General features: G+C 46.3%; 2 protein-coding genes and 1 long non-coding RNA gene across 3 annotated transcripts in view; 1 reads left to right on the forward strand and 2 right to left on the reverse strand.

The window, feature by feature from the left end:
• The first annotated feature begins 881 nt into the window (after positions 1-881).
• On the forward strand, positions 882-43902 carry ANKRD13A (ankyrin repeat domain 13A). The gene is made up of 15 exons (XM_044674081.1): positions 882-1078; positions 12827-12959; positions 13703-13827; positions 19281-19326; positions 20882-21025; positions 22018-22207; positions 27086-27152; positions 28330-28411; positions 30445-30506; positions 31509-31639; positions 32857-33014; positions 34161-34274; positions 36499-36659; positions 42374-42441; positions 43442-43902. Exons 1-15 carry the CDS (start codon positions 980-982, stop codon positions 43635-43637), a joined length of 1776 nt encoding a protein of 591 aa, XP_044530016.1. The 5' UTR covers positions 882-979; the 3' UTR covers positions 43638-43902.
• A 9663-nt stretch (positions 43903-53565) lies between these two features.
• LOC123232420 lies at positions 53566-58395 on the reverse strand. Its single transcript, XR_006505142.1, has 2 exons — positions 58340-58395; positions 53566-55029 (listed from the first exon to the last, which is right to left on the reverse strand). It is a non-coding gene; the product is annotated as an uncharacterized LOC123232420 (long non-coding RNA).
• A 127-nt stretch (positions 58396-58522) lies between these two features.
• The window catches only part of LOC123256911 (sodium-dependent serotonin transporter-like), a 67337-nt gene continuing 55260 nt past the window's right edge, over positions 58523-70599 (reverse strand). The window contains 1 exon segment of the mRNA XM_044685467.1: positions 58523-58924. Coding sequence (XP_044541402.1) covers positions 58523-58924 — 402 coding nt within the window.

The following is a 70599-nucleotide window of genomic DNA, read 5'->3' on the forward strand; positions in this document are numbered from 1 at the left end:
TATAATGTAATATAAACATACTAATATGAATATTTTGTATGTGTAATGTAATATATACACATTTTACATATATATTTGTTTGCATGTTGTCTACCATTAGATTGTAAGCTCCTCGAGGTCAGGGACAGTCTTCTCGCCTCTTTTCACATACCCAGTGTTTAGTGCAGTGCCTGGCACACAGTAGGTGCTTAAAACATTTCAATGATTGATTATTAAGTGATATTGACTGACTTCCGGGCTGAGTAACCATCCCCATCCCTAACCCAGTTCTAGAAGTGACTTCCCCTTTTAATTTAAAAATTTCCCCTTGTGGGTACGCAAAGAGGCTCTTAGCCAATCACAAAAGAATCCGCCCTTGCCCAATATGGCTGCTGGGGCATCAGGCGCTGAGGCGGGGCCAAAGTTGCTTGAATGGTTTTACCCATTTCCTTCTCTCCACCCCCTTCGATGCCGAGCCAATGGAAAAGCCCGAGTTGTGGACTAGACTAACAGGGGCGCTCGGGGCAGGGGGGGTCTGGAAGCTCGCGGGAAGCCGAGTTTGGGTTTCCAGCCTCGGCGCCCTGAGTCGGGGGCTAGCCGCCCAAGATGCAGTTTGCCGTCTTCTAAGCTCACCTTCGGGTGCCAGAGCACCTCGGGAGGTTCCCGTTCTGTGCAGCTGCAGGTAGCGTCTCCCCCCCACCCCCGGCCGGCCCTGGATAGTTTGGCTCAGCCCTTCCCTGTTTGGGACAGTTCGGGCGGAGAAGTCGCGGGCGGAGCGCGCCGGCGTCGGGGCGGAGGCGAGGGAGGCGGTGAGCGGCCGAGCTGGGGGCCGGGGGCCGGGGGCGGCTGGAGGCAGCGGGCTAGCGGAGCCGAGGGCCAGGGGCCGAGGGCCGGGAGCCAGAGAACGGAGGCCGGAGGCAGAGGGCCAGGAGCCGAGGGCCGGGCCGGGCCCGCTGTCGCCGGAGTTGCGAGGAGCCCCCAAGGGCCGAGGGGTCTCAGCATGTCCTGCGGCGGCGACGGCCCCAGCAGCCAGTTCCCCCTGCACGCCCTGGTCTGGAACAATGACTACCGGCAGCTGGAGAAGGCGCTGAACGGGCAGGTGAGAGGGCTGAGCGGGGAAACTGAGGCCCAGAGGGGACCTGGGGTTGCGAGCAGCAGAGGACCCCTAGTCTATGGATGCAAGGGGGGAAACAGGTCCAGAGAGGCCCGAGATCACAAGCTACAGGGGACCCCAAGTCCATTAATATAGGGGGGATAATGAAGCTGGAGGGGGGCCGGGGTCAGGAGCTGCAGGAGACCCCGAGTTTACTTAAATAGGGAGATACTGAGGCCCAGAAGGGGCCTGGAGTACTCCAGCTCTAAGGTACTCCGAGTCAAAGGATGAAGGGGAGAAAATGAGGGGGGGGGCGGGGTCAGGAGCTTCAGGGGACTCTGAATCCCTTGACTGAAGGAGAAACTGAGCCCCAGAGTGGGGCCGGGAACAGGAGCTGCAGGGGAACCCAATTCTGTGGATGCAGGGGTGTGTGTGTATGTTAATTTGAGTCACAGAGTGAGCCTGGGGCTAAGAGCTTCAAGGGACCCTAAGTCTATGAATAGTGGGGAAGAGGGGACTGAGGCCCAGGACAGGCCTGGCACCAAGAGCTGCAAGGGTCCTTGACTCCATTGATGCAAGGGAGAATGATCCCCAGAGCTGGGTCAGGTGAGGAAGCTGAGCTCAGGGGCCCTGGGCTGGTGAGTGAAACTGGGTTCCACAGTGGTTTGGGGTCAAGAGCTGCAGGAGACCCTGTCTACAGCCCTTTTTTTTTTTTTTTTTTTTTTTTTTTTTTCTCCTGGGGAGTGGGGAAGGGTATCCTTGAAGTGGAGAAAGGTCCTCCAGTCCCCTGTATGTGCCCAGGTGGAGAGGGGGAGGGATTGATTGAGAGTGGACAGGGGGAACTGAGAGGCCATCTGGGCCAAGTACAGTCAAGGAGACTTTATTCCGTGCCTCTGATGTGCCAGGCACTGTGCTCCCCACTGTGTGAGAATCCAAAGGCAAAAGAGGATCCCTTGCCATGATGAGCTCATGGTCTAACAGGGGAGACAGCATGCCAAAGATGATGGACCAAGCAGGGATAGATGGGATGAATAGGAGATAATTAACAGAGGAAAGGAAGGCACTGGCATTAAAAGAGATTAGGAATGATTTCCTGCAGAAAACAGGATTTTATCTGGGACTCAAGGAAGCCAGGGATGGCCAGTGAAAGTGCCCAGAATCAGGAGATGGAGTGTCAAGGTGAAGAATAGGCAATTAGGGCTATGAAATCCACAGGATTTTGTCTTTAGTCTTGGAGGTCATAGGGAGGGAAGGAGTTTACTGAGTAGGAGGTGACATAGCCATATCTGACCTTTAGGAAGATCTCTTTGGTGGCTGAATGAAGGATGGACTGGAGTAGGGAGAGCCCTTAGACAGGCAGACCCCTGAGCAGCAGCTGATGCAGCAGTCCAAGGGTGAGGGCTTTGGCCTGTTTGTACCAGAGAGATGTCACGTAGGAGGCAGGCCTTGGCAACAGATCAGATGGAGGGGGAGAGAGAGTGGGGCACCAGGATACTACCTGCCTTGTGATCCTGGGGGTCCCAAAGAATGGCCCAGCTCTCTTTCTGTTCAGAGGGGGACCCTGATGGTCAGAGGAGTCCTAGCGCTGGAAGGGTCCTACTTATGGCAGCCTTCCTGGCCCTGGGAGCTGTCCAAAGAGGGGGATGAGCTAGTTTTCTGGTCACCGGAGGTCTTCTTTCTAGTCCAGGTTCTATGCTGGGAGGGAGGCTGGACTAGATAGCTTCCACGCTCCTTCTAGCTCAGAGATAATGTGACTCTGGACCTTGGGAACTGTCAGTGTTCTTGGCATATAGTAACTGCTTTATAAATGCCTTCTAGTTCATTCATTTTAACCTTCCCACTTTCCACTGAGAAAACTGGGGCCTAGCAGCTCTTTGAGAGTCCACATTGGGCTTTGTTCTGTCTCGAATGTAACTCAGAGTGGCATCTTTTGCAGTATACTTTTCTGTGTGGTCCATCAGCTGGCTTATCCCTTTACTTGACTGCTTTGAGGTCAGGTCCTGACTCTTAGCTTTTTGTCTCCTCCAGTGTCTAGCTTGAGAAATGATAAGAAACCATATTTGGTTAGCACTTTCTTCTCAATGACCCTGTGTGAGCTAGAGAGGGCAGGATTATTATCCCCTTTTAAGTGGGGCTCAGAGACGTAAGTTGACTTTGCTTTGGTCACACAGCCAGTAATTCTTGGAGCTTGGAACCAGTCTTCTGTATACTATACTAGGCTGTCCATCAGTGACTATTAATGAATGTTTGTTGTTGCATTGTGTGTCCAAGTTACAGCCTGGCACCATCCATGCGCTAGGAGTGAGCAGTTCAGACCAGAATTGGACATCTGACCATAGCCTCGGAAAGCTAGCGTCTTAATATAGGTACAGGTTATCCCTTGGCTCCCAAGTAGCCCTAAGGTCATCAGGAAAATTTAGTGGAGAAGCACAATTGATTTTCATTTGGTTGGCAGAAAAAAATCCGCAGCCTAAGCATCACCCAGTTGAGTGAAAAGTTACTGCCAAGCATGGGCATTCACCCTTGCCAGCAGGCTGCCTGCTGCAGTTATCCTAAGACAGCCCATTGCAAAAACACTCAGACACCCATTGAAAACCAGGAGCCTTCCCCTAGGAACAAAGGTTGGTACTTGTTTCATGGATCTTCTCTGCCCAGACTGGTTGAGTTTCTTTGTAAGGTTCATCCCTTTTAATTAGGCAGAACAGTTGAGGAGATGCTTTGACATGTCCCCGTCCAAATGATTCACTAGTCCCGGACTGGGACTGGCCGTTCACCTCCCCATTTCCCACCTAACAGTTCATCCTCCTGGGCTTGGCTTTATTGCTAGGGCTGAATGTCAGTGAACATTGATGTCTTTTTGATTGGTTAACTAGGAGTCATACATGTTCTGTTAGTGAGGTCCTGTCTGGGTTAAATAGTGGGAGCATTCAGCAGCATGCTATTTTTTTCTAATTTTTTAAACCCTCACCTTCCATCTTGGAGTCAATACTGTGTATTGACTCCGAAGCAGAAGAGTGGTAAGGGTAGGCAATGGGGGTCAAGTGACTTGCCCAGGGTCACTCAGCTGGGAAGTGTCTGAGGTCAGATATTGAACCCAGGACCTTCCATCCACTGAGCCACCCAGCTGCCCCCAGCATGTTATTTTTGATTCGTGTGTGTGTGTGTGTGTGTGTATGTATGTGAGTGCGTGTGTGTGCGCATGTGTAAATGTGTATGTGTGTGAGAGAGAAAGAGATGGGGTCTATGATGGGCATGTGTATGTGTGTAGGGCGGAGAGGGGGAGAGGAGAGAGAGAGAGAGAGAGAGAGAGAGAGAGAACGAGAACGACAGAGATGGGAGGAGTAGGTGGTCTGTGATGGGTGTGTGTGTGTGTGTGTGAGAGAGAGAGAAAGAGAGAGAGAGAGAGAGAGAGAGAAGAGAGAGAGAGAAGAGAGAGAGAGAGAGAGAGATGGGGTCTGTGATGGGCGTGTGTCTGTCTGTCCATCTCCATGTCCACGTACACACACACAGAAAGTAAGTAGCCACAGATCTAAGACCTGCTTGGAAGAGAGGGAAACACGGGCCCCTCATGTCTTCATACTTGTTCTTCACCACTGCCTCTTGCTTCTTCTTTTGAGCCCTGTTCAGATGCCATCTCCTGTGACCTTTTATGCCCCAGTTCCCCCTTAGTAGTCTCTCTTCCTCTCACTTAAAATGATTAGATATGATGTTGTATGCACTTTTTTTGCATTTAAAGAGTGTACATTTGCACACACAAGGCAGAACAGTTAAGGACCATTGACTGAAACAAGTCTTTTTTCTGTCCTGTTTGCATTTCTTTTTCAGTCTGTCATAAGATCAGATTGCTGTGCTCGGTAGCTACTCATCTGGGTAGGTTTTGCCTCCTCCCCACTGCCCAGAATGGAAATGTTCTGAGAAAAGGGGCTCTTTCGGTTCATTTTGTCCTTGGGTCTATCCCTGGGGCCTGGGAGCTTAGGGAATAAGTTCTAAATTCAGTTATAACTTGGAGAGAGTTTAGTTCTTGCATTTGGAAGTAAGCAGGTATCTTCCCAAGAGTGTAAAGGGTAAAGAGTGGAATTAAGATGCCTTGTATAGTTCTTTGTTAAATTACAAATGAGAGGAATGAGCTGGGTCTTAATTTGTAATGGAAAAAATAGTTTAGCTGAAAAGTCATTTTATTTCCTTTCAATGGATAGTAATAAAATGAATCTGTTCCCTAAAAGTCCTTGGTACACCTTGACCCCAAACAGTCATCCATGTGGTCATAGAATTAAAACTGTACAATGCAGTGCGGCTAGGTGGCCCAAGGATAGAGAGCCAGACTTGGAGAGGGGAGGTTCTGGGTTCAAATGTGGTCTCAAGACACTTCCTTCCTGTGTGACCCTGGACAAGTCACTTAACCTCCATTGCCTAGCCCTTACCACTCTTCTAACTTAGAACCAATACGTAGTATTGACTCTAAGAGGGAAGGTAATTAAAAAAAACATACATACCCCAATCCAAAAAATGAATTATTTTGTATTATTTTCCTTGTGTGAATCTGTTTTGCAGGCAGACAGGCACTGAGCCCCATTCAGGTGCCTGTCCTTGGCCAGGCATTGTGCTAAGGGTGGGCGTAGAAGAAAGGAGGGGGAGAGGGCCTGCCCTCCAGGAGCCCGGCACAGGCCAGTGGGGGAGATGTCGCGGCCCTGCCTGGGGACTAATCTCTGAACTGCAAGTTCTGTCACTCGGCCATTCTGTAAACCGCCTTTCTGCCTTCCTCCGCTGCCTGCCCCCCGAGGGGACCCTCCTCTGGTCTTGTTGCCCAGAGGCCTGGCGTGGAGGCAGGAGGTGGGTCAGAGAGGATACCCGCTTGGGAATGCAGCTTTGATCAGGACATGCTAAAACTGGGGATGCTGGGCTTAGACAAGAGAAGACGAGGAGAGAGGGGGGCAGGTGGACGTCGGCTTGTTCTCACTGTTCCAAGAGGGCCGGTGTGGAGGGCGGGGTGGGGAGGGATTCGGCTTGGCCTGGGGGCGCAGCCAGGAGCACCAGGGGGGCCCAGGGGAGAGGTGGCTGGAGGCTTGGGGTTTGTGGGGGTCCTTTGGCCCAGGCTGGGCCACTCCTTGTTGTGGGGAAGGGGCTCTGGAGGCTTCTTCCGACCCCGGGTGTGTACCCCGGTGAGAGGCACGAGGGAGGCCACGGTCTCCTCATCCATTGGTTTAGGGTTTGGTGGTGGGCAGCTGTATCCGACTCCTTGGGACCCCGGAGACCGTCGCTGGCCATGGGGTTTTCTCAGCAGGGATGCTGTCATGGTTCGCCTTCTCCTTCTCCAGTGGATCCTTTTCGTTGGGCAATCAGAAGTTAAGTGACTTGCCCAGGGTCACGTTGCTAGCGTGAGGCTGGATCAGAACGCAGGTCGTCCTGACTCTAGGCCCAGTGCTCTATCCACTGAGTCAGCCAGCTGCCTGTTTCAGGCTTAGTGACGGCTCGTTTACGGTAGTTTTGGGTTGGTGCCGCTCACTTTCTTGATTTAGAGTTCGATCCTTTTCCTGGGCAGAGCTTGTCTCTCACCACTTCCCTCGAGCCTGGGCCGAGAGGTAACAGGGCCGATCGGGGGTGCCACTCGGTGGGCAGGAACGAGCCCCTGCTGCTCTGCTCCTCAGCCCGGCCTTAGTGCCTAGCCTGGGAAGCCCAGCCAGCAGCATCCGGGCTGCCTTTTTCCGGGGGTCTCCGGAGCGCCCACCCTCAGGGACAGCAGCTCCCGTTAGACCTGGAGGGGCCTCCCGGCTCACTACTCAGCAGGGGGGACGCAGGAATCCGGCTCGCTCCACCCTGCCCAGGGGCTCGGCCAGGCCTTTACCTCCCTGGGCTTCTCCTCGCCTGGACTGAGAGGGCTGGTGAGAGGATCTCGGGGGGGCCCTTCTGTCTGGATCCTCCGAGACAAAGGGTTCCACGGAGCCGGCTTTTTACAGTTCAAGTTCTGCCTCCCTTCTGACTTGTGTGATCTCCAGTGAGTCGTTGAACCTCTTGGTGTCTCAGTTTCCCAATTTGAAAAAGGAAGGAATTGAACTAGGAAGGAAGCACAGCTTTATGAAGCCCCTGCTGTGGGCCGGGCACCATGCTACGTGCTTTGTAACCCGGGGAGGCGAGCGCTGGTAGAATCCCTGTTTTACAGGGGAGAAACCAGGAAGAGACATGGGAAGTGACTTGCCCAGAGTCACACAGCCAGGAAGGGTTTAAGGCTGGATTTTAACTCGGGTCCTGCAGACTCCCAGCCCACTGTGCCACCCAGAGGAGACGGTGTCTGTGTCTTGTTCAAGGTCACACGTAGTAAGCGGCCCAGCTGAGTTATCAGAGCAGCCCCATTAACTCCAATCCCGACGCTTGTCACAACGTGCTACATGTTTGCCAGATTATATTGTGGGTATAAACCAGCTCTAGGGGCAGCGAGGTGGGGCCCAGGTCAGGCCTGGAGGCAGGAAGACTCATTTTCCTGGGTTCATATCTGGCCTCAGACTCTTAACTGTATGACCCTGGGCAAGTCACTGAACCCTGTTTGTCTCAGTTTCCTCATACGTATAGCTGGAGAAGGAAGTGATGAACTGCTCCAAGATGTCTTCTCCAGTAGCTATTGTCAGAGAGTAACATCTTCCAGCCACCAATAGGGATGTTTGTGCTTCCTTTGAGTTCACTTTTAGCTGGTTTGGGTGGCTGTATTCCAGCGGCCTTTGCCCCAGAGATGAGAAGACCCCCGTTCTCCCCCTGTGCTGTTTCTGGACGTCCCAAGGAAATCGTCTGGTGACCGCAGACCTCCTCCGGGGGCCATTGTGTAAGAAGGAGAAAGTCAAGAGCTTTTTTGTTTTTTAAACCCTTACCTTCAGTCTTAGAGAAAATACTGAGTGCTGGTTCCAAGGCAGAAGAGCAGTAAGTAGTAGGCAGTGGGGGCTAAATGACTTGCCCAGGGTCACACAGCTGGGCCAGGAAAATCCCCGAGGGGGTCACAAAGAGTCAGATATGACTGAAACGACTGAATAGCAATAAAAATGATTTGGGAGAGAAATAAAGAAATAGACGTCCCTCTCCTGTGGACATTCCGAAGGCCCTAACCCGGCCCGGGTTCCAGCCGTAGTCATACGACTAGGGATCGGTGAGCCTAAATCGATCCTGCTTGGGAAGAAGCAGCATTATGAAACGTCACGGGAGCTTCCTCAGAGATGGGTGCTTCGGGCCGATGGCTTTTTGGCCTGAAGGTTAATAGGCAGCCTCACAGCAGGCCTGGACATTGGATTGGGACGCCCCGGGTGCCAGAGTCTCTGCTCTCCCTCCTTTCACTTCTTCCGTCACGCGAGTGGGAATATCCCCAAATGTGTTGGTGGCTGAAAGGATTTTACTTTGTTCCAGGAACAAAGTACAGAAAGAGTAAAAGCTTCTCTAGCTTAGCTGAAGGGGATTTTTAAATGCCTTTTTGAACTTCCGTGTGCCAACTCGAACCCAGAGATTTTGGCCCTGTTTCCTCTGAACAATTTATCTCCCAGGGGGAGATTATTTTAAGCACTCAGCATTTAGCAGAAAGAGAAAGTGGCCAAAGTCCTCGGCTGTTGTGACCATCCGCGGCTCTCCATGTGGCCTTGAATCAGTCTCTAATTGAAGCCACTGGTTTTCTGGCCATTGCTATGAGCTGATGGTGAACGAGAAATGACCTCCCTGTCATTTAGCTTTTGTTTGGGCCCTGTTGGCATTTCGGGGAGATGCCATGATGTTCCACAATTTGTTTTGGAAACAAATGGAAATCTTTGAGCTCTTCCCCCATAGCTGTTGGCAGAGAGTGACATTTTCCAGCCACCAACAGGGACATTTTTGCTTCCTTTGAATTCACTTTTAGCTGGTTTGGGCTGGTGTATTCCAGCGGCCTTTGCCCCAAAGATGAGAAGACCCCTGTTCTCCCCCCGTGTTGTTCCTGGATGTCCCAAGGAAATCGCTTATGATTTTAGAGCCTGTGAAAACCTCTGTCGCCTGGTGGCCACAGACTTCCTCAGGGGACCATTGTGTAAGAAGGAGAAAGTGAAGAACTTTTTTGTTTTTAAACCCTTACTTTCAGTCTTAGAATCAATACAGTGTATTGGTTCCAAGGTAGAGGAGCAGTAAGTGGCAGGCAATGGGGGTTAAGTGACTTGCCCAGGGTCACACAGCTAGGAAGTGTCTGAGGCCAGATTTTGAGTCCAAAACCTCTTTCCATCCCTAGGCCTGGCTCTCTATTCATTGAGCCACTTAGCCACCCCTAAGCCAGAAACTTTTGACCAGCAGAAGATCAGCTAACCAAAGTAATTGTCCACATGAGAACTGTAGAGTTCTGTTCATTTAGCCTCCCCCAATTTCTTTGTTTTTTTTTTTTTTTTAAAACCCTTAACTTCTGTGTATTGGCTCCTAGGTGGAAGAGTGGTAAGGGTGGGCAATGGGGGTCAAGTGACTTGCCCAGGGTCACACAGCTGGGAAGAGGCCGGATTTGAACCCAGGACCTCCCGTCTCTAGGCCTGACTCTCAATCCACTGAGCTACCCAGCTGCCCCCCCAGTCCCCCCAACCCCCCTCAATTTCTTTAGGAAGAGGAATCCTTTTTTTGCCTAGCCTGAGGCTGAAACCAGGAATAGGGAAGGCTGATTTAGCTGCATGGATGGATTTGAAGATCCCCTACTCTGGGCCTTGGAGTTTCTCTCCTTGGTGCACTGCTGGGTAGCGACTACTTTAAAGTTAAATAAGGGATGCCCTTGTGTCCTGGAGTAATGTGTCACCATGGAAGTCTCTGAACTTGTCTGTTAACTGTAATGAAATTTGAACTGAGGCCTTTTTGTGTGGGAAGTGAGAATGGAAGCTCTACTGAGGCCCCGAGGATAGCTTCATTATCCCAAATTGGCATCTCCCACAAAAGCATCTGAGTGATAAGGATGGCCAGCTGATCCAGGGTGGGGAGATAGGCAGAGCAAGGGCCAGAAATAGACTCTTCCCTTCTGCATTCAATGCATCCTGCTCATCTGCCTTTATGCATGTGCTGGCTTAATTTGGATTCTTTGTAGGTTTAGAATATCTCCAATACCTCCTCATCTTCTGTAAAAGAGGCCGGTGCGTCAGCAGGAGCCGTCTAGTCCTGGGGGCTTTGAAATATGAAGGAGCCCCAGCCAGCTCTTCCCAGCTTGGAAGACCGGTCCTTGTCCCTCGGAGGAGAATTTATGAGATGGATGAGGTTCAGCCCCTCTTGTATGTGGCATGTTCATTTGCGGGGCCTTCGGACAAGGATCTCCTCTTTAGATGACCTGCAGCTTAGTTAGAGAGTATCTGCAGTCTAAGAGGGGCTTCTTTTCTTCAGGACAAGGCGATGCCCTTCCTCCCCACCCCTTGCCAGTTGTTAGCACCATTTTGCAGTTTTCTTCCTTGTTCGAATGTGAGAGATTGAGCTGGAAGAGTCAGGGAGGGCTTCACAGAGCTAAGAATGGAGTCGAGCCTTGAACCGCGATTAGGATTGGACAGAAACGAGTGGAAAAGATGCCAGAACAGTTTGAGCAAATGCTTCCAGGTAGAAAATCTTGTGACAAGTCTGGACAGTGACAAAGTAGGAGCTGATGATTGAACTTTAGGGAGAGAAATCCAGCACCAGTGTGCAGAGGACAGATTAGAGGGAGGAGAGCCCTGTTAGGAGATTATTCCTAAGTAATCTTAGGTGAGAAGCACAGTGTCAGCACTGGAAGGGACCTCACTGTATGGATCCTTCAGGCCCTTTACAGTTGACCTTCCCTGGGTGAAGACTTTAAGCAAGGAGAGAGAGCACCTCCGCGGGCAGCCCATTGTGCTTTCGGACAGTTCCCTTTGGTCATTTTCTCCCTTTCTGCTTTGTGCCCAGTATCTCTGCTCTCAGAGGTCAGGCAGAACAAGGCCAGCCCTCCCTCCAAATGGCAACTCTTCAGACAGGTGAAGACAGCAATTGTAAGACATGGCGGCCCAGGCTGGAGCCGGGGGAGTGGAGAGGAGGGAACAGGCTGCATGGACTTGCGGGGCTCTCTTCAGCGAGCCTGATGAATTAAGATGGGGGAGTGAGCTTGAAGGCAAGCAGCAAAAAGATAGCTGAAATTCAGATTGGACTGGAGAGTTTGCAAAGCCCTTTGCTGTTGTTGCAAGAGACGCTGACTTTATTGTGCTGGTTTTCCTGAAGAGGACAGAGCTGGAGGTGGGGGAGGCTGCCTGGGAACCTCCGTGAGGAAAGTTCCTTTTTATAGTTTTTCTGATGTTCAAACTGTTCTTGACCCTCTGATGTTCTGACATCAGTTCCTTTTTTAGAGTTTTTCTGCCCTTTACCCATAGGGAAACCCTCCTGGGCATCTACTGCCTCTTATAGCTGCTGATGTCCAGTTGACTCTTCCTTTCTTTCTGTGTGTTCCACCTGGTTTTGTCCCTAAGAGCTGTCTCCTTAGGGCAGCTAGGTGGCCCAGCAGACACAAACCTGAGCTTGGAGTCAGGAAGTCCCGAGTTCAAACCCAGCCTCAAACACTTATTAGATGTCTGATTCTGGGCAAGTTGCTTAACGTCTGTTTTCCTGTTCTTTTCATTTGTGAAATGAGGGTAATAATAGCACTTCCCAGGCTTGTTGTGAGGGGCAAATGAGATAATGTTTATAAAGCATTGAGCACAGTGCTTGGCACATAGTAGGTGCTAAAGAGATGTTTATTATTATTATTTAGATCAGTGATGGTGTGGCACGGTGGAAACATTTCTGACAATTTCTGACGCTGGAGTCAGAGATCCTAGGTTCAAGCCCCACCTCTGGCGACCTTGGGCAAATCACACACTGATCCTGGGCATCAGCTTCCTTAACTGAAAATTGGATGTGGGACTAGAGGACCCAGGAGGTCCAGCTCTCAATTCATGAGCTTCTACTTTCCCTTGTCTTGACGTGAGTCTGATCCATCCTAAGGGGCAGGTGCCCTGAGAGTGAGCCAGGAGTTGTGACAGACTTAGCTCCCCATGTTCTTGGCTGTGGATTATGGGGATCAGTTTGGAGCCTCAATGGAGTGAGTGAGGGAGACACCAGGCTTGCCTGGGGATCTGCCACCCCCTTTTCCCATGTGGCCTCATTTTTCCAAGCAGTTGGCCTAGTGATTCCTTTAGCCTCTTTTCTCCTCCGTCCAGTGAGGGGACTGGAGTAATGTCCTTGAGGTCTCCATTGCGACCCTGAGTCCACCCTCTGAAGCTAGAGCTGAGAAGAGGGATGACGGAGGGAATAGATGAAAGCCCAACATGTAGGATCCTGAAGAGAGTCAGGATGGGGGGGGGGGCTTGGAAGCTGGGGGCCTGGCTTTCACGTCTGCATAAATACCTCCCTGTCTGCACCTCACAAATCACTCTCCCGGTCCTTGGGGCCCATCCATCCCCATCCATCGATCTGGGTTAGTTTTATTGCTGCTCCCTCATCACATAATCAGGGGAGTGAGGTTTTGGGGAAAGTCCAGCTGGCTGCCAGCATTTATATTCATAGCAAAATTGTCTTCTGTACTTTCAGTTTGATTAAAATCTGGTACTTCCTGTTCTCCATTTCAGTGTTTCTGTCCTTTTAGAAAGCTCTGCCGCATTCCAGGTCAGACATGATTGAACGCCAGCGAAGCCCCTTTGCATATGTAGGCAGACCTCCATTGCAGTCACGGATGCAAGATTATCCTTGAGTTTGAATTGAGCCTCTTGCTATTGGGTTCACCCAGCTTATTTGGAAGTAATTCTGGTTCCTTAACAGAATGTGGAAGCCCTGGACCCCCGAGGCCGGACCTTACTGCACCTCGCCGTTTCCTTGGGACATTTGGAGTCCGCCAGAGTCTTGCTCCGACACAAAGCAGATGTCACCAAAGAGAACCGCCAGGGATGGACAGGCAAGCGTATACTTAAAAAACAGCCCCCCAAAGGCTTCACTTTCAGGTTCTTTGAGCACAAAGCCAGTCCCAGATCACTCTTTTATTGGAAGGAAGCTTACTCCTGTCTTTTCTTTCTTGGGACCAGAGGGACAGGGGAGAAGGAAGAGAGCCCCAAGTGGTTGCTGCTAGTGAGGGTCGAGCATAGCTGTCTGAATTCTGATCCTTGGCCACCCCACGGAAGCTCTAGTGAATCCCCACAGAAGGAGCAGCTGGAGCAGATGATGGGTGACAGGAGGCTCCTCCTGAGGCACATTAGTGAGCGTCCTCAGCTTTAGGGCTTTCCAGATGCTCTGCCTGAGTCACACCAGGGCAGCCACCCCCAAAAAAGGGAACCAAGAAGAGACATGGTTGGTTGGTGCAGGCTGGGGCATGCCTGAGGAAGGAAGAAGCCCCCCACAACTCTGCTGGCTCCCATCGGCCCTCCTCAGGCAGAAGCTGTTCTAGTAAACCATCCACTAAGCATTGGAGGCTCTGTGGGATCAGTGGCAGGCTGCTGAGGATGGGCCCTGGGCCAGGCCCAGGAGCTGGTGTTGCCTGATGACAAGGACACAGAGTTTCCTCACTAGACTGGCCTAATCGCAGAGGGGTGGCAATCTGCCTCAGGGGAGGGAGCCCCACGCCAGTGGAGTCCCGGAGGTGAGAGGAAGCAGATAGGGCTGCCCTTTGTGGCCATTTTAATGCTTTGCTCTTTGGGGTTTCAGTCTTACATGAAGCAGTGAGCACTGGAGACCCTGAAATGGTGTACACCATTCTTCAGCATCGCGACTACCACAACACGTCCATGGCACTAGAAGGGGTCCCGGAGCTGCTCCAGAAGATCCTGGAGGTAGGTGAGATCAGGGCCATGAGGGATAAGCCTCGACCTGGGCCACAGTCCGGCCAGACAACAGTGCGAGCTCGCGGGATGTGTGTTTGTGGAAAGCCGCCCCTTCTTGGCATGGGGACGGCGTGCAGCGCAGGTCAGAAACTCGTCTAGACTCAGCCCAGCTTACCTGGCATCGTCTGAACTTGAACTCAGGTCTTCCTGCCCCGACGGCCGACCTGTTAGACACTGTCCCAAGGCCAGGCAGCAAGCACTGATGAAGGGCCTTCTGGGTGCTGAGGATACCAAGAAAGCCTCTGCCCCTCGTCCCCTAATAGGCTCCTGATGAGCTCCCAGGCTGATGGGGGAGACAGCACACACACGGCTGTTTACATACAAGTTATATCCAGGGAAGCCCCAGCACTAAGGGATCCAGGAGAGGCTCCTTGTAGCAGGGGATTGGGGCTGGAAGGAAGCCGGGGAAGACAGCAGCCCCTCATTCAAAACCAGAACCCAGACTAACATTTTCATTTCTCTGATGTCATAGAGGAATGAGGCTCCATATCAGTTAATTTTTTTTTTTAACCCTGACCTTCCATCTTATAGTCAATACCATGTATTGGTTCCAAGGTAGAAGAGTGGTAAGAGCTAGGCAGTGAGGGTTGAGTGACTTGCCCAGGGTCACACAGCTAGGAAGTGTCTGAGGTCTGAGCTCCCGTCTCCAGGCCTGGCTCTCTATTCACTGAGCCAGCTAGTTGCCCCCATAAATTAATTTTCTAGATGGTAGCAGATAGAAGGCTCACTGGACAGAGCACCAGGCCTAGAGATGAGAGGTCCTGGGTTCAAGTGTGGCTTCAGATACTTCCTAGCTGTGTGACCCTGGGCAAGTCCCTTAACCCCAGTTGCCTGGTCCTTACCACTCTTCTGCCTTGGAATTGATATTTACTTTCCTAAGACAGAAGGTACGGGTTTCTTCTAGGTACCTGGATCTTATCCCCTAAGTGCCTTAACAGTTGACCTATCAATGAAAAAATTATAATGCTTATTTGCAAAAATCAAATGTAAATGTACAGCACCCTTTCCTACTGAAGTAGAAGAGAAGAGACGCAGCAGAATTTATTCTTTTATTGATGGCTCTGGGTGTCAGGATCACAGAATTTTAGTCAGCAAGATTATGTCAGCAAGAAACAGAAAATATATGTGCCTCTGTTTGTGTTGTCCTGCCATGTAACTCAGCCCCTTCCACAGCCATTTACACAAGCAGACAAGTCTTTGTCGAGGTAAGATGCCACACGGAGTGCCTGTCTTCTGGGGCAGGAGGAGCCGTGGGCTGAGGAGGAGGACTGGTCCGAAAGCTGCCCCCTCCCTCCTTTCATGAGGAGTGTGTGTCAGGGAACGTTTCCTAAGGACAAGAGTGCCCAGAAGTGGAATGAGCTGCCGTGGGAGGGTCCAGCTTCCCCTTCATCAGCGTTCTTCAAGAATGACCCCTGGGGGGGAAGTGGGTAGCTGGGTAGCTCAGTGGATGGAGAGCCAGGCCTAGAGACAGGAGGTCCTAGGTTCAAATCCGGCCTCAGACACTTCCCAGCTGTGTGACCCTGGGCAAGTCACTTGACCCTCATTGCCTACCCTTACTAATCTTCCACCTATAAGTCAATACACAGAAGTTAAGGGTTTAAAATTTAAAAAAAAAAAAAAATAATGACCCCTGGGAGTGCCGGAGTCCCCAGAGACGACTTCTTTTCTGGCTCTGGTTCGGTCACAGAGGCCCCCTCGACATTGCAAACCCTGCGCTTGAGTGTGTCCTTTTGTCAGGCCTTTCCTTGACTTCCCAGCTTGGATCTATCTTTCTGTGCATTTGGGAAATCTCATTCTGTCATGAGAAATATTAACACTGTTGCTAGAAGATGTTGAGTTACTTAGTTCTTAATCTCTGACAGCGCAGAGTTGTCCTAGATCGTTGCACTGCTGAGAGGAGCTGAATCTTTCACATTTGATCTTTGTATATTATTGCTGTGTCTGTGTACAGTGTTCAAGTGTTCCTGCTTTTTTCACTGTGTCAGTCCTTGAAGGTCTTTCCAGCTTTCTGAAATCATCTTGTGTATCATTTCTTATAGCACAATAGTATTCCATCACCACAGTTTAATCACATTCCATCACCACAGTTTAATCAACTATTGCCCAATGGATAGGCATCCCTCAATTTTCAATTATTTGCCACCACAAAAGAGCAGCTCTAAATATTTCTGTACAAGTAGGACCTCCCCCCTTTTCTAATCTTTGGTATACAAAGCTTGTAGTAGTATTACAGGATCAAAGGGTATGCACAGTATTGCCTTTTGGTCAGTTCCAAATTGCCCTCCAGAATGGTTGGATCAGTTCACAACTCCACCAGCAATGCATCAGTGTCTCAATTTTGCTCTGTCCCCTCCAACATTTATCATTTCCTTTACTGTCATATTGGCCAGTCTGATAGGTGTGAGGTGGTACCTCAGAGTTGTTTTAATTTGCATTTCTCTAATCAAGAGAGATTTAGAACATTTTTTCATATGATTTTTGATAGCTTTGATTTCTTCATCTGAAAACTATCCCTATCCTTTGATCATTTGTCAATTGGGGAATGGCTTGTATTCTTAAAATTTGATGTTCTTTATAGATTTGAGAAATGAGACCTTTTTTTTCTTTATGGGATTTTAATTTTATTTTTAATTTTATTTAATTAAGAAAAATTTTCCCTGGTTACATGATTCTTGTTCTTTCCCTTCCCCCCCTTCCCCCTCCTATAGCTGATGCACAATTCCACTGGGTTTTACATGTGTCATTGATCAGAACCTATTTCCATATTATTGATATTTACACTAGGGTGATCGATTAGAGTCTGCATCCCCAATCATATCCCCATCGACCCATGTGATCAAGCAATTGTTTTTCTTCTGTGTTTCTGTCCCCTCAGTTCTTTCTCTGGACATGGACAGCATTCTTTCTCCTAAGTCCTTCAGAAATGTCCTGGATCATTTCATTACTGCTAGTAGAGAAGTTCATTACATTCGATTGTATCACAGTGTATCCGGCTCTGTGTATAAAGTTCTCCTGGTTCTGTTCCTTTCACTCTGCATCAATTCCTCAAGGTCTTTCCAGTTCACATGGAATTCCTCCAGTTTATCATTCCTTTGAGCACAATAATATTCCATCACCAGCAGATACCACAATTTGTTCAGCCATTCCCCCATCGAAGGGCATTCCCTTTTTTTCTAATTTTTTGCCACCACAAAGTGTGGCTCTAAATATTTTTGTACAAGTCTTTTTCCTTATTTTCTCTTTAGGGTATAAACCCAGGAATGATGTGGCTGGATCAAAGGGCAGGCAGTCTTTTAAAGTCCTTTGGGCATGGTTCCAAATGCCATCCAGAATGGTTGGATCCATTCATAACTCTACCAGCAATGCATTAATGTCCCTGTTTTGCCACATCTCCAACATTTATTACTTTCCTTTGCTGTCATGTTAGATAATCTGCTAGGTGTGAGGTGGTACCTCAGAGTTGTTTTGATTTGCATTTCTCTAATTATAAGAGATTTAGAACACTTTTTCATGTTCTTATTCATAGTTTTGATTTCTTTATCTGAAAATTGCCTATTCATGTTCCTTGCCCATTTATCAATTGGGGAATGGCTTGATTTTTTTTTTATACAATTGATTTAGCTCCTTATATATTTGAGTAATTAGACCTTTGTCAGAGGTTTTTGTTATAAAAATTTTTTCCCAATTTGTTGTTTCCCTTCTAATTTTGGTTGCATTGGTTTTGTTTGTACGACAGCTTTTTAATGAGACCTTTTTCAGAGAAATGTTATAAAATTTTTCCTCAGTTTATTGTTTATCTTTTAATCTTGGTTACATTGATTTTGTTTGTATAAACCCCTTTTAAATTTAATGTAGTCAAAATTATTCATTTTAAGAATTACAGCATTCTCTCTCTCTCTTTTTTGGTTTGTAAATTCTTCCTTTCTCCATAAATCTGCCAGGTAAAACTATTCTGTGTTCCCCCAGTTTATTAATGCTATCACCTTTCATGTCTAAATCATATACCCTCTTTGACCTTATCTTGGTATATAAGGTATATGGAGGATATTGGTCTCTACCTAGTTTCTGCCATTCTGTTTTCAAGTTTTCCTCAAATAGTGAGTTCTTATCCCAAAAGCTTTGGGTTTATCAAATAGTATATTGCTAAGGTCATTTATCCCTAATCTATTCCATTGATCCACCCTTCTCTTTCTTAGCCAGTGCCAGATTGTTTTGATAATGACTATTTTATAGTACAGTTTGAGATCTGGTACTGCTAGACCACCATCCTTCACATTTTTTTTTCATTGTTTTCCCTTGATATTCTTGATCTTTTGTTCTTTCAGATGAGTTTTGTTATTATTTTTGCTAGTTCTATAAAATACTTTTTTGGTTGTTTGATTGGTGTGGCATTGAGTAAGTAAATTAATTTAGGTAGAAGTGTCATTTTTATTCTATTAGCTCGGCCTACCCATGAGCAATTAATATTTTTCCAGTTGTTTAGATCTTATATTTGTGTGAAAAGCGTTTTGTAATTGTATTCATATAATTCCTGTGTTTGTAGATTCCCAGGTATTTTATATTGTCTAGAATTATTTTAAATGAGCATTTCTCTTTCTAACTCTTGCTGCTGAATTTCGTTGGAATTTTTAGAAATACTGATCGTTTATAAAGTGAGTTTATCTTGTATCCTGCAACTTTACTTAAGTTATTAATTATTTCAACTAGTTTTTTTTTGATTCTCTTAAGTATATCATCATATCACCTCCAAAGAGTGATAGTGTGGTTTCCCCATTGCCTACTTTAACTCCTTCAATTTCTTTTTCTTCTCTAATTGCCAATAAAATATTAATTAATAGTGGTGATAATGGACATCCTGGCTTCACCCCTGATCTTCTTGGGAAGGCTTATCCCCATTGCAGATGAGACTTGCTAATAGTTTTAGGTAGATACGACTTACCATTTTATGGAAAGGCCCATTTATTCCGGTGCTTTCTAGTGTTTTGAATAGGAAAGGGTGTTGTATTTTGTTGAAGGCTTTTTCTGCATCTATTGAGATAATCATGTGATTTCTGTTAGTTTGGTTATTGATATGGTCAATTATATGGATGGTTTTCCTAATATTAAACCAGCCTTGCATTCCTGGTATAAATCCCACCTGGTCATAGTGATAAAAGTCGTATATATCTAAGTTCATTCCTTAATGTGAGATTTTTAAATAAAACAAACAACGTTTTCACATTATTTGTAGGAGCTAAAAACGTAAATGATTTTTGTGGCTTTATCTTGGGTCTGGGAATTGAATTAGACTCATATTTTCTCATAATCAATAATAATTATACTGATATTTGGTCGGTAATTATAACTGTACGTTAATGAGCCTGATTTGTGATGAATTTGGAATTTTTGTTTGTCTCCGCCAGGCACCTGATTTTTATGTACAGATGAAATGGGAATTCACTAGTTGGGGTAAGTGGCTACATGGTTTGAATTTATTATTAGTCTTTGTCCAAATTTAAGCCCAGCCTCTGAAACTTATTGCTGGAGCTAGGAAAATAGCTGCATGCTGGAATAACTTTGCTTTAGGAAAGAGATGCTTCTCCCAAATTGTAGGTAAGGTGGATTTTTAAAAGTAAATCATTAATAAAGACAAGTTTTTCTAAATATTTGATCATTGTTATTCAGAGATGCTTTTTCCTATTTCTAATTATCTCCTAACTCCGTAGCTTTGTTTCTCTGACCTCTTTAGCCCCCTGGCCCTTCTGCCTCCTCATGTGCTAATGATTTGTAAACCCTTAAAAATAGTAGGAGCTATTCATGGGATCACATCATATCCTTTCACAAAGCAAACAACATTTTTACAATGTGAGTAACCCCTCGTGTCCACTGATTGGGAGAACTTGGGAAACCTGGAAAAACACAGATTTAATAAGAAGCCTTTACTGTCTGACGCAGTGAACTTTGTGGGAAGGTTTGGACTGGCTGGAAGTGGATGGCCAGGACACTCAGGCAGGCAGGAAGGATGGAACATAACCTTGTATCCTGACTGTAAGAAGGCAGGAAATGTGATCAGGGTAAGTGGTAGGAGAGCGACCCATGGAGAGCTCCTTTGAGGCAGTGTAGAGCCAGCTCTGCCTCATCCCAAAGAGCTGTAAGCAAGAGGGCGCAGTCTGTCATGGAGCGTCCCTTCTGGGCGCTTCACTCCCTTTACAATCTGTCTCAGCCTGCTTTTCCAGACTTTGATAATCTATCATTCCCCCTTGCACACCCTTTGGGCCAGCCAGAGTGGCCTGCCCAGAAGCCCCGGGATGGTACCCGAGTTCAGTGCAGCCTCAAGTACCTACCAGCTGTGTGATCCTGGGCAAATCCTGTAACCTCTGTTTGCCTCAGTTTCCTTCCCTGTAAGGTGGCGATAATAATGTCACCTACCTTCTGGGGTGGGTGTGAAGATCAAGTGACATATTTGTTATAACACTTATAGTATATATAGTATATAACACATATAGTAGGCACTTAATAAATGCTCATTTCCTCCCTTCTCTTCACCCCCCCCTCCCCTCCTTGCTTGCATGTGTTTCCCTTTCCTGGACACCTTTCAGAATCCTTAGCTTCCTTAAACCTCTGTAGTGGTATGTCCCACATGAGGCCTTTTCTAGCCCCCAGACCTCTCAACTACTAGCAGTTCACCTTCTCCCTCAAGATTCCTCTGTGTGTGTGTGTGTGTGTGTGTGTGTGTGAGAGAGAGAGAGAGAGAGAGAGAGAGAGAGATCTCTTTTGACCATTTGTTTCCCCAGCCATTGCACTGTGCCATGCATGTGGTGGGAGCCTGATAAATATAAATACTGATTGGGGGATTGGTCTTCCCCAGACTGAAGATGACGTGTGCCTCCCCCAAACTTCTGGTTCTACTGCATGGACACTATATTTCTCCTCCTTTACTATTCAAATCAAGATTTCTTGCCATTTAGGTGTTTTCCTTTTGTCTTTGATGGGTTTTATTAGTTGGGAATATTCTCTTTTGCAGTGCCATTGGTTTCTAGGATATGTCCCAATGATGTCTGTCGCATTTGGAAAAGTGGGGCCAAACTCCGAGTTGATATCACATTATTGGGCTTTGAAAACATGAGCTGGATAAGAGGAAGGCGTAGTTTTATTTTTAAGGGAGAGGGTAAGTGACTCGATACTTTTTTCATTCACCAAATGGGCTCATTTAAGCCTTAGAAAAAATGCTTCTAAAGTCATGTTGCATTTATTTGGATACATACAGGTTGCTGTGACACAATCGCTTCTCAGATTGATTTTTGGTTAAAAAAAAAAAAACAAACAAACAAACAAAAAACAACCACCCCAGAACCATTTCATTATTGCCTGATGTTTGTTAGGTTTTCTGGGTATCTGGCTTGTCTCTCTAATCAGACTATGTACTTCTTGAGGGTAGGAACCGTCTCTTCTGATTCTTGGCATCCCCCAGCTTTAGCATGACGCCTAGTGTGGGAGGCTCACTTAATCTCTGATCCTCAGTTTTGGAGAGAGGAAGATCAAGACCATCCAAAGCCACTGGAAACTTAGTACTTGATTTTAAGCATCTTTTTAAAGATCCGACTGAAAGGTGATTTGGATATTCACTCCAAGCACAGTTTTTTAAAGGAATTTCCTGCTCCTGTGAGGGGGTTGGACTCTATGCAATCATCTGCATTTACTTCCCCTGATTCTGTAGTGCTAAGGTGGCTCAAAAGCTTGTCCAGCACAAGGGGAAGCCAGTCAAAGAGAATCTGTGTTGGGGTAATTTATTATTTTTTTATTTTTTATAATTTTTTAAAAAATAAACCCTTATCTTACCTCTTAGAATCAATACTGTGTATTGGCTCCAAGGCAGACAAGTGGAAAGGGCTGGGCAATGGGGGTTAAGTGACTTGCCCAGGGTCACACAGCTGGGAAGTGTCTGAGGCCAGATTTGAACCTAGAACCTCCCGTCTCTAGGCCTGGCTCTCAATCCACTGAGCCACCCACTAACCAGTGTTAGGGTAATTTAAAACTGAATGGTTTCATCTTATAAAGTGGGATCTGGGAGGAGCCAATTGAAGGAAAATGAATCTTAATATCTAGTGGGGTTTTCTTCTTTCTGTCACACTTAGTTATCCTTCTGTCTCATGTCAATAGATAGCTGGGCCGAATTGATGGAAGTTAACCATGATGACAAAGTCGTCACAACCGAACACTTCGATCTCTCTCAAGAGATGGAACGCCTCACTTTGGATTCCATGAAGCCTAAAGGGAGGGAAGTAGAAAGACGCCTCACATCTCCGGTCATTAATACCAGCCTTGAGACTAGAAATATTGCTTTTGAAAGGTATTAATTTAAGCTCTGTAGTTTAATGACTAATCCCTTTACTGCTCCCCTAAAGTGCCACTTAGGCATTACTGAAAATGATGACTGTAGGGGGGTATTTATAATTTGACATGATGAATATCGGTGGGTTTTAAGCCAACCTTGACTCTAACAAAGTGTAAATCACAGATGACACCCAGGGTGGCACCTGATTTTTTATAGTTCATGAGTGAGAAGTCTTTTGAGGAAAGTGTGTCGCTGTCTGCTTTTATGTGCCCCTTCTGACGGGTCTTTGTGAGATCCGGGTACATTTGAAATCTTAGAGACCTTCCCCACCTGCAGCCTGGGCCACACGTGAGTGGTGTCTTCTGCATTGTGTCAAAATGGTGTTGAATGTAATTATTAATCCAGTACCATTTCAGTACAGACAGGTGTGGGGTTCTTTTCGCCAGCCTTATCGTGCTAGAGTTAGTCTCTGGGAGTTGGTTTTTTGAGTCTCCTGTGCCTCAGTTTCCCAAAATAACTACTGCTGATTGACTTCTGGGTTTCTTTCATTAATCTAGGAGAGTCGCATAAAAGATGGGCCTCAACGATGATTTCTCCTATGCACTTTAGCCTGAGTATTTCTAGGAGAGAACTCAGTCAAGGGAGTTCAGGAGAGTCCTCTTGGTTTGCTTAGGACATCCCACCCATTTCGCTGGAAAGCAGAGTGGCACAGTCAGTGGCAGTTTAAGATGAGAATGAAAGCAGCTTTGAATCTATTCAGATTGTTTGTACCATTTTCTCTCTCTTTTTAATGCTTTTTCTTAACTCTTCTACTTTTATTCCATAAAGATTTTTTACATTATAGAAGGTTGAGCAAACTGGGAGGTTTCCGAAGATCACAGCAAGTTTAGAGCTGGAAGGGACCTTAGGGGTCATGTAGTCCAAGCCTGTTCTCTTACATGTGTGAAAAATACCGAGAACGGTAAAATGACTTGTCCTTGGTCACGCAGGGAGTCTGGTTTGGAACCTGGGTCTGCTGGTCCCATATCTAGTTTTTCTATTCTAGCATCCTGGCTTTCCCTGAGTGACCCTTGTGGAAGGCTCTGGGCTCAGATAGCTGATTGGAAGAGCCAGGGAAACCTTGTCTTCCTCTCCTCCTGTTGCACTGGGTTCCCTTTGTTCAGGAAAATGAGTTGCTTCATTCTTGTCTCGTCAGCAGTAGCTATCCCCGTATTGGTCTCCATTCTCTTTTTTGACCTGGTTTATATATAACACCTCTCATGTTTTAATGATTGTGAGCCTGGGAACGAACCTGGCCAAAAGTTCATGCGAACGACTGAGTCCCAGGGAAGTTTGGGGAGCGTCCCCGATGTCTCAGCATCCTCCTGGAGCTCAGATGTACAGGCCTCCTCCCTCCTGTGTAGGTAGTCCTGGGGCTGTTCTTGGCCCCGAGAGGAGTCTCTCCAGCTCCTTCGGAGGGCTCTTGGGAGGAATTCATGAAGATGAAACTGTCGGGGGAATGGCCTTCATGCTTATCCACACAAGGCCAGGCCTTTTTTTTTTTTTTAAATATTGCTGCTAAGTGTAGCATAGAGAGAAGTTGGTTATAGTTTGCTCTCAGGTAAAGATGGATGAAAAAGGTCAGTGCCTTCCAGTTCAGCTGAGATTTGGATGCACTTTGCAATTGTGTGGTCACAAAAGTGGCATAAAATTTACCCCTGCAACTGACTTTTACCAAGGAACAAATCGATAACATTGATTAACTGCATAAATCAAGCATTTAAGCACCTACTGTGTGCCGTGCCCAGCTAGATCCTCGTGATGCAAAGATACTAATAATCACCAAAGCTGCCCTCAGGTAGCTGACCAGCAGGTTGTTGGACAATTCCGTTTCACACACAGAAATACCTAGCGTGTTCCAGGATGAAAACCTTGATAGTCCCTGTCCTTAAGGAACTCCATTTAACAGGAGTTAGGTGTGTGCCTCATGCCTTCCAGTAGAAGATAAGGTAAGGTATGAGAGGGTAGAGGAGAGTCCCAAATTACTCTAGGGAGACTTGAGGGAGATCAACCTTGAAGTTGGGGAAGGAGAACCAGGGACTGTTCCACAGGAAGGGTTCAGAACTTTAGCTGACCTTTAGAGGAAGGAGAGGGAGTGCCTTCCAGCAGTGGGAGATGGCCACCTGACCAAGTAACCTCTTGGTTTTCTGAAGAGTCATTGAACAGCTACGACTTGGTGGGCCCAGTTAGTTTTGGATAGTTCTACTCATTTGGAATCTCTAGTGTTTATCAAACTTATAATGAGAAAAAAATTTTTTTCTCCCCTTCATTGATGGTTAATTTATGGTCATTTTTCTCCGTCTCTTCCTTCCAGTCTATCTCCATGGATTGGAGTCTTTCACAAAAAGATGAAGCCTCTTTTATGCCACAATTACAGGGAAAGTAGCAAAGTGTGCTAGTTTATTTGAGATGGACGTCTTCCAAAGTGTAGAGCAGCAGCTCTCAAGGAGAAGAAGTCATCTAGCTCCAATCAGTTTTCCCCTTGGAACTCTGGCCACTCTAGTTAGCAAGGGGTGGGAGGGAGGGAAGGTTCTAGTTTGGATGAAGTTTTCTAGCTTTAGAATTAGGGATAAGCTGGAATTGGGAGGAACATCTTACTTTGTAAGCCTCTGGGATTTTGTCCCTTTTTGGTCCTGATTAGTAGTCAGGGAAAGAGAAGCTGGACCCAGCCAGGTTCACCAGATTTAGGCAGTCCTGAGAAGATGAAGGATTTTGTTATGGAGGCTCTCGAAATCCTTGGAATGGAACCACAATCTATTGTCGAGAATATGTTGGAGTCCTGCTGAAAGGCAAGATGTAGCCTCTGGGATTTATTAGCTCCATAGCTTCTAAGTACCAGTTCCCTCTAGTCAGAGCAGAGGCTGGCTGGAAGGGAAATGTATTCCCAGGATTCCTTTTCTGGTGGGTATGAATGAGTGGGGACTACCATGGTTCACTGGAGGAAGGAAGGAGGGAAGATGACGTGGAAGGCAAAAGCTTAGAATTTCTTCTAAAACTGGATATCACTTATGTGGATTAAAACTTCCAGGGTAAATATAATCTAAAGAAGTTTAGAATGAATTAGGAAACGAGCAGATATTCTTCCTTTTCCCCTATATTTTTGTGACAGAATAAATCAGTGGTCTAGTGGAAGGAGACTGCATTTCAGAGGTCCCAAAAACTCTTTTTACTTTTGGTTCTTTCTTTCTGAACTGTAAACTCTCAGGCCTCAGGATTTATTATATTCCCTTTTGAGGCCTTCACTCTCCCTATTACTTCTTTCCTTTCCCCTGAGAGATGTGGGATAATTAGGTAGGGAGAAGATAACCTGCAGAGAAGCAATAAAAATAAAATCCCTTCCTTCTTGGTTCATGTTGGTTAAAGAGATATCTGATACAACAGGACTCCATTTCTTTATCTTTTGAGAAAAAAATTTATTTGAAAAACCCGTTACCTTCTGTCTTAGAGGCAATGCTAATTGTTGGTTCCAAAGTAGAAGAGTGGTAAGGGCTAGGCAGTGGGGGTTAAGTGACTTGCCCAGGGTCACATAGCTTAAAACTATCTGAGGCCAGTTTAGAAACCAGGACCTTTCATCCCCAGGCCTGGCATTCCGTCCTGTGAAGCCACCCCTTATCTCTTTTGACACATGTAATTTGGTAATGATTCTTTTAAATTACTCTGTAATGCCCTTATGGAAAAGGGAATTTAAATAAAAAACTAGGCAGTTTGAAAACCTAAATAAATGCCGGTTAGCTTTCCTTCTGATTTGGATAATTTGGTCCCTTTCCTTGGGCTCCTGCCGGCAATAATGGTCAGTTGATGACTGTTCCCACCCCTCATTGAGTCAGACGAGAACAGAATCCAGGCCGACCAGCACCCAAGAAAGGGAAACGTGGTCAACCATGAAGGAGGATGGGATGTCCTAGACCAGAGGACGGAGCCTAGCCATGGCTCCCGAGTGAAAGACTTGATCTCTTGGTTTATCAGGCCTCTTCCGCCATGTGTGCCATCATTTGGCAGGAATCAGTTGAGTTAAACGATTGGCTGCTTGGGCACTTTGCCCAATGCTCAGCTGCTGGTGCAATATTGAGATATGACAAATTGGAGTCAACTACTAAAACGCCCCTTTTACCAGCCGTCCCCCCGTGTGACTCACAGCCCATTGCCCAGCTCTCGTGGGTTCCAAGGTGGGCCCCCACAGTGCTGGAATTTCTTTTCCCTCCCTCCTCCTGCCCTCTTCTGAGCTCCTGACTGAGGAAAATGAGTGAGAGCCAGGGATGATGGGAGCTTCCTAACTCAGGGCTAACCTCATCTGGCCAGGTCTTTTGTGGCGGCCATCCTCGCTTCTTAGGAAGCAGAGGCCCACACCCAGCCATTCCCACCTCGCCAGGCTCCTGGAGAGAAGCCTAATGGATAAAGCTTTAAGACAGAGAAGGACTTCACACCCATTAGCCCACTGGACTCTCACCCCAGCTCTGAGAGGTAGAGGGTTCGAGCCTTATCTCAGGAGGTTGAAGTCCTTCGTCCAAAGTAAACACCAGAGCCACGATGGACTCCCAGGACAGTCCTGATCCTGACGTTGAGCCTTCTTCCCACTGTGCCCAACTGCCTCGGGCTAATGGGGCATGAAACGTGCTTCTGCCCAATATTCTCCGTGCCAGGGCAGAGGCACGTTGATTAGAAAGCATGGGTGGGAAGGGGTGTGTGTGACATTTTGCCTTCTTTTTGCTTGAGTGTAGACGACTGTGGTTTCCAAGGTTCCTAATTCGCATCTTTTGCTAAATTCAGCTGAAAAAAAAAAATGAAAAGACTTCAGGGGTAAATCTGAATGGCATGTTGTACCTGTAGCAATTTGTGGTGTTCACTTTTTATCAGAACTAAATCCGGATTCTGGGGCTGGAGGACAGATAAAGCAGAAGTTGTTAATGGTTACGAAGCAAAGGTAAAATGAACTCTTAAAATAAGATTTCCTATGGCTTTTGAGCTCCTGGGCAAATGACGGTTCTCTGCTAGGCTTTCCTGGCACTGCAACCCTCAGAATGATTGGGGTCTGGGGGAATGGCTCGAAATAGGAATTTCTCATGTGTCCCATCTTGGGAAGGACTCGAGTGATGGGAAAGAAAGAGAATGAGCAGAGACACTTGATGCAAATCCCAGAGCAGTCTTTTAGCCCCTAAAGAAAGGCTCCAAATTCAATACTGTTGCTCACCTGTGTTTATAAGGAATTTCCTTTTTAAAATAGTAATTGGCTTTCACTTGTTTGCTAAATTCTATTCACTCACAATGGGAAAGTTTCTACTATTTCAGTCAATATATCAGGAATTGGCTTTTTTGTAAAAAAAAGAAAAAAAAATCATTTACCCGAGATTCTGTACGCTGCTGATCCCTATCAGTACCGGCCTCCTGAGCTGGAGCCTAATGAAAGGCGAGACTCATAATGATGACTCCGGTTCGGGCACAGGAGATCCCGACATGCCTTCTGAACTCAAAGCGCTGGGTTCGGCCCAATGGCTTTGTGGTAGAGAATTCTTTGGGAAGTGGCCGCTCCCCAGGAGGATACAGATAGGACTCCAACAACCAGAATGTCTGCTTAACTGAAACATCCCATTCCCCACCCGTATTGGGGTTGGCTGAGTGTCATCCAGATAGTTAAAGAGCCCCCACAAGCCACTGTCATCTGCTCGTTTCCCTTCGCCTCGACGTAGGCTTAGAGAACCCCGTGTTCATGGCTGCTGTCTGCCCAGCAGATGGCCGCCTGGGCCAGACACCGTTAGAACCTCGTTCTGTTAAGCCCAATAGACACGACCGACCGATACGTTAAGAGAGTCGAAAGGGATACAACCAGGAAACCTCAGTCATTGTTCATTTGAAATGGGTGAAATGTTCCAGTGAGAGAAGAAGCGTAGGGGGAAACCAGTGCCAGTAGGATGGTGAATGGACCTTCCGGAATGTCCCCGGATTTCTCAGCTATGTGATCCTAGCCGGGGGGCCCCAAAGGTGGAGTTGTGGTCACCACTTCCTGTTCAGAATTGCTGTTCTTGGTTTGTTTTTAAAGGTCTCATGTTCACGTTCTGGCTTTCTTTGGCTAACTGTTCCCTTTTTTTGGCCCCTTCCCCAAGGTGTACTCGGTAAACAATGTAAGTGTGATAACCAAAATTCGAACAGAACATTTGACTGAGGACGAGAAAAAGAGATACAAAGGTAACTTTGGGGTGGGGGGGTGAGCATGAATGACAACCTGGCGTTACATTGTGTGGTCTGGAGAGTTGCTGAGTAAAGAGACTAGCAAGGCTACATCTTCCTGTATTCATGAACAGGAGAATGACCTGTCTTAAGGGCTGTTGTTGGCATTGGCCCCTCTTCAAACCAGCCATGGGACCTCCGTTACATTTTGTGAAGGATGATTGTTAGAATAGACTAATTTTGGGGGCAGCTGGGTAGCTCAGTGGATGGAGAGTCAGGCCTAGAGACGGGAGGTCCTAGGTTCAAATCTGGCCTCAGACACTTCCTAACTGTGTGACCCTGGGCAAGTCACTTGACCCCCATTGCCTACCCTTACCATTCTTCTGCCTTAGAACCAATATTCAATATTGACTCCAAGACGGAAGGTGAGGGTTTAAAAAAAAAAATAAAAGAATAGACTAATTCTTAGAAAGGCGGTCAAGGTATTTGAATGTGTTTATCATTGGGATACTTAAGCTGAGAAATAATAAGGGAAGAATTCCAAGGCAAACTATTGCTGTGCAGGAGAGTTATTTCTCCCGTCACGAGTGCTGGAAATTCGATGCCACGTTTCCTAAGGAAACATTTTATTCATAAAAAATTCATAATTTAGCAACACATTTATAATAATAAACATTATTAAAATTAAATATTTAAAACCGCAAAATTATTTAAAAGTATAAACTATTTGTATATTATTTACATATTATCTGTATTGTATATTATGTTATTCCTGTTACATATTGTTATTATATATAATATATATTCCATACCTATTATTTTTAGCTTGCTTTTGGATGCTTCAATTAAAAAAAATTGCCTACTCTTACCACTTTTTGGCTTTAAAAACTTTTGCTATTCCTTTTGCTTTTGACAAAACCAGAATATCAGAGCTGGAAGAAACCTTAATTTTCCTATTATATTAAACTGCTCAAGTTAAAAAATGACAACAAGAAAGCAAAGTCAAACTCTACGTTACAGTTTTTAAACAGTGATGCCTTTGAACAGAATAATAGTAAACCGTGTCTCATTTGCTTCCACTTGGGAGGGTTCGTTAGGGATTTTGTACAATATGTAGCCTTAAATCGGTTTTCCAAGTGTTACCCAGTTTTAGAAAAGAGAAACCCAAACCTGTAATGGCCTCATTTTTTTCTTTAGCTTCAGGCCTTCTTTTTTATCTCTCAGAGTAAAAGTCTGAGAGACTTGTAGATATTAAATACCTTAAAAGTTCATAAGATTTAAAGCTGAAAGAAATCTTAGAAATCATTTCCTCCTCCCAAGTCCCCTATTTTAAAGATGGGGAAGGTAAGTCTCAGAGCATCCAGTTATACTGTTAAGTTATAGTGGAGTCAGAATCGGAACCCGGGTCTCCTTGGTTCTTCCATGTGAGAAGATCCATATTCCTGAGTAGTCCTTAGTTAATATGTTAACAAGCATTTATTAAGAGCCAGCCATGGGGAGCAGCTAGATCTGGCCCAGTGGATAGAGAGCCAGGCCTAGAGATGGGAGGTCCTGGTTCAAATTTGACCATAGATACTTCCTAGCTGGGTGACCCTGGACAAGTCACCTAACCCCCATTGCCTAGTCCTTACTGCTCTTCTGCCTTAGAACCAAGCTGCAGTATTGATTCTAAGACAGAAGGTAAAGGTTTAAAAAAAGAGAGCTGGTGATGTGTCTGGCCCTGGGCTTGGTGCTGTGGATACAAAGATGAGAAATAAAGCAAGAGCCCTGTTAGCAGGGAGCTTCCCCTTCTGATGGGGCCTTGTTGGGGGACGCCTCTATGGGCAAAGGCGCCTCCGCTCTCTCTGCGTGCCAGGGAGGGCGTCTTCCCTCCGAGCCTCTCGGCTCTGCTCCAGCAGACATGGCAGCACGCTACAGTTCAGTCTCTTCCTACGTTTTGTGTCCTAGTCAGTATTCCTCTGCCCGGGTCAGCACACCAGAGGCTTTCTTGCCGGGTGAGCCCGGCTGGCGCACAGCACTGCGACTTACAGTCCATATTTTTCCCTCCACAGCTGATAGAAATCCCTTGGAGTCTTTGCTGGGTACTGTGGAACACCAGTTCGGTGCTCAGGGGGTAAGTACGTACAGTGGGCATTCCCAGACCCTTGGGGTAAATCAGGGGGCTCCTTTGGAAGGGCTTGAGGCCCCAGAGAGGAGAGAGGTCAGGCCCTTTCTGGCTTTAAAGAGGAAATGGGGGGGCAGCTGGGTAGCTCAGTGGATGGAGAGTCAGGCCTAGAGACAGGAGGTTCTAGGTTCAAATCCGACCTCAGACACTTCCCAGCTGTGTGACCCTGGCCAAGTCACTTGACTCCCATTGCCCACCCTTACCACTCTTCTGCCTTGAAGCCAATATACAGTATTGACTCCAAGACGGAAGGTGAGGGTTTAAAAAAAAAAAAAAAGAGGAAATGGGTGTATTTTCCTTTTTACAGGTGATTAGAAATAAGAGCATGGAAAGGTCAGAGAGAGGATTATGGGAGAGCATTTGGAATTGTGGAGGCTTTTGTGTTGCTACAGAAGATGAATGTCAACCTCTGGGAAGGGATTCCTTTTTGTTGAAGAGAAGCAGCCCTTTGCTCTCAGGTGTGCTTCAAGAAAGCATTGAGGAGGGGTAGCTAGGTGTCACAGTGGATAGAGTCAGGCCTGGAGTTAGGGGGACCTGAGTTCAAATTTGGCCTTAAATACCTCTAGCTGTGTGACCCTGGGCAAGTCACTCAACTCCAGTTGCCTAACTCTTGCTGCTCTTCTGTCTTAGAATTGTTCTAAGATAAAAAGTGAGGCTTTAAAAAAAAGCCTTCATGGAATGGAGAAGATGAAGTATATTCTATTTTTTATTTAAAAAAAAAAAAAAAAAAAGGAAGCCATTAGACTCGTTAGGATGAGTGGCGAATGCTTTTGTGAATTGTGCCCGTGTTTTGCATAGGAACTTAGACTACTTTCCACACTAAAGATGTCAGACAGCAGAATCTCCCCGTGAAGTCCGTGGGCCTGATCTCTACGAAGCTCCGATTTCCGGGGCAGAATGGGCTGGGTGGGAGGGCCGTGTGTGTAATGCTGTCCTGGGCCCATTTTGCAGGACCTCACTACTGAGTGCGCAACAGCAAATAACCCCACGGCCATCACGCCTGAGGAATATTTCAACAAAGATTTTGATTTGAAGGACCGAGACATAGGACGACCGAAGGAGCTCACGATCAGAACCCAAAAGTAAGAGTCTGCTGCCAGGGACCGATGAGCCGGGGCTGCTTCCTTCTCGCTTCCTCTTTTCTTCTCTTGGATGCTTGTTTCAGTTTTGATGCATTTCCTCTTTTCGCCCTCTAACAGAAAGTCCCCCGATCTTCCTGGCTCCAGCCCTAGAGTAGGCGGATCACTCTCCCTGGAAAAACCCGGGAACCAGACCCTGCCTGGTCCTTGGGGCATTCTTCCGCTCTGTAAAACGTGGAGAGGTTCTTGCTTGTGAGCCGCGGTCCATTCGAGGGGGTGGCCGTCTCCGTCCCCTCTTAGTCATTCCTTTAAGAAGCTCATTCTCGTCAAATTTCTATGGGATTCTTCTTCTGCCACGTGACCAGTGTGGAAATGTGCTTTGTGTGATTGCACCTGTGTAACCTGGACTCACTTGTTTCTCCTCTGGGGCAGCAGGGAGGGGAGAGAAAGGATCTCAAACTCAGAATTTTAGAAAATGTGTTAAAATTGTTATTACAAATAATCGGGGAAAAACCATATTAATCTCAAAATAAAATCGCTAGGCCTGCAGTCAGACCACTCTCACGGACTGCTGCAATATAGACATCTTCCACTGCCCCTGCTCCGGCGGCCCAGATTCTAGCCCAGGTGTCAGGCCCGAGATCCTTAGACGTGATTTCTGAATATCGAGATGCTTTGGGTAGAGAAGACACTTAAGAGTCGTGTTCAGAATGGAATGACTTGTTTTGTGTGTGTGAAGCCATGACGTGGTGACATCAGCCTGTCGTCTCTGGGGATTCTCACTTTCCTTGTTAGCCACAGAATGAAAGAATGAAAAAGCTGTGTGCAACGTGGCCCGCGAGGGGTGCAGGGGATGGAGGGTCAAGCCTGGAGGCAGGAAGACCCGTGTTCAGTTTTGGCCTCAGACACTTCCTAGCTGTGTGACCCTGGGCAAGGTTTGCCTCAGTTTCCTCATCTGTCAGATAAGCTGGAGAAGGAAAAGGGAAACAACCCTGATATCTTTGCCAAGAAAACCCAGATGTGACAAAGGAATGAATGACAACAAAGACAATGTGCAAGCTCTGGGCGAAATAGGATGCCCAAGAGCCGTGGGAGAGACCCTTGGCCTCCGGGATTCCCGCTCCGATCGAGGGGCAGACAGCCCATAGGTGTGGCTATGTCCTTGGGCGACGGTGGTGGTGGGTGGGGAGGACGGCGATGACCCAGGGTCTCTGTTGCAGGTTTAAAGCCATGCTCTGGATGTGTGAGGAGTTCCCCTTGTCTCTGGTGGAGCAGGTCATTCCCATCATTGACCTGATGGCCAGAACCAGCGCCCATTTTGCTAGACTGAGAGATTTCATCACTCTGGAGTTCCCGCCTGGATTTCCTGTCAAAATCGGTACGTTCCTTCTCTGGACGTGGCTCCCCCGAGCTCTTCTGTAAACTAAAGTCAGCGTGTGCGTGCCAGGATTCCGGGGGAGGCAGAGGTGCCCAGGAGCCCCCTTGTTTGAAAGAAGGGTGCCCAGGGGACGGCCCTTGTCGTATGCTGGTCTCCTTGGCGCTGCGCCGTTGCGTCTTTCTGCTGTGGGCACCCTGGGGTAAAGGACACGCCAGCTGGTATGCCTCCACCACCCCTGGGGCCTCTCCCTGTCCCGTGACTCCTCTCTCCCGGCAGACGGACTCTTCAGAGACTTGTGGGCCGTTGCAGACAGCCTTATCTTCAGCGGGTTCCCTTGTGCCTGCCTGATAGATGCTTTTATTCTCCCAGTTTACAACATGTTCTCTGGTTCTTGGATTCTGTGTAGATCGAGTTTTGTGTGGAAACGAAGGCCGGTTGTTGGGGAAAATAAATCACTTACTTTTAAATGCCATCCAAGTCCCAGAGAAGATTTCATTCAGGTTATCAGGCTGATTCCATGGTGGTTTTCACGGGAACCCTGTTCAAATCAAACCTTACCATTCGATGCTCCCTTATAGAAAAGGGGCCAAGATCACATGGGGAAGCTCCGGCCTTGGTTTTTTCCCTGTACAGGTACAGTGGGAAGGTCCTTCAGAGATCGCCAGCCCACTTTGCTCATTTACCCAGACACCGGGAGACTTTCTTAGGTCACCCTGTGCCCGTTGGTGCTTTGGTGGCCCCAGCTCTGGAGACAGTGTTGGGTGGGGGGGTCTTCATAGGAAGCGTGGATGAAAGCGGCCCAAAGGATCAGAATTCAAGACATATCCAGGCATGAAATGTTTCTTAAAAACTGAATCTAGGGGGTAGCGGGGTGGTTCAGTGGATGGAGAGCCAGGCCTAGAGACAGGAGGTCCCAGGTTCAAATCTAGCTTCAGACACTTCCTAGCTGTGTGACCCTGGGCAAGTCACCTATCCCCCCATTACCTAGCCCTTAACTGCTCTCTTGCCATAGAACACAGGATTGATTCTAAGATGGAAGGTAGGAGTTTTATAAAAAGCCAAAATACCCAAATCTAAACCATGATCACTTTAAAAGGAAAAATAGACATTGTGTATTCTAACAAAAGCACATTTTTCCCCCCTTAGAAATTCCACTGTTCCATGTCTTGAATGCTCGGATTACATTTGGAAATGTCAATGGTTGCAGTACAGCTGAAGAGCCCAGCTCACAGAGCCTGGAAGGGGGTCACGCTGATCCAGGTAAGCAAGGACTCCTTTGACAGAGTAGGAGATCAAGGCTGAGGGGGTGAAGTGACCTACGTAGGATCACGCAGCCACTGAGAGTGCGGCAACATTTGACCTCAGATCTTCCTGACTTCTAGTCCAGCTTTATTCGTTATGCTGTGTTGCCTTTAAATATGAAGTAGTGAAAAATAGGTGGGGAATTTTTTTTCTCTTTTCGTGCAATTCCTAAAAGATCTATTTGAAATTAAATGGGAGCAGTGAGGTGGCCCAGGAGATAGAGAGCCAGGCCTGGAGACAGGAGGTCCTGGGTTCAAATCTGGCCTCAGACACTTCCCAGCTGTGTGACCCTGGGCAAGTCACTTGACCCCTCCATTGCCTACCCTTACCACTCTTCTGCCTTGGAGCCAATACACAGTATTGGTTCTAAGATGGAAGATAAAAAAAAGTCCCAAAGAAGTTAAATTAAATGATGAGAATCAGATCTGCTATATTTCAGAATGTGGATGAAGTCTTAAAATGTAGGAAAAGGACTCTTAAGACTCTGGAGCCTGCTTTAACCAGTCTGTCCAGGCATATTTCCTATAACTCCCCTTCCCATACTCTGTATCCCAGCTAAGCATTGTTATTTCCTGATTTCCCTTGCTTCCATCTCCCACCTCCATGCTTTTGCTTAGGACAGTGTTTATGTTTGGAATGTACTCCCTTCTCATCTCTGCCTGGGAGATTCTTTTTTCCCTCAAGGATCAGCTCTAGTGCCATGGCCTCCATAGAACCTTTCTTGGTTCACCTTCCCCCAAATATGTTCTTCCTCAGGTTTTCTTGCCCAGTCCTGTTCTCTCCTTGGCCCCATCCTGTTCCACTTCCTGGCAGCTGTGTTCTGTCCTTGCTCAGGGCATCATCAGCTCCTTGAGAGCCGCCTGTCGCTCATCCATCTCCGCAGGGAGAGCTGAGGGATCTGTTCTGTGGCTTCGGTGGTGTTCTCTCAGGAGCTCCTGCCATATTTGCTGACATTGGCTTCCTCTGCCTCGGTTTCTCTCCATCCAACCATCTAAGACTTTATTACTGAGTTTGGAAATAGGCCTTGTGCCCTGTTGAGTTCCTGTGCATGTGTGGGAATCCTGCTGGGAGAAAGCCTGAGTGATGTTGGGAGTCCGAGTCACCAGTCCCCCATCTGCAGTGGCTCCATTTGCTGCTGTGTCTTCATATTGGAAGCTGGGTTTGTGTGAGGGGCCTCTTGGTGGTCAGGTGGTTTTATTTATTTTTTAATCCTTACCTTTTGCCCCAGTAACAGTTCTAAAAGAGAAGAGTAATTGGGGCTAGCCAATTGGAGTTAAAGTGACTTGCCCAGGATCACACAGCCAGAAAATATGTGAGGCCAGATTTGAACCCAGGTCCTCCTGACTTAAGACTTTGCTCTTTATCTCTCATGCTACCTAGTTGCCTTGGTTAAGTGTTTTAAAGATTCCTTTGTATCTGGGAAAATGTTAATGCCCATTCACACTGACCCCAGGATCCAGCCTGGCTTTGAGAAATGAAAAGCCTAGCAAGCTTTTTATTCCCCTTTAGGAATTCCTTTCCCATCAGATGCTTGATTTGTAGTTCAGAGTTTTGTTCATCATGCTGGTAACCACCATAAATGAGCTTTATCATGTGACAGGCTTTAAGACCTGCCGTGTTCTTGTGCAGACCTAATGCCAGCCCTCAGTGAGTGAGTGAGTGAGGTAAGAAAGGGGGTGAAGAACGACTCACCCCGTCACTCACAGGATGTTTCCCTGGTGTCCGATTCTGTTGGGACAGGGAGTGGTAGGGAAGAGACTAAGACCTTCCGGAGATGAACAATTCTGTGTCCTTCCTCCAGAGCACCCCAAATTTTGGGCGGGCACCACGGATTGGTTCTTACAAGAGGATGTCGGCCTCATTTGGGTTTTTTGGTCACCATGATGGGTGAAGACTCTTGGTCAGGGGGTCATCTGTGGAGCTCATATAGCCACGAAACCATAAAAACTATTCTGTGTTGAGGGTCTTTGATTACTGAGGGACCACTGACTTCTCTTTTTGGTAACTGCTAGCCTGTCAATAAATAGAGACGCTCAGACCTTTTGAGCCTCAGTCTCTCATTACCACAGATTGATTGCTCCAGCCTCTTTGGACCGTCCGTGGGCTTTAAATGGAAGAGAGATGTGAGGGTAGCAGCAGTCTCACCACCTGCTCAGTGGCTGCGTCTTCTCTTGTGTTCCAGCTTCCCTCGTCTCTAACTTTGAGGTCGATCAATCGGTGTTTGAAATCCCTGAATCTTATCACATCCAAGACAACGGCAGAAACATGCACTTGCAGGATGAAGATTATGAAATCATGCAGTTTGCCATTCAACAGAGCCTGTTAGAATCCAGCCGGAGTCAGGTGAGTGGGGTTCCCGGCCTGGTGGCGTTGGGGCCAAAGTTATGGAAGCCTGGGCGCCCTTGGTTAGCAGACAGGGTCCCCGGGATCCCCCCGGAACGCAGCACGGGATCCCCCCGGAAGCTCCCACACCTTGAGCTCATTTTCATTCGTATTACAGGGATGTGTGTGCATCTCTCATCTCCCCTTTGGGGTCCTAACTTTTTTAAGGGAGTCCACCTCACTCAGCTTTGTGGTTTTCTCCTTCTCTGGCACCCTGTAGAGGCCGTTTACAAAAGCAGTGACCACTGGCCTCTAGCTGGACCTTTGCCTCCTGTCTTTCTTGAGCCCAGGATCACAGAGCGTCAGGGAGGTGGGATCTCAGTGGATGGTCCACAGCATCTCAAACCAGCTTATCCCAAACAGGACTGATTGTCTTTCCTTCCAAACTCACAGTCATCCTTCGGGTCCTCCCCTCTCTAGCCGGCATCTGCCACTTCTCATCGCCTGTGCCTCACATACCTCTCATCCCCCGTCTCCTGCCAGACGGCCCCCGTGGGTGCAGACGCTCCTCTCCTCACGCCCCAACTACGCCATAGAGTAGCCAGTGGGCTCCCGATGGCTGCTCCTAGCCAGCCTGTCCTCCGCTCAGCTGCCATCATGAGCTTTCTAAGCCCAGGCCTGACCATGTCACTGCTCTCCAGCCCAATGAGCTCTCGTGGCTCCCTGCTTTTCTGCAGGATCTAATAGGAAGTTCTCTGTTTGGCATTCAAAAGTCTTCCCAACCGGGCTCTTCTCTGGCCCCTCTAGCTTCCTGACTTCCTCACAGTGGGTGCCTCAAACAGCAGCCTCCCATCTCCCTTCTCCTTGCCTTTGCCCAGGCTGCCTCCCATCCTCCCCGGCCCTTTTCATGTCTCCCTCTTCACCTTCTTGCTTGTCTTACCCTTCTGCAGGAGTTTTCCCCCTGCCCCGAGCTGTTGCTACTTTTCCTTTCAAATCACTTCCACCAAATCTGGATCTCTGCCTTGTATGTTCCTTGTGTCCCCTATCCGGATGGCCATTCTCTGGCATCAGGCCCCGGGGGATTGGGCTTTCTTTGGATCCTCAGCCCTCACCATAGTGCATAGCACATAGGAAGTGCTTAAAAAGTGTTTGTTGACTGACCACTGAGGTTTTCCTCTGCCCCAGCCTGTGGCTGATTCCTTGCCTCAATTACTCTCTCCTACTTGTTTCTGTTTCTTTTTTTTTTTTTTAAGTTTTTATTTTGAATATTTTCTCCTAGTTACATATTTCATGTTCTTTCCCTCTCCCCCAACCCCCCGACCCCCCTTAGCCGACACACAATTCCACTGGGTTTTACATGCATCATTGATGAAGCCCTAATTCCATATTATTGATAGTTGGGCTAGAGTTATCGTTTAGTGTCTACATCCCCAATAATATCCCCATCAGCCCGTGTGTTCAAGTAATTCTTTTTCTTCTGTGTTTCTCCTCTCACAGTTCTTCCTCTGAATGTGGCTAGTTTTCTTTCTCATAAGTCCCTCAGCCTTGCTCTGGATCCTTGCATTGCTGCTAGTAGAGAAGTCCGTTATGTTCAATTGTACCACAGTGTATCCATCTCTGTGTACAACATTCTCCTGGTTCTGCTCCTTTCACTCTGCATCAATTCCTGGAGGACATTCCAGTTCACATGGAATTCCTCCAGTTTATCATTCCTTTGAGCACAATAGTATTCCATCACCAGCAGATACCACAGTTTGTTCAGCCATTCCCCAATCGAAGGACACCCCCTCATTTTCCAATGTTTTGCCACCACAAAGATCGCGGCTATAAATATTTTTGTACAAGTCTTTTTCCTTATGATCTCTTTGGGGTATAAACCAAGCAGTGCTATGGCTATTTGTTTCTCTGTTTCTAAATGTGTGTGTCTGTGTACATGTGTGTGAGTGTAGGTGAGCATGTCTGAGGGTATGCAAGTGTGTGTGTCTGAGTCAAATACTATGTACCAGGGCAGAAAAGTGGAGGGCAGCTCATTCTCAGCCTGAGATGAGTCACTTTACTGTGATTGCTCAATAAGGGGGTCATTAGTGGATTTGGTTTATCGTTGGTTCAGATGAAGCTCTTTCCCATCCATCACCAATCCATCTAACATATCATCTAGCTCAAGTCTATTTTTTTAAATGGCAATGGTCTGGAAGCAGCCAGATGGAGGATTGGGAGGGGCCTCTTATGGAGGGAGATTTTAGCTAAAACTTGAAGGAAGCCTTCAAAATTTGGGTGTCAAGATAAGGAAGGGGAGCATTGTAGGCACAGACAATAGACAGTGAGAAGGTCTGCCCTGAGAGCTGGAGCGGCACTGGGTGGTGGAGTATGTGAAGGAAGCCAGTGAGAAGTCTAGAGAAGGTGGAGAGCCCTGGCAGAGTAGTTAAGTTAGTTAGACCAGCTGTTAGCAGAGTCAGTTGTGTAGACAAGTGAAGGCAGGAGAATTCTCAGGGTCTGAGCAGGTTCTTCTTGGGGTGGAAGGCTTTCCCATGCTCATTACGAATTTTCTCCTGTTCTCTCCCATAGGAGAAGGATTGCCTGAGACATAGAGAGGGATGAGCTCTAGTTGAAGGCATTTCCTCATTCCTTTTACTCATAAGGTTTCTCTCCAGTATATAGCCCATCCTCTTCATTAAGGTCAGAATTGTGAATGGGATACTTCCCACATTTATTAGGCTGAGAAATGGTTGTTTTTTTTTTTTTTTGTTTGTTTTGTTTTGTTTTTTTGAGCAAATTTCTTTATGTATACTTGGGGCTGCAGTGAATCACACTAACTGGGGACACTTATCTCAAGAGATACTTTAACCTTCTCTCACATGTACAGGAAGTTTTTCTTTGGGTGATTCTCGTCTTCTTGGCATGCTCCCCGAGCCGAGAAGAACATGGCCAAGCTTCTCTGAACTGAAAGACACGGGTGCCACCTTTTGTGATGCTTCCAGGGATTATTCTCTTAAAGAAATACCTGGCCCTCTGGCCGGTTGCCTGGTTTCTGTCCGTTTCCAATCTGGGCATGTGTCTGCCTTGATGTCTCTCTTTGCCATCCAAGGTGCTTCCCCTTGCTTTAAAAGGGGAAGCAGTTCTGGCCAGGAGGCTGCAAGTCCAAGGCACCCCTGGTGGCCAGCTTTCTTGAGCATCGCCCTTGTCTAGCTTCCTCTGGGAAAAGCCCAGCAGTCCCCGTTCTTCTTGGATGGAGTCCACAGCTACTCCCTTGAGGGTCACTGACTCCTGGCCATGTGTCCCCTTTGACGTCTCTCCGTCCCCCAAGGTGCTTCCCCCTGCTTTAAGTGGGAGATCAGGTCTGGTCTGGAGGCTGCTCTGCTCTGTACTCTGAGACTCTTTGTATTGATCTGGAATTTACATTTTGCTTACTTCCAAACAGATTTGCAGTTATATGTAAAACCCAATATGATGTAAAATCACATAACGCAGTATGAGACCAGAGGCAAGACCATGTGAAAGGTGCCGGGGGCTTAGCTGTTGGCTGACCCTGGAGGGGAGCAAATGGCCCTAGTTGGGCCTTGGACTCGGCTCTCAGTTTCCAGCTGCTCATAAATAAAGTGGAGAACATATTTCATTGTAAAGTTTTTCATTTTTCTGATTTAAAAAAAAAAAAGATAAGCCCTACGGAGACAAACTTTTTCTTGGAAGAAGACTCGAGTAGGACATTATTTTAAGGGTCCGTGTATAAAGGCCATTAGGTCACCTGGTGAATGGTATTTTCATTGACTGTCTTAAAGAAGACAGAGAAGTGCTGTTTGAACACAGAGGATCTAGCAAGACCTAATGAATCATGGAAGGCCTTGGGGCAGTAGGAGGTGGCCACATGTTCTAGGCGCTCTGCTTTCTGAAGATCTCTTTGTAGCCGAGCGTTTAGACCCATGAGGGGCTCGAGGGCCGTAGGCCGCCATCACTTTGGAAGGTCCCTGAGTGATTTCTTTCACAAGTCTCTGCAATGCCAGTAGTTGGGGCCAGGGGGGGCCCGTCGCCACATGTGAGAGAGACAGAACCATTGATTGCCCCCTTGGGAAGGTGTAAGAACCGGCATAGTCTTATGCCATCGCCGGCCTGGGACGGGCGGCTGTCATACCCAGTTAGAGCCAATCTTTTTCTTTTTCTTTTTCCTTTTTTTTTTTTTTTTTTTTAAAATTTTGTAGCCTGAATTTTATTTCATAAACTGTTCTGTATTTTCAGTGATTTCTCAACACCAGAGCCAACATCTGTAACTCCAATCTGTTCTTGGCACAATTCTATATGACTGTGAATCCCGGAACGTCATGATCTTTGAAGAAACAAAATCATAATTACCCAAAGGACAATACAAAGATACTTGGTAGTTGTTACAGTCCACAACATAAGTATCGTTAAAGACATCACTGATCATACATAAGGGCAGGAAAGGGTGGATTGGTCCTATATCATTTTTTTATTTTTTTAACCCTTACCTTCCATCTTGGAGTCAATACTGTATATTAGTTCCAAGGCAGAAGAGTGGTAAAGGCTAGGCAATGGGGGTTAAGTGACTTGCCCAGGGTCACACAGCTGGGAAGTGTCTGAGGCCAGATTTGAACCCAGGACCTCCCATCTCTAGGCCTGGCCCTCAATCTACTGAGCTACCCAGCTGCCCCCCTTTCCCCCCCCCCCCCCATCATTTTATTGGTATCTGGGAGACATTCAGTAAGTCTCTAGTGTATTTAGCAGATCTTCTATGCAGAATCTGAAAAGACAGCCAATCTTTTTCTAAAAAACCTTTGAACTCTGAATCTCTGTTTCTGTTTAAGCCGTAGTGGGAAGTTCACAGCAAAAAAGAAATGAAGAAAAAAATTCTGAGTCTTCTCAAACATTGGCATAAGAATGTGGTTGAGACTGTAGGAGTCACCAGGGAGCAGAGAAGATGCAGAGAGGGTCTGAGGCCAGGTTTGATCTGGGAGCTGGAAGGGAGCTGCTCTGATCCCAGGCCTGAAGAGGCATCGCCCAGCCTTTTCTTAGAGAACTTCAGTGTTGAGGACTTCTTCCTTCTCCCTTCCCCTGTCCTTCTTCCTTCCTTCGCCTTCCTTCCCTCCCCGCCTTCCCTCCTTCGAGGCCCCTTCCGCTCCCCCGCCTTGTGCATCCCATTTCAGTTCTGCACAGCTTTAACCATTAGCCCTTGTTTTGGCCCTTACTGGCCCTTGCAATTTCCAACCACAGTTCCTGCCCACTTGGCCCAGCTAATGGAGTTTTTGTTCTGTATGACAGACTTTCAAAGATGTGAAGATGTCCTCACGTTCTCGCCCTGCCCATCCCCATGGGATTTTCTTCTCCACTTTTAAAGATTTTTAGTGAAGAAGTTTGTTTTGGGCATCAATAAGGCACATGGAGCTTTGGGATTAGGCCTGTGGGTGGCTCTGAGCAGAAGGCCACAGTCTCGAATCTCAGAGGAGGCATCTTCATTGAAACAGGACCCCGCATCCTGTCCCCCCACCCCCAAAGCGTCCACCTCCGTGGAAAGCGCATCCGCTCTCGACACCTAATTTGCAGGACGAGTCGTTAGGTATCCCTGAGAGACGGTGCTAATTCGGCTCTCACGCCTGGGCCGTGGGTGCTCCATCAATATTGTAATGATTGTTTTCTCTAGTTCTGCTTGATAGAGACCAGAGGAGGATGGCTGCTTTCTCTGCTCCAAGGGGTGCTGGCTCATGCCTCTCTTTTGTCTTCCCTAGGACATTCCAGGCCTGCCCGCCAACGGGGGACTTCCCAGTCCACATGGCTATGACTCCCAGTACGAAAGGTAATTTCTTTGGACTCTTCAGTTGGGGGGAGCACGATTAAATAGCTATTAATTAGCCTTTTCTTTTTTTAAGAACTACTCTGTGGGTCCCCAATATTATGGAATGGGTTTTTAAGTCTTATTTTTATTGTTGCCTTTTTTTTTCTGTCACCTTCACTTCGGAGTCCTTCCATCCGTGCTGTGACCCCGTAACAAAGGTCAGAGGAGAAAAAGGGACCAGCTGGCACGAGCCCTCCGTCTGACGCTTCTTGCTCACAAGCAAGCCCTCCCTTCGAGGGTCTCCTTCTCCGGCTTCCCTCGTTGCCATTCATTGTTGTTGGATTCTTTTTCTTCACTCCATCCAGCCGACACGTTCCCGTTTGCCTGGGAATTCTTCACGATCATTTTTCTTTTCATACAGAATGTTCCATTCGTCCGTCTAGCCACTTGCCGGGTGTCACTCACGAAGGAGCCTTTTCTTTTTGAATTCTCAGTCTTGGGGGGAGGCTGCCTCTGCCTCGTGCGTCCCTGTGGGCCGGCTCTCCTCTTTGGGGACTCCTTCCGAGGGTTCACATGGCCACCCTCTATGGCCACGTCCTCCCGAGGACCCTGGGATCCGCTGGACGCTTTGCTCGCCCCTTTTAAACTTTTGATGGGCGCCGTGGCCAGCCTGGGCCACCCGTCCAGTTCTCCCTCCCTTTTGTCCCTGCACATTTCCTCCTCGCATTGACCTGCCTCGGGACGGCACGTTTCGTGTCACTTGGGCCATCCTCAGCCCACTCGTACCTCCTCCGGGCCACCTGAAGCCTGGAAACCTTGGAGCGGGCGGGGGTGTCCCATGAGTCAGCTGCGGTGCATGCAAGACGCCGAACGGGGCGTCTCGGGGGCCGGCGGTGGGATGTAGCCCCCTTCCCAGGGCCTGCAGCGAGCAGGAGCCGCCGTGCGGTTGGATGGGAGGGACAGAAGAGGGGGCGGCCTGGCCTGGGAGGAGGGTTGGCTCACAGCCCCTCGTCTTTTCCAGGGCTATTCAGGAGAGTCTGCTCTCCAGCTCCAATGGTTTCCGACCCAGCGCCATGGAGGAGGCGAGGAACTTTGACAGCGACCTGCAGCTTGCCATGGAGTTATCTGCCAAAGAGCTGGAGGAGCAGGAGCTGCGGCTCCAAGAAGAGGAGGCTGAGCTGCAAGAAGTCCTGAGGCTTTCTCTCACCGAAAAATAGACCCCTCTGGCCGCGGGGCTGGGGACACCCAGGCAGCTGCCTCCCTGCCGGGCGGATTCGGAGGTGCGGCTGCTGGCGGTCCCCGTCCGAGAGGGTGGCAGGGGGAGCCGCTGGGCGTCCGGCCCGCAGAGTCTGGTCCGCACGAGCCACGCTGCGGGGTGCCTCGGCTCCAACTGGACCCCAGCCCGGACACCGCTCAGGTGTGAGTGAGGCGCCTGTTCTCGAGGGATGCCGACGAGACGCTTCTGCAGTCAGGGTGCTCGTGTGTGTGCACGTGTGTGCGTGTGTATTCTCTGCCCATGCACACACGATGTGTGTGCGAGCAGAGTGGGTTTGTGAGGCCTGGAAAGAGCATTCCTCCTGACTTACCAAAGAAATGGGTCTGGGCAGATCTCCTCCTCGTTTTACGGGCACCCCGAACGGCCTGGAAGTGGGATTTCTGGGTTCCACGAGCACTCGCTCGGCCCGCTAACGCCCAAGAGGAGACGTGCACGGCGTCTCTGCGCCTGGGACGAACTCTGCCTCGGGTTGGACCGTGGGGGACCCCGGTGGTGGCCTTCCCCCTTCCGTGCTCTGCTGGGCTTCTGTGGAGGGGGCCGAGCTGGAGAAGGCCGTTGCCATCAGAGCAGCGTCCTCCGGTGCCGGGGCTCCCCTTGGTCAGCATGTCCCCCAACCCTCCGCCCCACAGGGCCCCCCTAGGAACCGTTAGCTTCGGGAGTTTACCTTAGGGCAGCCTGAAACCAAAATAAGAAAGCTTCCGTGGAACGTGCCGTCTCTGGGGAAGGGAACGTACACCAAAGTACTCGCAGAAGTCCCAGCCGGGCCGTGTTCTTGAGGGAAAAGAATGGAATTCTAACGAGAAGGTCGGCGTTTTGCTGACAAATGGCTCTCGAGCAGCCCAAAGGGAAAGTTCTAATTGCTTTTTACAGTTCAAATCAACATCTTTCTGGATATATATTTTTTTAACAGACTCTTTTTATTACTTTTGAAAAATAAAAAAAAAAAATCTACTCCCACCAGTAGCAATACAAGTATATATTTTAACCAGGTTTTCTCAGGCCTTTTTTAATACCTTTAGCTATTCCACTATTTTGTCTAGCCCTCCTGTAAATACCCGCCTCCCCACATCTAGAGCGAGCAGGGTTCCCTTCACACTGGAGACCACACGCTTGTTCCCGTGGGGATCCCTTTCAGCCTCGAAATAACCGGGTGGGTCGTCTCGAGCCACGCTGGCCCTTTGGGAGTCCGAGGGCCCAGGGGACGCGAGGGAAGTGCTTGTCGGGGATCGCTTCAGTTTTGTCCCGTTAGGGTTGCCAGTAAAATGCTTCTGGTCCCATAGGACGATGTTTTTTAATGCCTTATAATCACCCCCCGTTTGTGTAACACTGATTAAAATTCCTTCTATGCACAAGGCGGCCATTTATCTCAGACTATGCAGCTTAGCTTTTGTAAACCTGACTTTTCGCTTTCACCGAGTAGCTCATCTGGAATTGCTGGTGATGGGATCAAAACAGCGACTCACTGAAGGGGATTGTCGTCAGATTTGCCCACTTGGGCAGAGTTCCCCCACTGTCTGGGGTGGATGGGAGGGAGGGCCTTCTGACTCTCCTGGCACCTCGGGGTGCCCGAGATTCATCCATGTGTATGTTCTACTCCCTCTTCAATGCAAATAAAGTCCTGCTTCCTTGGAGGGTGTTCTCTCAGTATTTCCGTTGTAGTCTCCAGGCTGACTTTTTTATTATTATTATTTGGTGTCAGAATTGGAGACCTCTGTGTATACGCTGTTATGGAGAAGAAATGCAAAGAGGGTTGAGACGAGTTAATGTAATTTAGTTCAGTCTTTGGTGCTGGCAGCCTGGAGCCATTTGTACGGCAAGCTTTCTGGCCCAGTGTAGGGGCTGCCCTTGCTGAGTTGGCATTCCAGGGACAATGAGGTATTGGAGGAGGACTTCATCACTGATTAAATTCCTTCTCACACCCAAGGCGGCTTCTCTGCTCTTCTGAAGGCCCCTGGGCTGAATTGGGATAAATGGGATGCACGCTGGAGAAAGGGAGGAGATATCTGGGGCTGTGGGCTGGCAGAGTGGAGGGCAGCCTCTCTGCTGGTTTTACATCCTTCTAGGCTGGGGAATAAGCTTTTTGCATAAGGAAAGGAGAGCCAAGGTTGGGACATTTCATTAATGGGATTCAATATTTTGGTTCTTTACGCCATGCTTTAGGCCAGGGGTTGGCAATGTGTGGCTCTCGAGCCATATCTGGCTCTTTTGAGGGCCAGATATGGCTCTTTCTGCAGGAGCAACAAAGTCCATTTTTTTTCAGGCACTGTTACAGGAGGGCACTGTGAGCACTGCACGGCTCTCACGAAACTACATTTTTAAAAATGGCGTTTATGGCTCTCACGGCCAAAAAGGTTGCCGACCCTTGCTTTAGGGGATCTGTATTCTTGGAATGAGTTTTCTTTCTGCCACTGCCACACATAACCCTCATTTCATATCTGGGTCCCATCCACTCTGTTCATAGAGCAAGAGATCTGTCCACTTGTTATTTAAAGCCTTTTTTTATAATGACATTTCAGTTTAATTGGTTTCTTTTGTAATCTATATTTTATTTTATGGATTTAAAAACGTTGTTCTGAGAAGAGGGGTCTGCAGATTGTATCAGATTGCCACAGAGGTCCGTAATAAAAAAATGGGTTAAGAGCCCTTGCCGTAGAAGAGCTAACCAACACTGGAGGCCTCCCTCGGAGTCTTTTCATATTCTGTGGAAATACCATTATCGCAGTTGAGCCAGCCACGTCTTGTTTTTCATTTTTAAAGTTCAGTTTTCTTTTTCATTATGAACCCCTGAGCATTATCCAACACAAACATTTAAGCCTTCGAAGAAGGACAAAAGGGAGCTGGATGTGAAAGTCGACACCTTTTAAAATTTTGATATTAAATTTAACAGTTAACAAAATTGCCTTGTGTGTCCCCTTCCGAGTTTTTTTGGTTTTTGTAAAAACGTTTTATTGGTGCCTGTCTTTTGGGGGGCAAGGATATTGTCACTGTTAACCCCTCTGTCTTTACCACACCCTCTCCCCTCTCCCCTTCTCAGGCCTTTCTTACAACAAGTGTAGTGAAGGAAAGCACATCAGCGGATTTGCCATGTTTGAAAATACCCGTCTCATCCTCCACCTCTGGTGAATCACCCTGGCCAAGAGGACCAGATCAGCATCATCCTCGTTCTTTTGGAGTCGCGACTGGTTACAGCGTTAAGTCAGGATTCTCGGCTTTCAAAGACATTCTCATCTATGAGGGTTTTGAGAGTGTACGCGTGGATGAATGAGTGAATGAATGAATGAAAAAAAGCTTTTATGAAATGCTGACTGAACAAAGCTAAGTGTTAACACAGATTGAAAAGGAAGACGGTCCCTGCCCTCAAGGAGCTCACTTTCTGATGAAGGGAGGCAACCTGCATAGGACTTTTAAATCCAATGGCCGTGCTCAGTGGTCCTTAGGATGCGGCATCAAGGCCGAAATAATGCATTTTCTCTGGTGGCCTTTCCATGAGGAAAACCCTCTCTGTTTCTGATGCGATTATCCTATAGGTTGTTACCCTGATTCTGCCCAACTCACTGTTATCATTTCATACAAATCTTCCCCAGCTTCTGTAAGTTCTCCATTTATTATGTTGTAATAATATCCCATTCACTTAGCACAATTTGTTAAGCCAGGCTCCATGATGGGCGTCCGCCTTATTTCCAGGTTTTTGTTTTTTTCTTTTTACTGCAGCAAAAAGTGCTGTTCTGAATATTTTTGCTCATATGGGTCCTTTCCCTCTTGAGGAGACTATCCTTTGGGCCAATGTTTATGTCCAGGTTAGTGACTTTGGGGGAATAGTTCCATAGTTTGATTATTATTATTATTATTTTTTACATTTTTAAACTTCTGTGTATTGGCTCCTAGGTGGAAGAGTGGTAAGGGTGGGCAATGGGGGTCAAGTGACTTGCCCAGGGTCACACAGCTGGGAAGCGTCTGAGGCCGGGTTTGAACCTAGGACTTCCTGTCTCTAGGCCTGACTCTCAATCCACTGAGCTACCCAGCTGCCCCCTCCATAGTTTGATTTTTTTTAAACATTTATTAATATTCATTTTTAACATGGTTACATGATTCATGCTCCTCCTTTCCCCTTCAACCCCCCCCCAACCCCCCCCCCCACCCATGGCCGATGCGCATTTCCACTAGTTTTGTCATGTGTCCTTGATCAAGACCTATTTCCAAATTGTTGGTGGTTGCATTGGTGTGGTAGTTTCGAGTCCACACCCCCAATCATGTCCACCCCGACCCATGCATTCAAGCAGTTGTTCATAGTTTGATTTTTAAAAAAATCTTTCTGCCTTAGAATGAATATATTGATTCTAAGTCAGAAGGGCAGTAAGAGTTGGGCAGTGGGGGTTAAGTGACTTGCCAAGGGTCACCCAGCTAAAAAGTGTGATTCATTTAGGTTTTTTGTTTGTTTTTTAAACCCTTACCTTCTGTCTTAGAATACTGTGAATTGGTTCCAAGGCAGAAGAGTGGCAAGTGCTAGGCAATGGGGGTTAAGTGACTTGCCTCTGAGACAAGTCTTGAAATCTAGGACCTTCTGACTGTCCTCTAAACCACCTAGCTACCCCCTGGTTCCATAGTTCTAACCATCACATGGCTCTGCCAACAATGCTGTCCATCTACAAACTTTCTCTTGATGTGTGGTTAGACTATCTCCTTTCCTAGGAATATACGATCCTGTTGATAATGATTTCATTTTTTTGTTGGAGGAGGGGGGGGTAACAGTGTTCACAGCAATTTAGTTAATTGTTATGTCTTTTAAAAGTTGAACATCTGAGCATTTCTTACACCTCCATAAATGAACAGGTTAATCCACTTATTAACAGCATCAGATGTTGAGAGGAATAAAAAAATTGCACCAGAGGCAGGACAAGTAAAGTTTTGCTTTGAAAAGAATTTTTCCCAGATCTCTGAAAATACTATAGAATGACTGTTCATTCTCGGTCTCCTGATGTAGAAAACAAGGGAGCTCAAAAAGGACGAAGAGGCAGAATGTGAAAACCCTAGGATGAATGGCTGACATCCCACTAAAGGTCCTAGGAACCATCTAGTCCCACAATTTTAATTTTGCATCTTAGGAAACAACAAAAGAAGAAAGTGATGAGTGCAGGATCATGACCTTGGTGGTGGTAGAAATGGAGACCAGGGAGAATGTGATTTACCCATGGTCCCTGAACAGGTCGTCAGCATTAGGGGACAGATTTATACCCAGGACCTTTGACCCAAAGCCAGTGCTTGGCTTTCTAAGATTGCCATCTTAACATTACAAGATGTAAAATGAATAGTTTTGATTATATTAAGTTAGAAAGTTTTTGCACAAACAAAACCAATGCAACCAAGATTAGAAGGGAAGCCACAAACTGGGAAAAAAATTTATACCAAATTTCTCTGATAAAGGTCTCATTTCTCAGATATATAAGGAACCAAGTCAAATTTCTAAGAATCCAAGTCATTCCCCAATTGATAAATGGTCAAAGGATACACATAGGCTGTTTTCAGATGAAGAAATCAAAGCTATCAATAGTCATGTGAAAAAATGTTCTAAATCTCTCGATTTAAAGAAATACAAATTAAAACAACTCTAAGATTGCCATCTTAGTATTACCTGGATTAGAGCTAGGATCTTTTGACACATCCCCCCCTCCCCCCCCAATCAACTCAATTTACTTGCTCTCTGTGGGGTGGTTTAGAATGGAAACTCAGTCCTAACTTCCAACAGCATTTTGAGAAGAGATCAGCTTTAATTGGTATCACAAACCATGGAACCAGCTCTACTTAGGACTTAATATGGTGGAAGCACAGCTCACCATTGTGTCCATCGATATCTTTCTTTATGAAATGCTTAGAAGCACTTTCTACAAAGGCCCTACAGATTAATCTTAAATATTCTAACTTCCCAGAAAGATTAACTTCTGAGATGAATCAGATCTGAAAGGGGATTCGAACTCATTAACCTTAAACTCTTCTAGAAAGCCTTATCAAACAATAATGCCTTCATTCACTTGAAAATCTTTTTACTTAGCACTCATTGTTTATAGCAGCAATACTGCCAAGCAACACCTTTGTTGAAACTTTTCTGAGCCTGCAAATAAGTAACTTATTCCCCAATTCTGGCATTAACTAAAGAAATACTTTTAAACAACTACCTTTGTAACAGATAGCTTTACTCTGTTCCATAAGCTCTTTGGAAAACAACCATCTAGATCTTTTAATTCCTGTGTCTAAAGAAGTTTGTCCAGGAATTAAACTTTCCCCCACAGGCTCGTTTTATCGCTTTAAAACTATTTCATGTAATAGCCTTCCAATTCCCATGTGTGCTGTAGAGAATGGATCGATAAGAGAAATTAGCCTTATTGTGTACAGTCCAAATAAAACAGCCTGAATAAGGCTACTATTGCTTGAAGGTTGCCATTTTCGGAGCCAGATCTTCTTTAACTGGTTATTGAACGGCCACGCTAGAAGCTGCTTTTCATTATTCAGCCTCCGACAGTCAATCTTTGTGGCTGGTTCTTGCCATAGGAGAGCATGTCCCATTTTTCTCTGAGTTGTGTTTTAAAAGTTTAGGAAGTTGGTTCTCTTCTGTTGAGGTTGGCCTTGGATGGCCTGGTGCTGGGACATGGGAAGTACTCAAACATAGGAAATCGGGGGTTAACGTGGGGAAACCACCACGTCATTTTATTTTTTATTTTTTATTTTAAACCCTTAACTTCTGTGTATTGACTTATAGGTGGAAGAGTGGTAAGGGTAGGCAATGGGGGTCAAGTGACTTGCCCAGGGTCACACAGCTGGGAAGTGGCTGAGGCCGGATTTGAACCCAGGACCTCCTGTCTCTAGGCCTGGCTCTCACTCCACTGAGCTACCCAGCTGCCCCGCCACCACGTCATTTTGAGGGACCAACAGAGGGAGACTTTGGTGGAGTACTTTTTATTAATAGTATGTAGAAATAGGCTGTTGAAATGAATGATTGTGGTAATTACATTTGTAAAAATTCAGTTCAGCAGATCAGAAAGCATAGAATTTGTCTAGTCGCCCTCAGAGAAAGGTGACAGGAGAAGAAGAGTGGATACTCGGATAACTAGAGTTTCGATGGATGGTTTTCAAGGAGAAAGGGCCCTGGATTCTAAGTCAAACTGATGTCCAGCCCACCTCTCAACCTATCTGTGACCAGAGGATAATTACTTAAGTCTCTATGAGCCTCAGTTTACTCCTTTGTAAAATGGGGGTTCGATTCAATTCAACAAGCAGAAAGACGTGGGTTGGTAAGGAACCTTCCACCTCTAAATCTTATGATCCAGTCATTAATTTCTGACATCACTATTAGCTTTTGCCTGTTTTTGGAAGGAACAGGGATAAGGATTGTCCAGAACGAGCTGGGGCTGGGAGGGCCTCCAGTCCTTGGCTCTAACCTACTGTACCCGTCTTATTTTACATTCTAGCCAAACAGAGCTGTCCTCTGGTTTTCTCTTGCCGTCACCCACCTCCAAGCATATAGGCAGGCTTTCCCCTCCCTGCCATGCCTGGAATAGCCTCCCTTCCTCTTTTCTACCTTTCACAGATGAACTCTGGCACTACTTGTAAATATTCTTAACCCTCAGATTTTCCTAGGACATTTTGGTTATCTCCGCTGCCCTGATTTATTTGTAAACATTTCTTCACACACCTGTTAGCCTGTAAGCATCTTGAAGACAGATTCTAGTTTTCCATGTGTGTCTCTCTTCTGCCCAGCAGTGCACCGGGGACATGGCAGGAGGCACACAGTAAAGGTTTCTTTTTTTTTTTTTTTAAACCCTCACCTTCCATCTTGGAGTCAATACTGTGTATTGGCTCCAAGGTAGAAGAGTGGTAAAGGTTAGGCAATGGGGGTTAAGTGACTTGCCCAGGGTCACACAGCTGGGGAAGTGTCTGAGGTCATATTTGAACCCAGGACCTCCCAACTCTAGGCCTGGCTCTCCATCCACTGAGCTACCCAGCTGCCCCCAGTAAAGGTTTCTTGAAGAGATATCAGTCCCACCTTCTAGCTTCTCTAGAAATGTGAAGGCAAAGGCAGATTTCAACCCAACATAAGGGAGAATCTAGCAATCAGACGTGTTCCAAAGTGGACCGAGCTGCTTAGGGAAGTGATGACTTCCCCTTGGTTGGGGATGGTGTGGAGAGCATTCTTCAGACACAAGTTGTAGTGGAAGGTCTCGAGATCCTCTCTAGCCTAAGATATCACTGAGCTAGTAGGGCCAGAAAAGGGCCAGGGGTATCATCTAAGATTGCTCCCATGACATTGCAACTTTGTGAAGGGCCAATTACTATTACTGCCAATCTTAACCTCACAGTGCTTAGCAGACTTTAAAGCAGTATTGAATTGTGAACTCCTACAATCTCTAGAGAGCTTTGGGGTCATCATTCCATCCTGGATGCTTGTTGGCTACCATAAGGCAAAGAAGGTACAAGAGAATCCTGGGCTAAATGGGTTCAGACCATACCTCCCAGCACAAGGGTGGCAGCCACGGTTGGATGGTAACTGCAGCTCACCTTTTATATAGCACATTTGGACTTTTAGGAGTGTCTTCCTTCGGAGATCTGTTTAGTAGGTGGTATCGATATACATGACTTTACATTTTGATTGCCTTGGGACAATTGTATTTGGAAAGAGAGGAACCCCCCTTCCTTAGGAATCAGGCCCTATTTTGTCACTCCCAAAAGTCCAAGGGCCATGTTGAGTAGTAGATGTCTTCTATCTTCCAAGGTGGCCTTCCTTCTACTCTCTATTGCTGTTGTCTCTAAAATATAATTATTTGGCCAAGGGACAGAGCCAGAAACTTGAGTCCAAGTCACAAGCCAGCCCACTGGCCATTCTTTCTCCCATTCTGCCACAAAATGACTGCATTTGAGTTGCTGTTGGTATGAAAAAAGCTTCTGGTTGTCAGCTGGTTAGTAACTCTGTGTCTCTCTGCTCTAGGGGATGCCTTCAGAGCATCAGTACAATTTGTTACCATTTTTTCTCTATATCCTGAACATATGGCTCTGAAGAACCACAGGCAGTGGGCTACCCTGTCCTTGTGGGAAAAAAAGGCTTTTTTTTTTTTTAAAACCCTTAACTTCTGTGTATTGGCTTATAGGTGGAAGAGTGGTAAGGGTGGGCAATGGGGGTCAAGTGACTCACCCAGGGTCACACAGCTGGGAAGTGTCTGAGACCAGATTTGAACCTAGGACCTCCTGTCTCTAGGCCTGACTCTCAATCCACTGAGCTATCCAGCTGCCTCCCCCCCCAAAAGCTGTCCTTATGGGGAAAAAAAGGTTTTTCAAGTTTTTAACTGCAGGTTCTGGGAAGTGTGGTATATTATAATCTTCTCATAGGAGGCCTCTTTTCAAATGAAACAGAAGGCCGGGTTAATTCACCTTAGCTGATCTTCCTTAAGAAGTCAAATGTATGATTTGCCCTAGCCTTTGAACTAAAGCTCTCAGACCCAAGTGGCAAGAAAGTTGGGGAAAAAATAGAATGAGGTGAATTATGTGGACTAACAAAGATTGGCTTATAATTGCAGAGGTACCTCCTCCCGTGTCTGTCTCAAATATGAACTCTAGCTAGTCATCCTGCCATGGTGTCATGCCCCCACTTAGGCTATTTAGGGGGCCTGTTCTTCACCGATTCTCACACTGTTACCCTGGACTGCAAACAATGCAGAGCCATGCATAGCAAATCAGTTTAGTACGGTGGGTCATCCTCCCCATCGTGCGTTTCTCCCATTTGTTCCCACCCATATTTAGAAAGCTCTACGGAGAACAGGTTTGTGGGAAATTGATTTAAAGATTTTTTTAAAGGCTAGGTAAAAACCACAAGTTAAATGCGTAAGTTATACTGTAGGATTTCAGTTTAATTCATATTTTGCTCGAAAACATAAAATTGGTCATCTAAACGAATTGATGTTACGGACAACAAACAAAGCAAAATAGATCAAGTCATACATCACCAAGGCCTGGTGTGCAAATGTATGCGTGTGCATTTATATATACATACACAGAGAAACTACCACATCAGACCCTGGTTACAAAAAGCCAGTGTTACGTTTGAATGGGACACGAACATTTTTTGACAAATCAAAATAATGAAATCTAGTCGTTCTAAAATAAATACTAAAGACACTTTTGTACTTGCAGAATTGTCATTTCTGAAAAACAGAAAACAAAAAACCTTCCAGTTCACTCTTAACAGTGCAAAATAATAGCAGCATTTACAAAGAGTTAAGATTTAGTTTGTGTAAACACTCATGTCCACTATACCCAGTGGACATGCTGAGCTGCCCTTTAGAAGCCTTTATTCACCCTTCCAATCCAGGACTGGCTGTGGCTTGAAATCCAGTTTTTTTTTAAAAAAAAAAAAAAGTATTCTACAAGGAATTGTTTGGGCACAGTTTGTCGAGTCTGGCTTTAGATTTTAAATTGAAAACTCCGTAGCTATTTTTAAGGTAAAACTTTCCAGATCACAAAGTATTACACTTGACTTCTGAGCATCGTCACTGTGCCCATTTGAGCACCTTTTTTCTAGTGGGACTTTTCAGTCTTGGCTTTTTCCAATAGCTAATAAATATGCCTCAGTGCTTTAAATGAAAACAAAGCACATTCAAAAGCACAACATTTTCAGTTAAACGTTAGTGTCTTCTAGGCCTAGTTATGTTACAAGGAAGCCTGTAAAGGGAAGTGTTAATGAGTGCAAAGTTGAGAATGAACTAGCTGATGGCAACTGTCTTGCTTCCTCAGAAAGACTCTGCACTTAAGTTTTACTGGGTAAACCTTGAGTTTGTCATTAAAAAGAAATTTGCTGTTTTTGTTCATTTCCATCTGACAGAGCAGGAATCCTAAGAAAAGTTAGTTTTGACTTCTCCTTATTAACATATGCAGACATAATTGATCCCTTCCAAGAGGCTCTTACAGACACTACCAAAAGGAAACTTTTTCTTTACAGTATACCCTAGTTCAGGCCTGTCCTCCTTCTAATAATCACACCAAAAGCAAAAATCTCTGATTATTTATATACAGTGTGAGGAAAAAATACTTGTTAGTAGTTGGTTTCTCTAAATCATCTGATTATAAGTGGAAGCTCTTGTGGTATAGTCCTTCTGCTTAGCTTCAGAGCATGTGTGGCTTTCAAGTACTTGGTTTCTAATCCCAGTTGTTCCAGGGGTCCCCATGCACCATGGCTTGCCATCTTCACAAGATTCCCTTGCTCTCCAGTTAGCGACGGCGAAGGGGCTTGTAGACGCAAATGGCCATCAGTATCATAGTGACCAGCAGGATACTGAAGATGCTTCCCATGAGCACTGCAAAAATCAAACACCAGAGTTCCTTTGAATGAAAGATGCAAATTCTTTAGGCATCCTAGAGGTTTTAACATAGGCTAAAGACTTCTTAACTGGTCTATAGATAGATTTCCAGGGGACTATGAACTTAGATGGGAAAAAAGGGCACCTTTATTTTTATTAATCTCTAAATGAAATTTGGCATTTCCTTCAATTATTTAAAAATATTATTCTGAGGCGATAATAGGTCTGACACAAGGGTTTAAGAATCCCTAATCTGGCCTTCTCTTTGAATAGCACTTTATACTTTTTACTGTACTTTTCTCATAACAGTCCTATTTAATGCTTTGTAATTCACTGAGCTCAACCAACTTGACTGCCTTGCAAAGACTGGAGAAAGTGTCACTGCACCACATTTTTCATTCTCTCTCCCTCTCTCTGTGTATGCTCTGATTTGCATCCCTCTTGACTCCTACAGTTCTTTCATTTCCTGGAATAAGTTCTTCAGAATTGTCCCATATTATTTATTGCTTGTTTGTAGTCTTTTTTTTTTAAACCCTTAACTTCTGTGTACTGGCTCCTTGGTGGAAGAGTGGTAAGGGTGGGCAATGGGGGTCAAGTGACTTGCCCAGGGTCACCCAGCTGGGAAGTGTCTGAGGCCAGATTTGAAAGTCGGACCTCCTGTCTCTAGGCCTGACTCTCAAACCACTGGGCTACCCAGCTGCCCCTGTCTGTATTCTTTTAAAAAAACCTTTGCGGGCAGCTGAGTGGCTCAGTGGATTGAGAGTCAGGCCTAGAGACAGAAGGTCCTACTTTCAAATCTGGCCTCAGACATTTCCCAGCTAAGTGACCCTGGGCAAGTCACTTGACCCCCCATTGCCTAAACAAACAAACAAACAAATAAATAAAAAAACCTTTATCTTCTTAGTATATGTTCTTAGAAGAGCAGCAAGAGCCAAGCAAATGGGAGTTAAGTGGCTTGCCTAGGGTCACACAGCTACAGAAGGGGCTGAGTCCAGATCCTTGACTCCTAGCCTGGAGGTTGATCCAATAGCTCCCCAACTCCATTTTTCCTTAGGGCTTTTTTTCACAAAAAGCTCTCAAGTGCTTAGAAGAGAAAGTGAAATCTGCTATATGACATTTGAGTCAAGAGCACTGGCTTCTAGGCACTAATCATTTCCGCGCTTTGGGAGCTTTTAAACCTTCTAACTCAACTCAGAAGCCTGCCAACAGCTTTAACATATATGGTATTGGCATTCTGAATGACTCAATCATTCTTCTGAGCTACCCCACAGTACTGTTGCCAGTTCTCTTGGGGAGAGGGAAGGAGGGGAGCTTGTAAAGTGATCAGAATGCTCATTCTAATTCATTTTAATTTTTCAAAAAATCGATTCCATAGTTATGACAGCATAGGGTTTATTCACAACTCCAAAAAGGTAGGAGTTTTTGCTTTAGAAAAGCCATAGGGGCAAGAAATGGCTTTCACTGGTATAGAGAACTCAGAGATGACCCTTCTTCTACCAAAATGAGTCCGTACTGATCTTGAGCCGAATGACTAAATAATTCAGAGATTAAGGGACTTGGCCAGGGTCACCCACTAGAATGTGTCTGAGGTAGGATTTAAACCCAATCCTTCCTGCCTCCAGTGCCAGCTTTCTCTTTACCATGGCACACTGCTATAAAGCAACAAAGCCCACTGCAAAAAGTGCACCTATACTTGGGTCCTTATTTTTTAAACTCTTACTTTCTGCTTTATTAACAACCCTTAAGACAGAAGGGCAAGGCCTAGACAAATGGGGTTAATTGACTTGCCTAGGATCACATAGCCAAGAAATATTTGAGGTAGAATTTGAACTCAGGACCTCCTGGCTCTAGTCCTGATACACCTGTCCTTTAAATGGACTAAAGCAATCCTCCTAGACAAAGTTAAAATTTCTCACTGCTCCCAATTCTTGGTAAATTTTCCTAATTTTATTCTTAATAATCATTTTTCTTGGATTTTAAAAGTGCCAACAATCTTTAGAGCTTTTCTAGGAGACATTTCTTCCTATACAATAATTAAAACCAGAGGTTGAGAGGCAGCTAGGCACAGTGGACAGAGAGAACTGATTTCAGGAAGCCCTGGCTGGGTGACCCTGGCCAGGGGTCCCTTATTCTCAGGGCTTTAGATCACTCTCCTTGACTTCGATTTATGATAAATCAAAGTCAAGGACCCTGCACTGCACTGGTAGAGGGTGTTTTCCAAACCAAGGAAATCACAGGTCCAGATCCTGCCCATGTTAAGTTTGGCGATAGGTGATAATAGTGGCAAGGCTGGCAATAGGGCAAGACAGAAACATAAAAGGCCTTGGAAACATACATTATTATATGCAAAGGGCAAGTTGGCACCATGAAATCTGCTTCCTCATGTGGAAAAATGGGGATTATCCTAACGCCCACCTCCCAGGAGTATATGTGGAATATAACATAATGACAAACTTATCTCTTGGTAAACCCTGAGCCTGAAAGAAGGATTCTAGAGACGGATGGGCCTCTCAAAGGCTCCTGAATCCAAACACCCATTGCTACCCCATTTTACAGATGGGGAAACCAAGGCATGAAGACATACTTATAGCAGCTAGCATTTACAGAGCACTGCAAACCCGCTTTTATGTTAAAAAGGTCTCTTCTGACCTTCATGACCACCCTGTGAGGTTGATGCTACTATTATGCCCTCATTTTTCAGAGGAGGAAACTGAGGCCAGCAGAGGGGAAGTGACCTGCTGAGCGTGGAAGGATCTGAATTCAGCCCAAGTCCAGCACCTTCTATTTATCTGGTTGCTGGACCTGCCTGGGGTTCTTCACCCAAGTCAGGTGGGATTTGAATCCAGGTCCTAGAAAGCATTATCATTAGAAAATAATAATGAATGCGTAATATAATTATACCTAAGCATATAATAATATATAGTGCATAATGCTTAACATATAGCTTAAGAACAATACATGTAATGTAGTATATGACATACATATATATAACATTTACGTGTTATATATGTTATACATAACTAATATGACAGCTTCATAGATGAGAGGCACACTCCCCTACTACCTCGCATATACCAGGCCGGAAGGACCCCACTTTCCGCAGGAAATGATCCCCCTCCCCCACGTGACAGAGGTGGCGACAGGGTACAGAGGACACGCTTCGCTCTGCCTCCTTCAGTTTTTTCGTTTGACGAAAAACGGAGACAAGAAAGGTTGAGAAAAGTGCTAGAAAGCCAGGTCCTGGCCTCTTCCAGGCCCGAGACAGAGAGAAAGCTGCCCAGAGCCGGCTCCCGGCACTGCCCCTCACCTAGGTTCTGCCCGCGCAGCACGGCGTATGGCCGGCTCCTCTCCGGCGGCGTCCCCGCGGGGCTCTGGGCTTCCGCCTGCTCTGAAAAGAGGCCACCCAGCCCAAGGCCCAGCAGTAACAGCAGCCGAAGCCGCCCTGGCTGCCAGCGGCTGTCCGCCCGCAGCAGTCGCATCGCCGTTACCGTTAGCGGACACGGGGTTCTGGGGGCGTGACTTCCTCCCAGCGCCGCAGCCACACCCCCACCCTATCGGCGGCCCCTCCGATTGGCGCCTCCTCGCTGCGCTCCCTTCGGACAACTCGCGTGAGTTCCGTTAAGTCGCGGTGGGGGGCTGTTGGACACGCCCACTCTCGAGCAGTCCCCTTACGATTGGCTTCTACTTTGAGCCGCCCCCCGCAATTGGCCTCTCTGATTGGGTTCTTTTCGCCGCGCTTCTCCTCTAACAGTTTATGGCGTCTCGCATCCGGGCAACATCCGTCCGGAGCTTTGGCCCCACAGGCCCTGCCCATCCCCGAGTTAATCCCTGTGATTAGCTCTTCCTCTCCGCGCGCTCTTCCGCTCTCTTCGCACGCTCCGCCCACCAACCGCTAGTGGCGATATCGTGACGTCACGCGCCCAGGCAACGTTAATCTGGAGCCGTCGTTCCTCTAACGGCTCATTAACTCCCATGCGCCCCCAGAGGCGTTATGCTTCTGCTGAGCTCCGAGGTTGGGTGCTGGTGGAGCGGGAAGAAGACTGGATTTGGAGGCAATTCATCAAAAAAGCATTCATCCAGGGCTCCCAGAGCTGGGGCTTGACCTCTGAAAGATCAAATGAGAAATATTTTGATTGAGGACGAAGCCCCTTATTGGAGCTGCTCGACGTTTCCCTAGGCTTGTACCTTGCGGCAGCCGGAAGTGTTATTCTTCCCATTTTATAGATGAGGAGACTGAGGCTCTGGAGGCCTCGGCAGGGCCACTTATTTAAGTGTCTGGGGAGGAATTTCAGCCGAGCTCCCACGGGCAGGAGGCTGGAACTAGGCAAAGCTCCCAATGGGCTTTATTAACATGGCAGCAGTCAGTGGGGGCCGCCCCACATATTCCCAAATTTCTACTCTACTGGACCATTCCTTGAAGTATCACCCACAACTCCACAAGTTTTTATTTTTTGAAACTTTTTTATAGGCTTCGCAAAAGAGTTTTTTTTTTTTTTCAAGTTGGAGAACATTGGTTGCTTAGCCCAACTCTCACATTTTACAGAGGGTGAAACTGAAGCCTGGTTCCCCAGGGGAACCCCCGGGGGGAGGGGGACCATCGAACTGCTGCAGGTAGTAAACAGCAGAGGTGGGATTCGGACTTGATGTCCTTGCTGCTTTTTTCTTTTATCTTTGTGTTAGAAAGAGGGCATTAAGCCCTTGCTGTGTGCAGGGCACCCTGATGGAGCCTGGTCAAGAAGACAGAACGTTTAGGGAAGAGTGACTCTTCCCTTTAGTCTCTTAGGGCAAAGACGCCGCCGATAGTGAAAACTATCGCTACATTACTACGGTTAGTACCTCATTAGCCAGAGGTGGGTGAGGCTGGGTGGGGGTTTTATGGGAGGAATGGGGGGGGGGGGCAGCTGGGTAGCTCAGTGGATGGAGAGCCAGCCCTAGAGATGGGAGGTCCTCGGTTCAAAAGTGACCTCAGATACTTCCCAGCCGTGTGACCCTGAGCAAGACACTTAACCCCCACTGCCTAGCCCTGACCACTCTTCTACCTTGGAGCCAATACACAGTATTGACTCCTAGATGGAAGGTGAGGGTTTAAATTTAAAAAATAAAAAAAGGAGGAATGGCTCTTTGGAAAGGGTAGGTAGGAGGTGAGGTTGGAGGCAGCCCCTTGGTACAAAGCTACTGAGATGGGAAAAGAACTATAAAGGGGAGGCTTTCTTAATCTCACTTCACTAGGAACAAGATGGTGGGGTGGCCAGGTGGTTGGTTAGGCAGCAATTTGAAAAAGATCTGGAGGTTTTAGTGGATTGTCTCTGCAAGAGAAGACTGAAGTGTGATGTGGGAGCCGAAAGGGAATTGGATCTTAGGCTGTATTGAGAGGCCTGGCTTCCAGAAATGAGGTGTGATAGGCCTCTGGTTTCAGGGCAATTCTCATTTGGAGTAACCTGTTCATTTTAAGGAGGACATTGATAAACTGGAGTGAGAGGGTCCTGAGGGAGGGCATCCAGGATGGAATAGGGCCTCGATTCCATGTCACATCTTGGATGAATGAAGAACCTGGGAATGTTTAGCCTAGCTAACTCTAAAAGATGATTTGGGTTACCATAGCTATGTTCCCCGTATTTAAAGGGCTTGGCACTTGGAAGGAGAGACTAGATTTCTGTTTGACTTAAAAGGTAGAACCAAAAGCAGTGAATGGGGGGGAAAGGGTGACACGAACAATTAGAGCTGTCCTCAAAATGAATAGGCTGCTTCAAGGGATGCTGAGTTCTCCCTTCTTGGAGGTCTGCAAGCAGAGACTAACATTATTGAGCATGTTTTTGTAGGGAATCCTTTGAGGAGTAAATTGTACCAGAGAGATGGCTATCGAAGTCTCTTCCAAGTCTCAAATTCTGTGATTCTGTGAATGGAATATGTTTGTGGCAGAAGTATGAGGTGGATGGGGCTGGGGGTGGGGGTGGGAGGTGGACAGAGACTCAGTGGGGATTTGACCCTGCCCCTGTTTAATACCCACGTGACCTTCAGCAAGTCACTTTCACTTGGGTCTCATTTTCCCCCAAAATGGAGGTGTTGGACTCTTTTATCTGTCTCAGTTCTAAATCTGTGACCCTCTGTTTCTTCCTCAGCCTTTTCAAATCCTGGAATTGCAGGAAAGAAGCCTCCTTGGGCACTTGGGTTCTTCCAGAAGTTTTTCTGGAGCATAGCAGATGACGATGCTACCTCAGTGTGGACTCCGGTTGGATGGAAGTATTTTTAATATGTTTGGTGGGAAGCTGGTCCTATACTCTCTCTCCTATGAAGCAGATGAGATACCAAGAAACCAGGAAAGAGGAGAAAAAGTACCTGGAGTCAGGAAAGTGCCCTGGGGCAGCTTTGTGTAAGATGGAACTGCTGCCACCTCCAGGCCGCTTTCCCGCCTCCCAGTTGGCGGCCCACAGTGGCCGCAGATGTCTGTCCTCCCTAGATGCTGCTTCTCCTAGACTAGCTACATGCTCTGAGATCTGGAACATTCAGAGATGCAATCTCCGAGCCTTTCATGTTTGAAGTCCCAGAATTGGAACTTTGGGCAAATTGCTAAGACTATATAATAAAGCCCCCTTTCCAAGGCTTCTTTTTACTACCACAAGTCAGTTTTGGAATATAGAAGAGGAGAGAAGCCTTTTTCTCTCCATAGAATTTTTAGTGGCATGCCTGCAGAGAGGGCTGATTAGCAGCCAGCCTGGGAAGCAGAGCTGAGAAGACTTAACAACAACCTATCTTCCCTGGAGGTTGTAGTTTGGAAAATGGGGTTGAGAGTGTTTACTGCTCGATTAGTTTCCCTTGTTCTATCTACCTGACGTTCGATTTTCAGTCAGTACCCTTTTTGCATTGCTATGATGGCAAAAACGAAGTACTTGTGGCTGGGCAAGAGAGGTTCAGAGGAAAATGGGGACCCCTGAGTAGTGGTTGACTAGATGGCAGGGAACTCTCTCAACCAGACAGGTTTTGGGGGCCCCAAATGTGGCCATGCACGTGCTGCACCCATTAACCCTGGTAGCTGTGGCTTACGAGAAACCGAATCCCTCGGAATGACCCAGGCCAGGGCATTTCTGTCAGTCAACATTTACCTGGTATACCCAGTGAGATTATCAGAGGCCTCCACTTTTGTCCTTCCCTCACCACCACACAAGGGAACCAGCTCAGAGTGATAGGGGGAGGGGAGAACCTCGGTCACTCGTTCCAGTGAAAAAGCGTTTTCCTCCAATAGCCATGCACGTGCTGGCAGTGGAGGAGTTGGGGGACTCAGACGCTGCTCCGGATGCTGAATGTGCTGGCTGATTGGCTGGCAGCCGGGCCAGAGCATGCTTTATATATAGCTGTTTTTCTTTGGCATAATGGGAGGATTCTAGTCGGGGTGGGGACACACTGGGCAATAGATGGCTGGAGTTTAAAATACGGATGACATATCTTAAAACAAATATTGGCATTGCCTATATGGCACCATTTGGATGATGGCCAAGTCCCCAACACCCAGCAAGTGGCCTGTCAGTCTGCCATTATGGCTTTATTCTTGTGGGTTTTGAAAGCTTTAGTACCGCAGGCCCCTGTGCCAATAGGATATTCCTGGGAGGTTTTCGATCTTAATTATGAGCTAACTTTAGGATTAATAGAACCAGGAAGGAAGCAAAGGGGCTAGTTGGAGTGGTGGAGAGGATGGTCAGTGTTGGCCCTTTATGAACAAAACGAGGCCCGTGGTTCTTTCACATGACAGCTTCTTCTCCCCGAGGTTTTTTCTTAAATAGTATGCCTTCCTAGGCTACAATAAAACATATCCTTAGCCACCTTCATTCGGTTGTTGACATCTAGACAGGGCAGCTAGGTGATGGGTAGGGGATAAAGCACTGGGTCTGGAGTCAGGAAGCCTCATCTTCCTGAGTTCAAATCTGTGCTCACTAGCTGTGTGACTCTGGACAAGTCAATTAACCTGTTAGGACTGTGGATGAGTCCATTAACCCTGTTTGCCTCAATTTCCCATCTGTAAAATGAGCTGGAGAAGGAAGTGGCCTTTTGCTCCAGTGTCTTTGCCAAGAAAACCCCACATGGGGTCATAACGTCAGACACAACTGAAAACCACTGAATAGTGACATTAGGTCTCATAGATTTAACATTGAATACTCTTAAAAATAATGGGAGGAAATCCCAAACTGTTGATTTGGCTGACTTTGCTCCTTCTGACCTAATCCTCAATAAGAGAACAAAATAAATAAGGGGTCAGGCTTTATTTAGCCTTGCTGTGGTACTAGAACGTAAGCCCCTTGAAGGCAGGGGGCCTTTTTCATTGTCTTTGTATCTCCAGTACCTAGCACAGTGCCTAGCACATACTAGGTGTAGTTATGTGAAAGAGAGGGTTCAATAGTCAAAGCAACAGATCAGTGGCTGTTGGGGTCCAAAATGTGGATGACTCAGTAAGGCGGGGCCAGGCTGGGTAGCTGCGTTTATCATAGATAAGAGATGAGCTTTTGGAATAAGGTTCTTTTAGGCAATTACATCCCTATGTCAAGCTATACTATGCACATTGGTGAAACATCTCTTCAAGGCTTGCAAACACTCCCGAATGAGCCTTGACCATTTCCCCAGAGAAGACGCAGCCTTAGAACACAGAGGTATCTTCTGTGAGAATTGTCTGTGGCTTCTTTCTCCCTGGCTCAGACCCCAACATTTCTTCCTGGCTCAGACCCTAACATCTCCTTGACCCCATCACTTACTAGATGACTAACAGAATTGAGGAACCGTGTGGCAGACTGTGTATGAATGTAATGGAACGTTATTGCATCTTAAATGTCAGAGACAAAGACAGGAAAACAACACTTATATAAAGTGACCTCGACCCACTAGACCTGAGACGAATCTCAGTAAAATCTGGAAAAATAATAACCCTGAGAATTCTGAAGGGGACCCAGAAGCAAAACCATTTAGGGGAGAAGTTGGCTTTTTAAAAAATGAAGCAGAAGTTTGTGGTTTTATATATGATTCGTGTATTTGAGAGATTTTGTAACACTTAACAGTGCTGGATACATATAATTTTTTAATGAATGCTTGTGCATTAGTGATTACAACATTGCAACAATAAAATTAACATCCCTATTGACCATATGTCAATATGTATCATTTTTGGCCAAAAGCAAAAGGGGAACAATTAAAATTTAAAAAAGTCATGTGGAAGTGGTCATTTTATCATGGGGCTTTTGTATCAAATAGTATCAAGTAAAAATATCAAGCAAAAATAATATCCAGTAAAAAGTGGCTTCTCAAGGGAATTAAAGGAAAATGAACGATCTCCTGAGCATACCATACTTTAATCTGAAGTGCCCCTTCTTGTTGAATGCCATTTAGTCCCTTGCCTGCCTTCATATATCCGGTCCAGGCAGGCAAAATAGGACAACTATCCCTCCCAGTTGAGAGAATAATAAACCCCAACATACAGTAATATATGAATATTTGGCTACATTATATAGCATCGATATATTAAGAACATATTCCTTTTATATGTAATTGGGAAAAAGTAAAATATAAATAAAAAGAATAGATTTCTAATTCTCTTAATTTATAATTATTGTGAATTAGTGATTTCTTTAATTCTCAAATGCTTCTATTTGCATCTGTGTCTGTGTCACGCAATATTATCCCCCTTTTTCCTCCCATAGTAAGAGTACTGTTGTATTCAGAGTATTATCTACTATAATCCTTAAATCATTTTGGAGTGACTATGCAAGCATTCTTGATCTCACTTAATGAGAAAATAGATGTTTTTATTGAGCACCTACTATATGACAGGTACCATATTCAAAGAAAAGTAAAAGCTCTCAAGGAGCTCACAATTTCATGTTTGTGCCAATGCTTTTTATCCTGAATTTTCGATTTGCTTTCTATGTTTTATTTTTATTAAAATCTTTCCATCTTAGATTCAATACTATGTATTGGTTCCAAGGCAGAAGAGTGGTAAGGGCTAGGCAGTGGGGGTTAGGTGACTTGCCCCAGGTCACACAGGAAGTGTCTGAGGCTAGATTTGAACCCAGGACCTTCTGTCTTAAGGCCTGGCTCTCCATCCACTGAGCACCTAGCTGTCCCCCTTTGTTAGGTTTCTAAGCACTTCTAAAATTCAGTTTGATTTTGATTCTGTCCTTTAGATCCATAGTAATATTCCCTCCGCAACTGGTAGATATCTACTTTGATTCCACGTCTTTGTTATGACAAAAATTTTAATATGTATAGAGCTTCAAAAAAATTTTTTGGGGGGGTTCATTAACCCCTTAGGTTATATGCCCAGCTGTGGAATCTCTGCATCAAAGAAGATAGAACTTTATGTTAATTTCTTTGAATAATTCCACTATGCTTTCCAAGAATGATTGGGCCATTTCACACTGGAGCTGTCATTTTTTCAGTTTAGAAATTAACTGATGAGGAAACTCTCTCTAGCAACCCAAATCAGAAGATGCTCTGCAAACTGTAGTCTCAAATAGTTGTCTAGGAGCTCTACAAGGGTCAAGTTAAGTGAATTGCCCAGCATCACAAAAACCGTGTGTTATCAGAAATGGGAATTGGACCACAGACTTTCCGACTTCTAGGCCAGCTAGACGTCCACCATCTGATTCTCTCTACAAATGGTTTCTTAATCACCAAATACAGCGTCTTTATATCAATATTTTATCAATAACAATAAAGCCTTTAGCTCCATTCTATTGTAAGATGCTTGAAAGTAGGGAATAAAAATATTCCCTAATCTGTAGCCCCTGGGCCTGTTTAACAAATCCTTGATAATGTATTTATGGCTTTCTGAAGCTGCTAATGCTATTGACCACCCTTCCCTTCTTAGTCTCTCTTGTCTGGTTTTTCATAACTCTGCTTTCTCTTGGGTTTCTTTCCTACCTACCTCTCATTTCTTTCTCGGTCTCCTCCTCTTGTTCCTCATGCATGCATGTACTCCAAGGCTCGGTTCTTGGCTGCCTTCTCTCTATAATTCCTCACTTGGCCACTTCATCAGCTCCCATGGGCCTAATTATCATCCTCGTCCAGATGATTCCCAAATCTATATAATCCAACTCAAATCCCCCTCTTTGGGTCCACTGATGTGTTTCTAATTTCTTGTAGGACATTTTACACTGGTTGTCCTATAAGCATCCCAATGTCAACATGTATAAGACAGTGCTTGTTATTCTCTCCTTTTCTAGACTTGCCTTCTGTCAAGGATATCAACATCCTTTCGGTCATCTGGGTCCGTAACCTTGGGGTCATCCCCAAGACGTCCAAATTGTTCCCAAATCTCATGCTTGATACCTTTCTATTATCTCTTGGAGACAGGCCCCTTCTCTCCACTCGCATAACCTTCATCTTGGTTCAGACTATTACCATTTCATACCTGAACTCCTACAATAACCTCCTAATTCACGTCCCAGCTTCAGGTCTTTCTCCACACTTCACAGAGATCCCAGGGTGACCTTAAGTACCTCCGAGTATGTCATCCCCCCAGTCTAATAAACTCAAGTGACTTGCTGGATCCCTTTAGGATCAACTATAACCTCCTATGTCTCACATTTAGAGTTCTTCAAAGGCTGGCCCTTCCAGCTTTATTTTTCCATTACTCTCCTTGCTACAATCTGCGTCTTGGCCAGATTTACTTTCTTGCTATCCCCACCGAATGACATCACACCTTCCAGCTCCAAGATCTTGCATGGGTTGTTCCCCAAGACTGAAATCCATCCTTTCCTAACACCAACCTCTTGTTTCCTTTAAAATTCAGCTTACTTGATATCTTCCCTGTGAAGCTTTTCCGGATTCCCTCAGTTTCTAGGACCTTCCCACTCTCAAATGATGTATTTATTTGGGTTATATTTTGGGGTGTTGGTTTTATATGAGGTATGCTTTGCATGATGATACATGTATAACCCAGATCAAATTGCTTACCATCTCCAGGAGCGAGGAAGGAAGGGGGAGGGGAGGCGGAGAGAGGAAGAGAGAGAGGAGAGAGAGAAAGGGAGAGGGAGAGGCAGAGAGAGGAGGAGAGAGAAAGGGAGAGGGAGAGGCAGAGAGAGGAGGAGAGAGAAAGGGAGAGGGAGAGGCAGAGAGAGAGAGAGAGAGGCAGAGAGAGAGAGGAAGAGAGGAGGAGAGAGAAAGGGAGAGGGAGAGGCAGAGAGGAGACAGAATTTGGATCTTTTGAAAGTGTACATTGAAAATTATTACGTGTAACTGGGGAAAAAAATAAAAAAAAACTCAGTTTTCTCAGCTATGAAATGAGGGAGTTGAGCAGGGTGACATCTGGGGACCCTTTCAGCTCCAAATCCTATGATTTATAATCTTTGTTTAAAAATATGGTTGAAATATAACTGAACCAAATAGCATGTAAATGTAGGGAGTGGGTGGTAACTGGACTGCCAGAAAGAAACGCTATATGGTCTTTTCCATCTAAACATTACCCACAACACCACTGACATTTTCTTTATGGTCATTACAGATAGAGCGACATCATTCGGCTCAATGCAATTCACTGATTTCTCTGGTTTTGGTTGCACACACAAATTAGGAAAGGGATTCCTAGATTCTCACCAGAATACTGAGCGTTCTTGGTAGACAACCATGCAAAAGTCCAGGTTTTGGTGTCGTTCTCAGTATTCTAAGGGGAAATGGGTCTATCCTCCAGAATGGAACCACAAACTAGAAGAATAGCCAAGTATTGTGTTTGTGACCAAAGAGGTGGTTTATGGAGAAGATGTGTTTGTGGGGAGGACATTAGCACATGATGGGGATTGAGAAGGAGACACTTAATCAGGGTCTAAAGGCAACAAAGGAGTCTAAGAGGCAGGGGGGAAGAGATGGCTATACTAGTACAGCTAGTGTGGAGCTAGGGAGATGGAATGTTATACCGAGGAACTGTAAGAAGACAAGTTTGGCTGGGCCATCGAATTCAGAAAGGAGAGCAGTATCAAATAGAAATGGACATGTAGGTTTTAGTCAAGGTTGTGAAGGACTTTAAAAGCTAAACAAAGGATCTGATAGTTGATCCTAGAGGCAATAGGGATCCATTGGAGTTTATTGAACAAGAGAGTGACCTACTCGCACTCAGACCTTTGGAAAATCATTTTGGCAGCTGTGCGTATGATGGTTTGGAGAAGGGATGATCTTGAAGCAAGGGCACCAGTTAAGAGGCTATTTCAGTAGTACAGATGAGATGGAATGACAGTCTGAACTGGGATGGTTACTATGTGAATAGGGTAGGAGATGGAAGCAAGATATGTGAAGGTGAAGACGATAAGATTTGGCAACTGATTGTGTGGGATGAGGGAAATAGATCACAAATCTGGGAGCCCTGAAGATTGGAGCAGGGGAAACTCGGAAGAAGGAAGGGTTTGGGGGAAATGATAATCAATTGATCATCTTACTGGAAATGTCCAATAAGCCATTGGTGATGTGAGACGGAAGCTCAGGGGAGCCCAGGGATGGCTGTACTCGTCTAGTCAGCACAATGATGAAATGCATAGGACGTAAGTGAATCCGAGCCAATCCAAGCTCCATTTATTAAGAACAAACTATGTGGGAGGCAATGTGCTGGGTACAGGGGAGACAAAGATTAAAAAAATGGAAACACTCCTTGCCCCCCTGGAGCTTACATTCTAATGAGGAGTTACAACATGTACACAGATAAGTATCTGTATGATTACAGAGGATGAGGGAGAGAGCGCTGAGGGCTCGGGGGGATCAGGAAAGGTTTCCTATAGAAGATGAAGAATGTACTGAACCTTGAAAGACCTTACATTTCCATTTCAGTGCCGAGGAAGCAGGAAATGTGCTCATACTTTTCAGATCATTTAAGGATTGACAGCTATTTCTCAGTACTACTCAGAAGCCCCCCGAGTATCAAAGTGTCAATGGCCAGTGAGGTGGCGCAGTAGATAGAGCCTGGAGGCAAGAGGACTGATTCCACCCCTCTATCCCCACCCCAAGTTCAAATCTGGCCTCAGATACTAGCTATATGATCCTGGGCAAATCACTTAACCCAGTTTGCCTCAGTTTCCCCATCTGTCAAATGATCTGGAGAAGGAAATGGCAAACCCCTTCAGTGACTCTGCCAAGAAAACGCAAAATTGGGTCATGAAGAGTTGAACTCAAATGAAAATGACTGAACAACAACAAGTTTGTGTGCTATTTTCCTGGAAAAGAATCATATCCCTAAGTGACATATTCATTTGGGGTTCAATGTCATTGATTAATTTTTTGGAGGCTCGGTTGACCTATCTACACCAGGCTCGAAGTGGAAAAGCTACTCCTGGGCTCGATTTTACCACTGATTGGCAGGAGCGCTTGATCTGCTCTATTTCGGTCCTGGGCTGGTTCACTACTTAAAGCTTCCTGGCTTGCTTTTTTCAATTGGTCCTAATCCTGGAGGGGGGGGGGGTGAGGGACATTTGATCAGTTTAGCTCATTTCAGCCCAGAACTCCCCAAGCTCAAGCAATCTACCAGCCTCAGCTTCCCAGGAGCTGGAATTATAGATATGAGCCATCTTATCCAACTATTCTATGAAAAAACCAACCACCATCACCATAACAACAACAAAAGTACAATTTTGGAATTCTGGTGAATTTTGTTTTGTTTGGTCTGTACCCATGAAATCATTCAGGTAGGGAATGTTCAACACAGCAGCTTCTTCTGGAAATATTAGTTGCCAACTGGAGACTGGCTTACAGCCAGTGAGTTTCTTGGGAGACTAAAGATGACTTACCTAAGGTCTTACAGCTAGTGTGTGCCAAAGACAGGAGTTGGATCCAAGTCTTCTCACTCCAAGGTAGTCCTACTCTCTACTATCCCTCACTGCTTCTCTGATTGTGTCCAGCATATTTAAATAATCTATGGCAAATATATTTAAAGTGATACTCTTCTGAAGTAGACTCAGAATATTAAAATTGCGCTATTCTTGTGGGGGATGTTTCTTACAGCTCATGTGAGTTGTCTTCCTCGAACAGGCAAGCATGGCGTAGTGAAATGAGGAAGGAATTTCTAATGCAAGACCTGGGTTCTAACTCTACTTTGACTACTTCCTAGCTGAATGACCTTGGGCAAGTCACCAGAAGTCTGGAAATCTCCCTCTCAAGAACTTTAGACTACAATTCCACGAAATTGTCACAGATCTCGGTGTTTTCTTCTTTGAATCTTTCCTGACTTCTTTTTGGCCAAATATCCCATGATCACAGGGGCAAAATATAGCGAACAGCACAATTTCTCGGTGTCTGCCCTTTCTATGAAAGATTTATCGTCATCTGGCACTTGAGAAGGAAGCATGAGATAGCATGATGGAAAGATCACTGATTTTGGAGTCAGAGGAACTGGGTTCAAAATCCCTGGCTTACTAGTATGTCAGTGAATAGTCACTTTATTTTCCTGGGTCTCTGTTTCCTTTCCTGTAAAATGATGGGAGTTGGATTGGATGACCTCTAAAGTCTGTCCCGGCCTTGAGCCCGTGATCCTAAGAACCTCTGGGAAGAGTGTTGCATTTGTGTTTTGGGGACATGAGAAAGGAGCCACAAATAATTTTCTTTTTTTCTTTT

The sequence above is a fragment of the Gracilinanus agilis genome, chromosome 1 (assembly GCF_016433145.1).
Source record: "Gracilinanus agilis isolate LMUSP501 chromosome 1, AgileGrace, whole genome shotgun sequence".
In the NCBI taxonomy this organism is placed as follows: domain Eukaryota; kingdom Metazoa; phylum Chordata; class Mammalia; order Didelphimorphia; family Didelphidae; genus Gracilinanus; species Gracilinanus agilis.

Coding starts and splice junctions, on each gene's coding strand:
- ANKRD13A (XM_044674081.1), top strand. CDS start 980: ATGTCCTGCGGCGGCGACGGCCCCAGCAGCCAGTTCCCCCTGCACGCC. Junction 28,412..30,444: donor CGAGAAAAAGAGATACAAAG/GTAACTTTGGGG, acceptor TTCCCTCCACAG/CTGATAGAAATCCCTTGGAG. Junction 31,640..32,856: donor CTCACGATCAGAACCCAAAA/GTAAGAGTCTGC, acceptor TCTCTGTTGCAG/GTTTAAAGCCATGCTCTGGA.